The 60,948-nt window shown below is 48.7% G+C and overlaps 2 long non-coding RNA genes across 4 annotated transcripts; one reads left to right on the top strand and one right to left on the bottom strand.

Moving 5' to 3' along the window:
- The first annotated feature begins 7,802 nt into the window (after positions 1 to 7,802).
- On the top strand, positions 7,803 to 9,397 carry LOC125085256 (uncharacterized). Of its 2 annotated transcripts, XR_007122835.1 has the most exons (4): positions 7,803 to 7,922; positions 8,027 to 8,179; positions 8,264 to 8,380; positions 8,933 to 9,397. It is a non-coding gene; the product is annotated as an uncharacterized LOC125085256 (long non-coding RNA). The 2 variants fall into 2 exon arrangements; XR_007122834.1 differs by having other exon boundaries at positions 7,835 to 8,179.
- A 7,245-nt stretch (positions 9,398 to 16,642) lies between these two features.
- Positions 16,643 to 29,664, bottom strand: LOC125085255 (uncharacterized). 2 transcript variants are annotated; one of them, XR_007122833.1, is made up of 3 exons: positions 29,653 to 29,664; positions 28,743 to 28,745; positions 16,643 to 17,891 (listed from the first exon to the last, which is right to left on the bottom strand). It is a non-coding gene; the product is annotated as an uncharacterized LOC125085255 (long non-coding RNA). The 2 variants fall into 2 exon arrangements; XR_007122832.1 differs by lacking the exons at positions 28,743 to 28,745; positions 29,653 to 29,664 and adding an exon at positions 18,466 to 18,740.
- Between the last annotated feature and the right edge of the window lie 31,284 nt (positions 29,665 to 60,948).

The following is a 60,948-nucleotide window of genomic DNA, read 5'->3' as shown; positions in this document are numbered from 1 at the left end:
CTCATAATATTTCCGAAGGCTAGGCTTGACTTGATGGGGCCACTTGCCCCGTACAGCAGCAGCACGCAGCTCCCTCACGTAAGCAGATAGGGGAAAAGTCTACATACGCGATCCATGCGTATAGGTAATGGAGATTTGGAATAAAAATCCATGGATCTGGTTTCAGCTTTTCCCTTGTCTTTGGGATGAGGGTTAAAGCAAATCAAACACTAAGCCGTTATTTTTCTGACTGGATAGCAGGTGAGTTTAGTCAAGTGCAGGAGAGGGAAGATCAGGGGGAAAGGAAGCGTGGGTGTGCAGAGCTGCTTTGAGCAAGCCGAGCCTCTGGCAGATCCCCAGAGTGAAAGCCTAGACCCTTTTCCAACACCCGGACAAGCATGAGGGAGAAGGCAAGGGTGTAAGTGGTGCTCCTTGAAAGGTACACGTTGTTGGCCTGGCCTGATTTACATGGCACCTGTAGAACCAAGGAGAAGCCGAGAAGGTGCCCCCGGGCAGCAGCCGGGCAGGGACGTGTGGTGGCATGTGTGTGCACGGGCACCCTGGTCGACTTGGCTTTTACAATTTGCAGAACAACAACATTCAGAGTTGCCCCTGGTTATTTAAGATCTCCAACACGACTCAAGAGCATCTTTGAAGAAGAGTTCAGATCAGCCCCTCACCTACAAGAGAGCGTGCCTGACAGAAGGGGCTGGCCTGGGTGGTTCCGGAATTTCTTCGACATTGGATGAGTGAGGGTCTGTGGTTGGCATGGAAGGGGGCTTGGGGACTTGGAGCTCCTTGTGCAGAGCAAGTACCTTGCTTTTATGCAAATCCAGTGGTTTGGGTATTTTTGCTGCATTTGAGGGGTTGGAAGTTGGTGGGGAGCATCCCAAACTACCAAGCCACCCCACCCTGGCCCACCACCACCAAGAATTCTATTAGCTCGAGCAGTTTCCTTCCTAAGCCCTTCTCCCTGGCAGTCCACGGGACCCCCCACTTTCTAACCTCTCCTGACCACCCTGCCTCCCCCACCCTCACAGGGAGGAAGGAACATGGAGTATCTTTCCCCCTCTCTTAAGAAGTCATGTCTTGCTACCTGGAGCCGTAGCTGCTGGATCTAGCTCTCGAGATGAACACAGAGCACCGTCTGTCTTTAAAGCCAAAGGTCTATCAGAAGTGTTTAACTTAGTTCCCGTGAGGTAGGTGTTTTGACATTTGGCAGAGCCGAGGGTCACGGTGCATTCTGGAAGTGTGTAGTCACACCCTGCTTCTGGGGGAGGAAAAGCCATTTGGGTAGAATTGGCATTAGGTAAGGAGAAAGTGGGACAGTACCTTCAGAAATGACTCTGTCAGCCAGTGTGGGAAGTCACTTTGTCTTTACAATTTGCAAATTTGGACAATGTCTAGGCTCATTCTTCCATTTGCAAAGGAACCAGCCAGTCTCAAGTTGTGTACTATGGGCCCAGTCCTGCCCCAGGGATTGGAGGGTATGTTAAGTTATCAGGCGTTGTTGAAACAGTCCTCTTCGGTGTTCTATTTTCCTGTGGCTGCTGGAAGAAATTGCCACAAGCCTGGGGGCTTAAAGCAACAGAAGTCTGTTCTGCTGCATTCTGGAGACCAGAGTCCCACATCAAGTTCTCAGCAAGGCAAGAATCTGTCTTTGCTTCTTCTATAGCTTCTGGTACCTCCAGGAATTCCTTGGCTGGCGGCGGGCGGCTCTCTCTGTCTTCACGTGGCCTCTCCTCTTCTCCACAGTGGCGCTCCTCCTCTGCGTGTCTCTGATAAGGACCCTCGTCATCAGATGTAGGGACCACTAGTTGATTTAAGAGGATCTCGCTTGAGACCCTTCGTTGAATGATATCTGCAAAGGCCCTGTTTCCCCTCAGATTCACATTCACGGGTTGCAGGGGTTAGGACGTGGACTTATTTCTGTGGGGGGCATGACTCAACCGGTTAACTTAGTGGAGGGTGGGATATTTGAGACTCACTGGTCCTCTCAAATAATGCTACATCAAGTTGGCAGAGAACAAGGCTGAAACTCATGAAATAATTTGCTGGGAGCTTCCATTTTATTTAAGAGCTTTCTGGTGTGCCAGTTACTGGCCAGATGAGAGCTCTAAGACCCGTTCCCTCCCTGACCCTGATGAGAAGGGAACTCAGCTGTGGGGCGAGGGCGGGGAGACGCATCTCCAAAGCATCTTCTCACACTTTGCTTTCATGACATTCCCCTGAGGCAGATGCATGGGGGTCACTCAACACGTCCACAATCACACAGTTGCCACAGGGGGTGCTGGGATCCGCACCCAGCCAGCCGGATTCTAGATCTGGAAGTCTTCTTCATACCTGCATCTCTGGTAACTGCCCCACAGTCAGTCCCTCCCTAATGGGTGAGAGTTGTGTGAGGGGGGTGACCCACACCCGACTTTCTCAAAGGTTAGAACCCACTGAGGAAAGTGACCTCAGCTCAGAGGAACACTGAAGGGTCGTTCTCCAGAGGGCAACAGCCATCGGACGTCCTCCCCACACACTCACAGGAGGGAAACAGTGAGCACATCTGCCCGTGGGAAGGTCAGTTTTTAAGGAAAAGTGGTCACCTGAGCTGACTGAGATGGACGTCAGCCCAGGTCTCCGTGGGGGATGAGAACAGGATCCCCTGGGGTTCCCTGCAGGTGGGAGAGATTCCGGGGGGAGGGGATGAGGCATGAAAGCTGAGGGTTGAGGCCAACGTCATGCATCCTGAGTGGTGACCAGCCACAGTGAGTTGTTTTTTCTCCCTTGTCTCCTGAGTTTGAGCCTGTGTTAGCTCGCGCGGCTGCAACGAAACACCACGGGCCGGGCGGCTTAAACAACAGGAACCCCCCATAGTTCTGGGGGCTGGAACTCCGAAATCAGAACTTCAGCTGATTTGGTTTCTGGTGAGAGCTCCCTTGCCGGCTTGTTGATGGTGCCTTCTCACTACCACCTTCTATGACCTTTCCTCAGTGCCTGTGCAGAGTGTGGGGAGAGGGAGAGCAGGAGGGAGCTGGGGAGAGAGGGAGGAGGGAGAGGGGAAGAGAGCTGGGGAGAGGGAAGGGGGAGAGCTGGGGGGAGAGGGGGGAGAGCGGGAGGGAGCTGGGGGAGACTGGGAAGAAGGAGATAGAAGGAGGGAGAGCAGGAGGGAGAGACAGAGAGAGAGGGAGCACGCTTTCTTTTCTCTTTCCCTTCATATGAGCCCACCAATCCTATAGGAAGAGGCCCTTACCCTTATGACTTCATTTACCTGTAATCATTTCCCTAAAGGTCCCATTTCCACGCACAGTCACGTGAGGGAACAAGGCATCAACACACGAGTTAGGGACGGACCCGGTCCAGCCCGTAGCAGCTCTTGTCTCCCCCTGCCTTGTCTTCCTGGCCTCACGTCCAGCCCCCAAACATTGTCCAGCGGAGAGGCAAGGGCTGGATTTCTCCTCAGACCACGCCAATGTCGTCTTTCCAAGCTGGTGCGGTGGCCACCAAGCGGCCACGGCTGCTCAAAGCCAGGGCTGGCATCTCCTGTCCATCCTCGCTGTCCAGAGCACAGGGAGACCCCCTGGCCTTCAGGGGGGCGGTGAGAAGAGGTTCCAGTGTGGCCAGGCAGCCTGCCCAGTGGAGATTGGAAGCCAGACTTCAAAGCCAGCCCAGCCGTCTAGCCAGGTGGCCCCGGGCAAGTGACTCGGTCCCTTTGAATGTCAGGTTGTCCTGTCCCGCAGTGTTCTAAGCCCGGGCCCCACCTCCCTGGCACAATGGTGGTCAGGTAGCTTTGGGAATGCCCTGGAAAGGGACAAAACACAGTACGGGTGTGTAAATCAATAAGGAACCCCTGGATCGGGGCCGCAGAGGAGATGCCTCCCCCAGACCCCGCCGTGGGCCGCGGCAGACACGGCTCGGGCAGCCCCTCCAGCTCCTTCCGGTTGCTCGAGGCTTGTGGTTCTGGAGAAGAAGCGCCCTTGTCTCAGCACGGGGGACTCCCGTTTCCCCTGGGGACACAGGCAGGCTTGCTCTGCCTTCTCTGATCCCGGGGCGCCGCAGGGACGAGGGGGGCCCCTGCCACAGACCGTATTCTGCCTTCTCCCACATCTGGGCTTCTGAAAGAAAATGCCATCAAAGAGAAAGGAGGAAAACTCACTTGCTTCCCAGGTAATGAGTCTAACTTGTATTTAAGCGGAATCACGCAGAGGGACGGGCTACTTGGCTGAAGGAAGTCCTTCGACGTTGTAGAATGTGGTCCAGGATTGGGACAAGGGCGCCCGCTGTCCTCCTGCGCCGGGATGCGTGTAGAAGGCACGGGCAGTGATGATGGCCTGGTTTTTAACACAGATGCTCGTGCCCTCCTGAACTGCTTGGGTTCCTAGTGCCTAGAAAAGGGTGGCTTCTCCTTACAGAGTCCAGCCTCAGTTGACTCTGACCTCCTCCTTGCTGTGTGACCTTGGGTAAGTTGCTTAATACCTCTGAACCTCCCTCTCCTCGTCTTCAAAATGTAGACCAAGAACTGGACCAGGATTTACTGTGAGGAGGGGGAGTGGCGACAGACCAGAGGGCCTCGATGCCTGCAGAAACCCCTGTGGGCTCCGTGGGGTGGGAAAACAGGTCACCGGATCCCTGACACCTCAGTGTGACTTCAGCAGGTCGGCTTTTTCCTTTCTCACAAGAAACCACCGGAAACCTGAGGGTAAGGAGGAGGGCCCCATCTACCTGAATCAACCGTTAGCTCAAGGTTGACTCTGCATTCCAGAAAAATACCTCTTGCTCGTGGGATGGTTTCTGTCAGCCGAGGGCTCAGAGTGCTAGGATGTTAGCAGGGTGAGCTCGGGGAGTGCATGTTGTCCGCCCCCTCACTTCGGAGAAGGGGGAGTCAAGGCCCAGAGAAGGCAGGCAGCTGGCCCCATGACACACAGCAGAGCTGGTCAACGACCTAAGACAGAGACCCGAGTTTCCTGACTTCGGGCATTAGGATAGTGAGTAACGCATGTGTCCTCTCGTCTCTTTCCTTCTCTTGATGTTGAAATTCTGCCTTGATAGTGATCAGGCATAGCAGAACGCGGGGCTCCAACGGCCTCGGGGGGTGGGGGGTGTGCACAGTGTGAGGCCTATGCTGTGTTGAAAGCGTTTTTGAATTATTCCTCCATTTATAGTTCGGAGGATGTCACACAAATGTGCATATTTCCAGCTTCTCTTGGAAGGTCAGGTACTGGCGACATTGGCATTGCATGGCCACAGGCACTAGAGCGGATTTGCCCTCCCTCCCTTCAGGCCAGGCCCATCGGCTCTGCCTGGTGTGCCTCGGCCTGGCCGGCCTTGCTACCGGCTGCCCCTGCCGGGACTCAGTGGGGACCCGAGGCCCTGTCATCTGGGCAGAAGTTGCTGATCTGGCATCGTTAATTCTCCCCACTCGTCAGACATCATGTCTGGATAACAGGTGGATCCGGCTTTTCTGCGTCTGTTCTCTCGACCGGTTAACCCGGCTGCAGGTAGACGCGAAGGCACTGAGGCGTCCCGTGCCACAATGGAGTTATTTGTCCAGTGTCCATCTGCAAACGGCAGACTTTCCAGAAGTGATTCTTACTCTCTTTCCCAGCTGTCCTCGTTGTACAGGGAAGTCTTATTTTCTTCAGGAACAGAGATCTTGCTGGGGTGGCCGTGCGTGGACAGGCTGGTCAGCGTTTCCATTAGGAACACTTTCCTGGGTTTTAAAACCCAGCCATAAAGGTGTGTTTTGGGCAAAACGGGTCCTGCCCCAGGGGAACCTGGGAGTCTTTATTTCAAGGACACTTTCAAAAGAGCGTTCGCTCTTGGTACAAATATGTGTGGTTTGCGGCTCGGTTTGGATTTTGCTTTATGACATTTTCCCAACCTTTAAGTTTCAAACCATCCTGTCCTATATTTATTTCCATGGTTAGAGTTGGTATTCTCTCTCTCTTTCTTCTAGTGGAGGAGGGTTACATAGAAGGGGACTTTGTCTCTCCTTCCCAGTCGGGGTGCACACCGCCGGGAGGCCTTGGCAGAGTCCGAGGGTGGATGTCTCCTAAGTGTGCTGATTTACGTTAACCGGCAGAAGTGGAGGACATGCTTCAGTTGCGAGTGGAGAGGGGTGCTGCCTTCCCAGCAGGGCTTTGCTTGTTGCTCTCGTTTTGATGCCTGCCCGGCCTCTGACAGAATGTTAGGGTCCTCTTGATTGTTTTCAGTATCGGGAAATGGGGCTCCAGACTCCATACGACTGTTCTCAGGCGAGTTTTGCAACTCACTCTGTACCACCGGGTTGTTTTCTTTTTTTAAGGATTACCTGATGTTTTAAGTATGGAGAGGAGGCCTACATAGGTAACTCACCCCAGATGTATCCGTTTGCCCCATTCGCACTCATCTACTCAAGGCTGTTCTTCTTCTCGGTTCCTTGCCTTGGTCCAGAACCTCTAGCCAATTTCCCTAGCTAGAGACAAGAAGCTGCCTTGATTTCTCCCCCCTTTCCCTCCCAACACCCTGTTAGCCACCACTTCCCGGCCCTTGTCCCCATAAAAATACCCCAAGTTTGTCTCCCTCCTTCCCACTTCCACACCACCCCCTTATTCCCGTCCTCACCATGTCTTGCCTGGGCTCTGCCTCCTGATAGCCTGGCCGTACCAGTCTCTGGCCAGCCAGGCCAACCTCCACCCTGCTACCAGCTTTAGTCCTAAAAAAGTCACATCTCATCCCATTCCATTCTCTTGCTTAAAAAGTTATGTTGGCTCCTGCTGTCTCAGGATAAAGTCCAAGCGGCAGCATGACGTACTAACCGACTTTCCGGGTTCCCTTCTTAGGAACCTTATGTTCCTAGCACTGTGAACCCATCATTCCATGGACAACCAGGCCCTTTGCTAGAACCAGCGCTCTGTTCTCTGTATCTAGCACGGCGTCCCCCAGATGCCTTTCCTTCGGCAGATTCATTCAAGGCCCGGGTCAAATGTCACATCCCTTGGAAATCTCTCTGGCTTCTTCCAGGTGGAGTTAGTATTTTATTCAAGGATCAGTAATAGCATTTGTCATAATGTGTTGTGGTTTAACTTTCTTTGGGTCTTATCTTCTCCTAGTCTGTGAACACTTGGAAGATAATATTCTGGATCTTTACTAATCTCTGTATCTCTGCCACTTAATAGTGTCTGGCCTAGAGGAGGTGCTCCTTTGGTGTCTTGTGAATTGAATGATTGGAGCTAATATTGATGGAGAGCTCGGCATGCACCAGGTACCATTTCAAGTGCTTTCCACATTTTAATTTTTACAACCACCTTTGAGGTATAAGCACTTCTGCAATTCTGTTTGCTGATGAGAAGCTTGGGGCACAGAGAGGTTATGTGAGTTAACCAAGTCACACAGCCTAGATTGAATTTAGGCCAACCTGCGCACGGCATCTGCCTGCTGGCCGAATCCTGGCATTATTCTGTTTCCTGGTAAATGCGCGCCAAGTCAAAGGACCTGACCAACCACTGGACAGATTTGAGGAGAAGGCCACAGGGTGCGCTCACACCCAAGATCCGTTTCTGGTTCTGAGATTCGCATCTCGGACTGCGGCTGGAAGGCGTCGTCTCTATGCTCTTCATCTCGTCAGTCTCCAGACTAGGGTGAGCCCGAGGGCCTCAGGAGGTTGGGTAGGAACGCTGAAAAATCGCTGGCCCGCCTGAAATCCTGATCTGAACAAATATCTCCTTGGGAGTGTCAGAACCTCAAGGACAAAGGCAGAGACACACTGACCCCTTTGTCATGGTCTTCATCATCGCCGTCATTGTTTGGGAGTCTTTCTGAGGTCAGAAAATAAACTCGGTGCCAGTCTGCCTGCCCAAGTGTGAATGACAGCTTTCTGTATGTTTCTCTGGGACACAGGCTCATACATGAATGACCCAGCGTGACTGTACGATGTGGTTGAAGTTTCCCCAGGAACACCGGTCGGGAGGACCAAGGTAATTGCCTCCTTCCCAGAAGGGTTTGGATGGGATTCATCAGTCTGGAATGTTTAGGTACAATTTTCCCTGGAGGTGGAGACCTGAACTTGGACTCTTCCCAGATCAATCTCACCCGGACAGAGAAGCCTGGATGCAGCATCAATGCCAAGTGTTAGCCTCTTAAATAGAGGGCCTAGCGGTAAAGAGCCCGGTGTGCTGGGAACAGACTTGGGAGCAGGCCTCACCTGGGCTCCAGGGCTGGCTCCAGGACCAAGGTAGGTGTCTCTTTGGTCTAATTCCCACTTCTCATCCCTCTCAAAGAGCCCTACCTTCTGTCCTGACGATCTGTGTGATTCCAGGGAAATGGATTCACCTCTTGGCCCCATAGATTGAGCCCAAGGTCTAGGCAGGCCAATCGGCACATTCTGGCTCTCCCAGGGGCAGTGTCTGGTCAACTCATTGGACGTGAGACTTCGGTAAGTCCGACTGGAACGCCTTTGCTGGAACGCAGGACAGTGGGACTCCCTTTCCCCTCCGAATATACTTGAGGAATCCTGTAACCCCAGGGGCTTGCTAGAAATGCAAATTCTTAGGCCCTACCCCTGAACTACTGAATCAGAGTGTCTGAACCAGAGCCCGGGAAACAAACCTTCCAGGTAATTCTGATGAACATTCCCATTAGAGAACCACTTCTCTACTTCATTCAATCTACAAATGATTAAAAAATTAAAACAAACAAACGAAAAACAGGTTCAAAGAAGTGAGGTGACTTGCCCAAATTCTTCGCTGGTGAGGATATAAGCCCAGGACAGGAATTCAGACTTTGTTTCCACCCCCAACCATGTAAGAGGCATTTGTGTTTTCGTTAAGTTGTGAAGCTACTGGAGCATCAGAAAGCACTCCTCACCTTTTGAAGGTCCTCCCCTATCCGGTCCCTCTCTGCAGAGATGAGAATAAATTTCATGCAGTCCGAGGTTACGTGGGGTGAAGCCTCCCTATTACTCACACGTTTATGTGCCATATCGCAGACTCAACGTTGGCTGCACTTAGGAGACATTAGAGCCGGCAAGGACCACGTCCAGCCCAAAGAGATGGGCCCACCTTTGGCCCAAGACCGAGGGCATGCTGGGAGAAAGGCACGGTTGCTGTCCTCTCTGGGGTCAAGCTGCTGGATCCTTGGCTGGCTCCTTCCAGCTTGCTCTGGCCTCCCCCTGCTGCTTTGCCACCCAAGGCTCCGCTCCATGTGTGTGAGAGGGTGAGTGGGGGTGGGGGCATGGCTGGTCCCAGGCCAGCGTCGTGGCTCCGGTCTGAAAGTCCAGGCATACCTAAGGCGTCTCTCATGGCTCCCCAATGCCATATTAGGCTGCCCCCTCTGAAGGGCGGAATCTCTGACTCATCCTCCCCCTCCCCCACACCCCCTCACTCTTGCCAGTTTGGGCCAAGATTAGAATTCACTCAAATCTGTGGGTTCTAAGGTTTATGTGCTATTTCAGTTTGGCAAATGACTCTTTTTTTTTTTTTTTAATGTTTCGAGTCAGAAGAAGAAGCACTTTCACGAAAGGGGATCGGGAAGATTTTTCTTTGTGTCTCCACTGCTCGGTGTGTCCGAAAATGGGATGATTTCAGTGCATCCGTGCACGTGAATCAGAAAGAAGTTGACTGTATTTACATCCTGGGGTGGGAAGAGCGGCAAGGAGACTTTGTCGTCAGAATGACAGCGATGATAACAATCCCTCCTCCCTGAGTGTCCTGCTGGTCTCCAGTCCCGAGCTAGACCCTCTGTGCGTTTTGCTAACCCATGCCCAGGTCCCTCCAGGTAGGCAAAGTTCCCCAACTTAGAGATGAGGAAACCGAGCTTCAGAGAAGTGCAGCCTGGAGCTCGAGGTCACACAGCTGAGCGGTGGCAGCAGGATGGTAGCTCTGGGCTGACCGATGGTCTTGCCACACTGGGGGTCTGGTTCCTGGAAGAGGCGGGGGTCTTGCTCTGCTGCCCTGCGATAAGTGGGAGGTGTGTGGCCTCCGTCTTTTTGCCTTGGGGTCTGGAGGGTGAACCAGGCAGGGCTGTTTAGATGGGGGCATCAGAAAAGGCCACTGAGAATGAAGGGATAGAACAAGACAGAAGATCCAGGAGTTAGGGCAAAGGACAGGGTCCTGGTCTGCCCGAGAGTCTTGGTGGAAGCCGGTAGATCTGTCTCGGTGCTTCCTCCGTGCCAAGGGCACCGCTATGTCCCGCTTCATGTCTCTCGGCCCGTGATTCGGAGTCCAGCAAACACTTGGGCGGTGGGCTCTGCTGGGCTCGGGTGCCCTTCTCTTGGCTTGGGCGGGGCAGGCCATCTCCACTGAGATCTCATCAGACTGCCTCCAAGTTTCCAAAAGGAAGTTAGGAGGCCCCTGCCGCTGGAGGAAAGGGGAGGGAGTGGGTGTTGGGTTGGATGCCAGAAAGGCAGAAAAGCACATAGCCTTGGGTGTTGGGGAGCCCTGAAGGCCTCTGATCCCTTCGCTGTGGGGTGAATCCTTCTCTTCTTCCTCCGGGGCGGGGGGGGGGGGGGGTCCGCATGCATTTTTTTTTTTTTTTTTTTAAGTAGGCAGACCTGAACACCTGGGTCTGTCAGAGGCTGTGCGGTTGCTCTGGAAGGTGGCACGGAGAGACGGGCCAGCGGTGGTGACGGCGCCGAGAGATGAGAGCCTCACAGAGCTCAGGCCTCCCCCTTCAGTGCAGAGCCCCCATCCTGCTGAGGCACAGCCCTTGGGGGCTCTGGGAGTGTCACTCGTGCCGATTCCAAGGGCCCCAGTGCACCATCCAAACTGCAGAGCTCTGGGGCAGAAAAGTCCAAGAGATGATGAGTGGGAGCCGAGAACGGCTCCTCTCCCCCAGCCCACCAAGAAACATTCCTGCGATGAAGGAGGAAGAAGACACCTGACGGGTCTTGGGGGCCTGAGCTGATCTGGGTGTTAGAGGTGACCCAAGCCACGTTTTTACTTTAAGAGGGAAATTGAGGTCAGAGAGGGGAAGGCAAAGCCCAGGGCGGTCCTGTCAACTGACTCACGGGGTCCTTCCAGCCACTGCTCTGGCCGGCCACCCTTCCACTCAGCCCCCCAGCCTCCTTTGTTAAGCCCCTACCGTATGGCGGCGGGACACACCAGCCCTCACGAAGCTACTCTCTGTACTGGGGAGTTCACAGCAGATGGGAGGGAAACAAGGACCCAAACTAGCACAATAGAGGCTGTAGGTGAAGGGACTGAGGTGGGCGCCTCTCTGACCTCCAATAGACCCAAGGCCTTGCATCTTTGAAAAAAAACCAGTCAAGCTAGAATATTCGAAAGAGGTGGAAACTACAGAAGAGGACTGAGGGAAGCGGGTGTGTGTGCACGCGTGCGTGTGTGAGCGCGTGTGTGCAAGCATGGCTGAGGTCCCGAGTTCTTTCTCTTCCTCCCTGTCAGGTGTGGCTGGCAGCCGGGCTCATCATGGGAGTGATGACCTGTTTCCAGGGTAGGGGGTAGATATTCGCAGAGCTTTCTGGGGTCACGTGTTCTCCTGTTCTTGTCTTGGCCAAAGTTTTGAAGAATGAAGAATTTTAACGTTCCCTGGCAATGCCATTCCCACCTGGGCCTTGGCGGCTCTCTGCCCAGCAGCTCAGTCGGCTTCCTCTAGGTCTGTTTGAACCTTCATCCCGCCCCTCCAAAGTCCCAGCTCAAAGGCCTGACCTGCTCCTTTCCTGCGTCCCTGTCCCAGGAGCCCTCTCTCTGCACGTGCAGAGGGAAGTGCCCAGGGCCCACTTGGGGGCTTAGCTCTTCAGGAAGGCCACTGTGCACGCAGCAAGGATAACCAATGGAGCCCCCCATGTTTACCCAACTTTTAACCCTTCTAGGCTCACCCCCAAATAGCACTGGCCCAGAAATGCTTTGTATATCTCGTAAAAAAACACCTTGCTTCCATCTAGGGCCACAGAATCATTGAAAGTGGGAATAACGCTTCCTTGGAGGAGACTTTGGCAAGCACATAGTGACCATGGCAACACGGTTGGTTGGAACTAGAGGTTCAAGCCCCAACTCTCCCGTGTAAAGGCTGTGTGACATCGGGTCAGCTACTGAACATCTCTGAGCCTTAGTTTACTGATCTGTGCAATGGATAAAATTCTGATGCCTATTCTCACCAAGAGGATGTGAGAATAAAATAAAAGCGTATAAATATGAAAGCATGAGGAAACCTCAGAGCATTGAGCCATGGCCCAGCTACACAGTCCATTTGAGAAAAGATGCAATAATTCAGGTCTCAGTGCCTGGGCCTAATCTTTACGATAAAAAGGAAGGAAAAAAAAAAAAAAGAAAGAAAAGAGAGGAATCTAGTAACCTGTGGTTGGTGGCTATTTTCTCTTAAAGACAAAGTTACAGTCCCAGAAGAAAGATTTGGCAGACTCGAGCTGATTAGATAATTCTCCGTGTGTGTGTGTGTGTGTGTGTGTGTGTGTGTGTGTGTGTGTTGGTGGGCGGTCTGCAATCCTTTTCCAGGAGGGCAGGCACATGTTATCACAGGGCTCCAACAGAGGTGTTGACCTCCTTAAGTGAGTGTTCCCACCCCCCCGCAAAAAAAACCTGGCCTGGAAGGGTGGCCGGACTGATGTCATCTAGAGGTGGGGTGTGCCTGTCGCAAAGGGCAGAAGCAGGGACCAGGCCAAGAGGCATCTGGGCAGTGGAGGCAACCGCAGGGAGGCCCTGTCAGGAAAATGCCAGAACTTTGTGTTCTTTACAGAAACTCATTCTTTCCAGGAGCAGCATGGGGCCTTCAAAACATGGTCCCCTGATCTGATTCTATCCAAAGAACATGGTAACGCTCTCCAGGACGGGGAGACCAAAGGCTCGATGCTGTGGACCGATGAGCTGTCCCCAGAGAGAAAAGTCTGGCTGCAGAGACTGCAAGGCCCTGGGGGAAGGAGGAGGAGGGGCTGCTGCAGAGAGCTCCCCCCCCATTAAATCGATTAAAGGTGAGACGGGGAGCATTTAGATTTGGGTTATTAGATTTGGGTTATTCTTTTTTTTTCAGCCTTGAGATTTGGGGTTCAAATCCTAATAGTGCCTTAAAGAGATAAAGCTCATTAGAACCCATGAACCTCCACACTGTTTTCCCGCCCACATGGAGCCGTTGGCTCTCTGGACCTCCACTGGGTCCTTGGTTCCTTCCCTGCAGGCCCCGCACGAATCCTTAGTAGTTGGGTGATCTCTACACCATCAGAGTCCAGTAGTGAAGTGTGTCGGACTGCTTGGATTCCAATTCATTCAAATTCAAATTCAGATTTCCTGCTCCCTGTGTGACCTTGGCAAATTACTCAACCTCTCTGTGCCTTGTGAAGTGGGGCTATAAATACACTACCTCCTTGGTCATGGTGTTCAAATGCCATGTACATGGATCTTGCTCGACCCAATGCCGGCATGTGGTAAGACTCCACAGTGACCATGGATGCCATCAGGACACTGTAGCCAGGAGGAGGGACACCTATGACACCCAGTGGGGCCATGTGACCGGCAGATAAAATATGTGTAGAAGTGACGTGCAGAACTCCGCAGGTAAGAGGTCTCCTGCCCCTTTCTGTAGGAACTGTGGAAGTATTCTGTTGGGATGGAGCCCTGGGCTCCCCCTGCCTCCCTGCACTAGACACCGGATGGGAGGGAGAATTCAAGTTTTGGGAGTGAAGCCTCTAGAACACTTGGTTTGTTTTTTTTACCGCATCTTAGCCTAACTACCCCTGCTGACTACAGTCACTAACAATTGCACAGCAACTGATCCTTGCATGACATGGTTGGAACCACGCAGGCCCATCCACTTACGTGCGGACTTTTTACAGTACAAGCACTCTAAGTGTATTTTCTCTTTCTTACGATTTTCTTTTTTCCTTTTTTTTTTTTTTTTTAAAAGATTTATTCACTTATTTTAGAGAGACTGAACTGAGGGGAGGGGCAGAAGGAGAGAGAAACCCAACCAGACTCTGTGCCGAGTGTGGAGCCGGATGTGGGTCAATCCCGCGACCGTGAGATCACGACCTGAGCTGAAACCAAGGGTTGGACACTTGACCGGCTGTGCCTCCCAGGTGCCTTTCTTCCTTATGATTTTCTAATAACAGTATCCTCTCTCCAGCTTACTTTATTGTAAGAGTACAGTTTACAACGCATAGAACATACAAAATATGTGTTAGCAGTAAGCTAGTAGCGTTTAAGTTTCGGGGGAGTCAACGGTTCTGCGCGTATCTTTAACTGCTCTGGGGTCACTGCACCTAATCGCTGCGTCGCTCCTAGAGCAAACATATTTCTGCTTTAGGTTGTGGTGCCTGGGGAACGTTCTCCTTATTCACACGCACGCACCTTCCCTGCCAGGGGGAGACAGGTGACAGGACGGACAGAGCCCGAGCTCTGGTTGTGTAGACCTGGGTTTGAATCCCTCCTGGTGGCTGTCCGGCTCAGCGTTTTCAGGCAGACTGTTGAATTCCTCAGAGCCTCGGTGTCTGCACAGGACGATTTCTGCTTGGTTGGGGCTGGGGAAGGGCTCCAGGTGGCTGGCACGGTCTTGCATGTTCTGCACGCAGGGGCTGTGACCAGGTTGGCTAATAGCCCTTTCAGCGTGGGCAGGAGCACACGGCCTCCTCCGGAGCTGGGCAAATGTGTTGCAGTTGCTCAGAATCCTTCTGACCGTTGGAGGGGGGCTGACAGCTCCCATTTCTCCCCAGGAACTGCTCCCCACCCTGTCCGCCGGTTTCTGCCTCAGGGGCTGACGCGCATGGGTACCCAAGCAAGCCGTTGGTTTCCACTGAGTTTGGGACTGGAGGAAGGGAAGAAAGAATTTGGAATCGTTAGTTCTTCCGCTTATATCCCTAGCTCACTCCTCGTGAGGTCACCTCAGGCTCGAATTGCCCCTTGAGCCCCAGGTTCCTGTTCCTCTCAAGGTGGCCTCAGCTGACCACATGAGGCTCCCCTGAGGTTGGTAACTGCCCCCGGGGTGGTAAGGGGTGCTGTTGCCATGTTCCTGGGCCACCCCTGGGGCTCCCCTCATGCTGCCCACAGCCCTTCTGGAACGATCCTATCTTAAGAGTACCATCTCGTTCCTGCTGAGATCCCAAAGATGCCTCAATGCACAGCCTCTCTTCTTCTCTCTCTCGCGTCCTAGGATTTTTCTGGCCCGTCTTGTTCCCTGTGGCTGTAGCTGTCTGTACGCACAGCAGAGTGGTGTGGCCCCCTCTCGCAATGCCTCATCTTTCCAGGGGTGTTACCGATGTGCTCCCGAAGCAGAAACTCTCAGGTCCTGACTGGGTGCCTGCCTGGGATGTGGAGGGCGCTCCTCCAGCCGCACGCCTGGAGCATGTATAAAAATACAGAAGCCTGGATTCTGCCCCAGACCTGTCGTATCCAGGTCTCTGGGTGGGACCAGGCATTCGGATGAGCAGACGAGGGTAGAAAAGCAATAGAGAGGACGGTTGGCAACCGTGCATTTAGGAGGCCGTGTTGCACCCAGTTCTTGTTAATTACTTTATGATTGTGCGAGAAGCTTGATTTTGGATGTGATCGTGTTCATGGCCATCACCTCGGTCAGTGCGGACCTGTGTGCAAGGACGTGCCTGGGTGTGTGCATGAGCAGGCTGGCTAGTCTGCTCAACGCATCCTGGAGTGGCTCTACTCACCCCTCCTTCCGAGGCTTTGTCAGACTATTCCCCCTGGGGGGGGGGTGGAAGAGGAAGACCCTTCCCTTTGGCTCTTTAAGCCCCCCTGTCCTTCAAGGCCCCCAGCTTCAGCCTGCCGGTGCTCGTAGCACCCAGAGGGGGAGAGGCCCCCCCTTGGTTCCATCTGACGCACAGTGTGAGCCGTACTTGAAGGGCCCCACTGCGTGTGCATATTCTGAGAATGAGAACTGAATTTCAAATTTTCTTCCTTCTGCTTCTCTTACTGCCTATCGCTGGCCGCATCCGTGCCAGGGACCAGGCAGGGTGCCCCTTCGCGAGTCCGGTCATCCATCTTTACAACCTCCCTGTGAAGTAGAACATTCCCATCACCATTTACAGAGAAAGCAGCCAAGGCTCTAGGTGGGGGTAGAGGGGGGGTGGGGGGCTGAGGGGTAAATAACTCATCCAAATGGCAGAACCGGGTTTTCAGCCTGGGTCTGTCTGACTCCAAATCCTTTGCTGTAAATCAGTGGTTCTCAATCTCTGATCTCGGGACTCCTATACTCTCTCTCTCTTTTTTTCTTCCAAGTTTTTGTTTAAATTCAAGTTAGTTAACATACAGTGGAGTGGGGGGTTTCAGAAGTAGAATTTAGGGATTCATCGCTGACATCTAACACCCCGTGCGCATCACAACAGGCACTCTCCCCAACGCCTATCACCCATCTCACCCGTCCCCTCACCCCCCTCCCCTCCAGCAGCCCTCATTTGTTCTCTGTCATTACGAGTCTCTTATGGTTTGCCTCCCTCTCAGTTTTTACCTCATTTTATTTTTCCTTCCCTTCCCCACGGTCATGCTTCAGTCTCACATATGAGGGAAATCATACGGCATTTGTCTTTCTCTGACTGACTTACCTCACTTGGGATTCCTATCCTTTCTTAAAAATTATTGAGGATTTCCCAAAAAGGTCTTGTTAGCATGCGTTACAGCTATCAATATCTATCACATTAGAAATTAAAGTGGAGAAAATACCCTGGTGTTTTTGTGTCACATAAAAGGTATTTATGTCACATAAAAGAGCAATCATGAATGTGTCGCATAGAATGCAAGTAACTTTTAAAGTGAATCTGAACGATGTTTTCCAAAACAAAAAGAGAGTGAAAAGTGGCATTAGTGAACATCGTACGGACTTTATCACAGCTGGGTTCTTGGACCTGCTTATGCCTTCAATCTGTCCCAACACCACAACTCACAGAGCCTCTGGAAAACACCGTACACTTTTGAGACAATGAGAATGAAGAAGGCAAATAGCTCTGAGTGTTGTTAGGGAAATCATTTTGAAGCCACGAACCCCGGGAAAGGTCTCTGGGACCCCCAGGAGTGCCTGGGCAGTATTTTGAGAACCACTGCTCTCAGCTGGGAAGCTCTGTCTTGCTGGCATGCTCACTTGTCTGGGTACTATTTGTCTGCTACACAGTCTGGATGTCTTGCGTTCCTGTCTGGTGTTGGGTAATGTGAGGGGTAGAGCATGGGCAGTCACTGAGCTGGGCTCTGCCCCTGAGCTCCTGGAGAGAGGCAGTGCTGGTCCGGCGAGCAGCCTAAATTCTCCACACTGTAGAGGGGACCCGGGAGGCCTTGGGCATCCTTGACCTGTATCATAAGAATTTGCCTGCTGGGCTTTATGACAGTCCTATGACCTGAATCACCAACATTTATTTTCAAGGAAAAAGAAAGAAAATGATATACATTTCTCTAGTACATTTGGGATCCATAAATATCCCTGTTGGCTTGTGGAGGAGGAGGGATGGATAGGTGGAACATGGGATTTTTAGGGCACTAAAAGTATTCCGCATGATTCTCTCATGGCGGACCTAGGTCATGACACATTTGCCATTTCCAACACTAAGAGGGAGCCCTAAAGTGAATGAACTATGACTTAGTTAATCATGTTTCAATATCAGTGCATCAGTTATAACAAATGAACCACATTAATGCAAGATATTGATAACAGGGGGAAATAAAGAGGGAGGGTCAGTGGGTATGTGGAGCTCTGGACTTTGTGATCATTTTTCCGTCAAGTTTAAACTTCTCTTAAAAAACAGAACAGAAAACAGAACCTCGCTGCCGCTCTGGATTGCCACCAGAGGCTCTGTGGTTTGGGGGCTGGGGTGGGGTCCCCCAGACGCCCCTGGGCTGCCAGCCTGACTATGGCTCCGTGCTGGGAAGCCGCACCCGATCACGCATCCTGACCCCAGACGAGCTGTTCTCTTGGGATCTTTCTCCCATGGTCTGCAGCTCCCACAAGTCTACGGCAGTGTCATCAGCTTGGCTTTGGACGGTGTAATTCTGGTGGCAAGACTGGTAATTAGAGGATTGTGAAATAGACTCCTGGCGTTGTTTAATTACTTGAGAACATCAGCTCATCATCATGGGGCGTAATGGGCCTCTGAAGCACACTGAAGCGGGCACCCTGTGTCTGGGGCTGGGGGGCCTCCTGGAGGCGGGTCTGGACGGGGAGCCCTAGCTCTTCTCTCCAGGCCACTTGGGGCGGGAATCAGCAGGAAGGTGTTGGGTGATGGCGGGATGGGTTGGAGGATGTGGCTGGTGGAAGTGTGAGAACTGCTAGTTTATCACCAACTCAGGCAGACAGTCCTGGGCTTGCTGTGCCCCCCTCCCCCTCCCCCTATTTCCCCCCTCCCCCACACCTCCCCAGTCTTCTCTTAGACAAGCCGTGTTCTGGAGATTGGCATCTTGCTCTCCTCGGTCCCTGGACATCTGAGGATCCAGGACAGGGACTAAGGTGTGGCCAGAGAGGCGCCCAGGCCGGGGTTTTGAGGAAGTGTGGCAAGGGCAGGCTTGCCATCTGCAGTGAAGGGGTTTTGGAGCCCAGGTCCGGCCCAGCCCCCACACCACGCCTTACCTTCTCCAGAGGCCGCACCTGACTTCCCCACACCTGAGTTGCTGAATCCTTCTGAGTGTGATCTCAGTTATTTCCCCCGGCACCCATCTCCTTCCCCAGTTCCTTCCAGGCTGGCAGTCTCAGGAAATGCGCTGGACTCTGGAAGGTTCTTTCCACGGTCCAATGAGCACACAGGCTCTGAGGGGGGAAAATGTGCTTAGGAGACAATAAGAGGTTGTTCTGAGTTTGAAAGCAGAGACCCTAGTGACAAGCCATGGGGGAGGCTTTCTCAAAGGCTTTCAGGAAATTTTCTGCTTTCCCTGGGAGGGGGGTGAGAGGGTAGGGGGCAGGGGGTGCTCTTTGTGAGGACAGGTATTGCAGAGACCCTCTCAAAGAATTTGCTTATTTGTTTGTGGGTTTTGTTTTGTTTTGTTTGGTTTGGTTCTCTCTTTGCTCCAGCTTAATTAGTAATATTATAACTTTCAACTTAATCATTGACCTAAACGAGTTGCATTTTTATCTCAGCAGGAGTCTGGCTGGGCTGAAGGAAGTAGCCAGGGGAGCTGAGCAAGAGGGGAAAATCTTACTCCGAGTATTTGGGCCGGCAAGTGACACCACTTCTGCTCTGAGATAAGATGGAGACATTTTCAAGCTATGTTTTAAAATCATAAAAACCAGAGTCTCCTGCTGGAGATAAGCTATGTATGTTGGTGCAGAGCATCTGGGGGCAGTAAAAGAGGAAGGTTACACCAGCATTGCTGAGGTTATTGCTGAAACCAAGATTATAAGTAATTAAGGTTTTGAAAGTTTTGTCCAGGTGCACAATAGACGACTCAGTATCTTGGATGCCTGAGCTGGGGTCAGGTTAACTATTAAAAGAGGACAAAAGTATTTTCTAACAAAACCTGCAGTTTACTAAAGCCTACCGTACCTACTGCTTTGAGCGTCCCTCCCCTTTCTCCGGCTCTTGGAAGATCCAATGTTGATTCATTCCATGCATAGATTAATGGTGTTTTGCTTCGGTGTGAGGTTAAATTGGCTGCTCGTTCTTCCCACCAGCCGGGATGGATGTCCCTCACTGCAGTGCTCGCTATGGCCAACGGACTCCCAGCCATAGGATAAATGGGGACCAATGACCATTGCATTTCTTCCCCACCTTCAACTGCCTCTGCTAGAACTAAGTGCTGGGTCGGCACAGGAGATTCTTGTTTGCTTTCTCAGAAAGAACGGATTGTGGAAGCATGCGAACCGTAACTGTCATGTGCCTAAAATCTTCTTTATAGACATCCTTTTTCAGTAGCTTTGATCTGGAGGATGCAATCACATTTTCCCTGAAAGTAGACATCATCGAGAAAAACACGGAAGAGAAGAGCATGCCCTTCATGCTCTTCAATAACTCCTCAAATTGAATTTAAAATGTCATTTAATTATTTTGAATTACCCCCTAATTGCCCCTTCTCTATCTCCTGTTCTCGTCTTGAGCTGTAAAGGGTATTAGCATCCTCTGTGCTGTGGCCCTTCTGTATCTCAGAGGAGACATTTTTTTTTTAAGATTTTATTTATTTATTTGACAGAGATCACAAGTAGGCAGAGAGGCAGGCAGAGAAGCAGGCTCCCTGCTGAGCAGAGAGCCCAACGCGGGGCTCGATCCCAGGACCCTGGGATCATGACCTGAGCCTAAGGCAGAGGCTTTAACCCACTGAGCCACCCAAGCGCCCCGTCTCAGAGGAGACATTTCATTCACAAAGCAAAACTTTTCACTTGGTTTAAATTGGTGTGGAATGACTTTTCTCAGGATCAGAGGGTTTCAATATATATATTTTTTATTTTCCAAATGTCAGTTGACAAGAGGATGAAGAAAATGTGATACACAGTAAAATATTATTTAGCCTTATAAAAGAAGGAAATCTTGCCATTTGTGACAACACGGATGAAACTGGAAGACGTTACGCTAAGTGACATCAACTAGACACAGAACAATGAGTGTTTCATGACTTCACTCATATGTAGAATCTAAAGTAGCCAAACTTACAGAAGCCCAGAGGAGAAAGGTGGTTGCCCAGGGTTGTGTAATGGGGAAAATCGGGAGATGTTGGTCAAAGGGTATAAACTTTTTGTTATGTGAGATGAGGAAGTCCCAGGGATAGAGTGGAGGACATGGTGACTATAGTTAATACTTTTTTTTGTATATTTTGTATTTGCTGAGAGGGTGGGTGCTATGTATTCTCACCACACACACACACACACACACACACACACACACACAAACACATACACACACACACAAACACACACGTAACTATGTGCAGTGATGAATATTTTCATTAGCTTGATTGCGGTGATCATTTCACAATGTATATGTCTATCAAGCATCAAGTTGTACATCTTATATATAATTTTCATTTGTCAATTATATCTCAATAAAGCTAACAGTTGTTTTACAAAAAGACGTTTTAACACTCATTTGAGCAAATGGGTACCACGGTGGTCACGATGCCTGTGTTGCAGGTGCCATACACCTGCTCCAAAAGGAGACACTGTCGAAGGAGTCAGGGGTAACCCCCAGAACTCTGGGGCCGGGCAGCTGCTGGGGCTCAGGAACAGGCTCACTCCGTCCCCTATGGGCTGAAATGCTCCCTGCCTTTCTCTGTCTTAGCAAAATGAGCTAAGAGTAACATACAGGGATGCCATGACCAACTGGAACCCTCAATCAGCCAGAAAAATATTTTTCCTCTCACTTTAGGGGCAGCTGGAAGACAGTCTAGCGGCTTATTTCAGAGTCCTGCTCTTGGTCTAAGTTCCCAGGGGGCATAAATACATGGTTGCACCTCCCATTGCTCCGGAATATCTTTTAGATGCTTTTTTATTGTGATAAGATACATATCGCCTCAAATGTACCACTTTTAAGTATAAAATTCAGTGGCACCAAGTACATTCGCAGTGTCGTGCAACCATCACCACCACTCATGATCCTAAACAGAAACTTTGTGCCCATTAAGTAGTAACTCTCCATCCGCCTGTTCCCTGCCCGCCCCTCCCCCCCCCGGTGACCTCTCTGTCTATGCAGTTGCCCATTATAGATAGCTCTTAGGAGTGGAATCATATTTATAGTTGAACTTTTGTGTCTGACTTACTTCCTTTAGCATAATGTCTTCAAGGTTCATCCATGTTGTAGCATGTCTGAGAGTTTCATTCCTTTGTATGGACATTATATATAATTATACATATAATTATATATGTATAGTATATACATATTATATATAATATGTATACACAATATATACAATATGTATATATAGAGGAATTACATATATGTAATATGCATAATATATACAAATGTATATATAATATATGCATAATGTATATGTATATATAATCTGTACATATACATATAAGATACAAATAAGAAATACAAATTTCTTTATATGAAGGAATTATATATAATATATATAATATTTACTATATAGGTATATATGTATACAATATTATATTATATTATATATTATATATTACATATATACATACACATACGCATTATATATATAACATATATATGTATTCCATTCATCTTGGGGCACTTGGTTTGTTTTGGGTTTTGGCTGTCGTGAATAACACTGATAAGAACATTAGTGTACATCAGATATCTTTGGGCAGTGCTGAATAAACATTCACTTTCATAAAAATTAGACTGTTGTAACTCTAATTACAACAACTCAAAATTAAGTTTCCCATCCAAATGGAGGCTGTGTGGAATCATGGAGAGAGAGTGGGCTCCAGAATCCTACAGACTCATCTTTAATGTTGGGCTTTAATGTTCCTCATCTCTGACGTTGAACAAATTATTTAAACTCTCTGGGTTTTAGTTTTCTCATCCAACAAATGACTGATGAAAAAGGCTCAAATGGACATTTCTGGGGTGCTTTGAGAATTTGGTGCTTCCTAAATTCACTTCACAATCAAGAAAGCGCCTATAACACTTTTGAAAAGCAGATTTCTGAGCCTCCGCCCGGAGCCACTGACTTGGGAAATGTGGGCGTGAGGTCTGCAGGGTTGCAGCTTTACCACAGTCTTCAGCCGATGCTGATGAAGCCACGTTTCAAACATCCCTCAAGTCAAGTGTATGAAGCCAACCCTTCATCCAGGACTTGACACAGAGGAGGGGCTGAGGAAATGCTCATCTCCCTTCCACCTCTTCACACTGGACAGAGGAAGAAAGGACAGAGGATGACTGCATATTATGCAACAGTGACCCTTTCATGTGACAACAGCAAAATTCAAATGGTAAGTTGTTTCTAAAGAACTCACCCGTGACCTCTGGCTATAAGGTCGGTGGTTGCCGGCCGCTCAGGTTATAAAATCGTCCCCTTGATCTACGTATCTCTTTGGTTACACATTTGGGTACAATTGTGTTGTGTGCAATTCAGATCCTCCGATGAGGTGCTGGGTGACAAGGGCTGGAGGAAGATGCCACACCATGCTCTGCGGCCGAGGGAACTCCTTAGAAACGGTCACCCAAACCTGAGACGTCAATGAAAAGAAACAACCAGCGAATTCGTATCAAACAAACCAGATGGATGTTTTTTTGTTTTGTTTTATTTTTGTATTCTTCAAATTATAAAAGGAGTGGACAGAGGGAATGTAGTAGATGTAAATTTGTTCCAGGTTCGAAAAAGCATATTTGTGTCTTATGAAATCTTATGAGAAAAATGTAATTCAAATTGGCTTGGAGATGAGGGCTGTCAAATAGATTGAAAGCTGGATTATAAACCAAGACTAATGAGAGCTTGCAATGTGCGCAAAGTTAGGGATGGAGTCCAAGAGAATCGCTACAAGTTCTTACAGGGGAGGTAAGCAGCCTATTAATTAAGGTAGCAGATGGTAGTAAATTGGGAGATGTTTCAGATTCCAAGGACAGAGAAAGAAATGAAAGCATGGGATCTGTATTGGGTAGTTAGAAACTCCGGCACGAAATCAATGACAGGAAAATAATAAGAGCCACAGGTGGTCTTGGGAGTGAACAGTATTTGGAATACCATGGGAGTTAGAAAGAGACTAGAAATGTTAGTGGGATGGCTTAGAAGCTTCTGGAGAAAAGGATCCATGCCGCAGTAGCATCGTTTCAGAGATCCTGCAGGTTGGCTTGGGTACGTGTGGTAACGAGCTTCTGGGTAAGTGGGGTGTTAAGAACTCCTCAGTGAGCATTTGCAAACAGGGAGGTTGCTGAATAGAAAGAGCTAAATTGCATGTAAATTGAAGAAGTAAATTAGCACTGGGGGAGAAAGAGGGCAAGTGAGAGAATCAGTGTGATCTGACCAGCCTAAGAAGGCAAGGGGGGAAGTAGCTAGAAGGAGGGTTTTGGAACTCTCGGAGCAGAGACCATCATTGACTCCTCCATTTATTTTCAGTTAATGGCTTAGCCTCTTTGAGACTCTTTCCCCGTTAATAAAATGAGGATGATATTTCTTCCCTCCAATAGGTATTGTCATCTGGATGAGATTTGTCTATAGATCGGCCGGCACATCGTAAGTTTTGAACACACGCATGTTACCTGCATGACAAGTGTGATGAGTATGTACTTGTAGGAGGGGGTGGTGACAGGTGTTTGGGGAAACTTTGGGAAGCAAATGTCCCCATTTCTCATCTTCCATATGCAGAGAAGTTGGTTGTACTTGGTTCTTACGACAGGGGAATCACATCTAACTCAGGGGTCCAATTTGAGAGCCATTGCGTGAAGCTAGGATCACATAGCATCAAAATTATCCTTGAAAATACCCCCAAAGTGCCCGTAAGGTATAATACTATGCTGTCTGTCTCTCATAAATTTCCCTTTGGCCAGTTTTCCCACAGTGTTGGAATTGGTTGAATTTTTTATCTTGCAGTTGAGCCTCAGGTGAAGTTGTTGTCTTGCATTTTGGTCCATGCTATATGAAAGATGCTTCTCTCTTGATGTGAAAATGGCACTTGGCATGGTAGGACACTCACACCAGAGGGACACGCAGGAATGGAGGGTAGAGCTGGGGCTCCCAGTTCATGCTGACTCCACACCTGTGATGGGCAGGTGCAACTTTGCACCTGGGCCTCTCTTAGAGATTGTCTTGGTCCATGCCGGCTGATAGGCAATAGACCATAGACTGGGCGGCTTAAAAAACAGACATTTATTTCTCACTGATCCGGAACCTAGACATCCAAGAATGGGGTGATGGCAGGTTCTGTATTTACTGTGGGCCTCTTTCCTGTGGCGTCTTCTGGCCGTGTCCTCATGGGGTAGAGAGAGTAACTCTAGCTCCTTTCTCTTTATAAGGCCAGTAATCTCATCATGGGGACCCATCCTTGTGACCACATCTGAACCCAATCACCTCCCAAAGGCCCCACATTCTAAAACCTCCCCCTTGTAGGTAAGGGCTTCCACATAGGAGTTTGCAGGGGGGTGCGTGTCTATTAACAGAGCTGTATGCAGACCTTTCCTGAGCTGATGTGACGTCCTCACTCAGACTGGCCATCTGGTTGTCAGCTTTTCTTGTGGAGGAAGAAAATGTACACAGCAAAGCTCCACGTTGGTCAGCTTGCTAGGTCTCTGCTTAGCTGGTTATGCTGGATTCTCTGGGGCAGTATCAGAGGGCGGGAGCCCCAGCCGGCGCTGCCTGCTTCGACCCAGCACGAGTGTGGGTGACCAGCGTCAGCCTGACTATGCACCTGGGGAAACGAGGTCGACCAGCCTTGGCAAGGCCTGTGCCTGCAGCTCCATGGCCCTTGGAGGGGAGTGTGTTTCTCTCTGAAGCCTGGAGAGGCCCCACGTGTGGGTCTGTTTCTCTGCTGCTACCGCCAGGAAGGTCAGTTAAAGTAAAGCTTGATCATTGGGGGCACTTGGCTGGCTCAGCCAGTAGAGTATGTGACTCCCGATCTAGGGGTTGTGAATTTAAGTCCCACACTGGGTGTACAGCCTACTTAAAATAAACAGACAAACATAACTTGGCCAATTAATGCATTTATTTATTTATTTGTTTGTTTGTTTGTTTGGCTCTGCACTCAGCATAGAGCCCAGTGCAGGGCTCAGACTCACAATGCTGAGATCAAGACCTGAGCTGAGATCATGAGTTGGACACTTAACCCAGGCTCTCCTCAACTAATGTATTTAAAAGAAAGCAAATGACACCATGTATACCCACTGTTCTGCAGTGGTGTTTTTGTCTTTTTTTTTTTTTTTCTTAAAAGTGCATCTTGGGGATTATTTCCATTGGTATATAACAGACTTCCTCATCCTTTTTTCAGTCGAGGTGAAATTTACATAACCTAAAATGTCCCGCTTTAACCAATTAGCAACGCACAATTCAGTGGCTTCTAGTACATTCACAGAGCTCTGCAACCAACACCACCATCTAATTCTAGAACATTTTTATCCCCTCTGAATGAAACTCCATAATCGTTAAGCAGTCACTAGCCAGCTCCGCCCTGCCCAGCCCCCAACAACCCTTGATTTTCCTTCCTTCTCCACGAATTTACCTATTCTGGAAATTTCATATAAGTGAAAGCATACACTATGTGGCCCTTTGTGTCTGGCTTCTTCACTTGTGTAATGTTTTCAAGCTTCACCCATGTTGTAGCAGGTATCTGGACTTCATTCCCTTTTAATGACGAATTACATGCCATTGTACAGATAGACCACGTTTCGTTTCCCCATTCATCCATTGATTGATATTTGGATTATTGTCACTTTTTTGGCTATTATGAATAATGCTGCTATGAGCATGCATGCATAAAAGTTTATTTGAACACCTGTTTCCAACTCTCTTGGGTATGCACCTAGGAGCGAAATTGCTGGATAGTAAGGTGATTCTTTTTTACTTTTTGAGGAACCATCAAACTGTTTTCCAAAGCAATTGTATCAATTTTTAAAAAGGTTTTATTTATTTATTTGAGAGAGAGAGAGTAACAGTGGGGCGGGAGGACCAGCAGAAGGGGAAGCAGACTCCCTGCTGAGCAGGGAGCCCGATGCAGGGTTCCATCCCAGGACCCTGAGGTCATGACACTAGTTGAAGGCAGACACTTTGCTGACTGAGTCACCCAGGTGCCCCCCCGGCAGTTGTATTGTTTCAGTAGCAATGTAGGAGGGCTCCAGATTTTCCACATCCTTGCTCAACAGTTATTTTCTATTTTTATTATAGCCATCCTGGTGGGGTGTGAAGTAGATTCTTGTGGCTTTTATTTGCATGTCCCTAATGACTAATGATGCTGAATATCTTTCTGCATGCTTATTGGCCATCTGTGTTTCTTTTCGGAGAAATGGCTACTCAGATTCTTGTGCAAGTTTTTAATTGGGTTGTTGTTTTTGCTGTTGTTGAGTTGTAAGAGTTTTTTATATATATTCTGCCTATGGGACCCTTCTCAGATAGACGATTTGCAAATGTTTTTTTTCCATTCTGTGGGCTGTCTTTTCGCTTTCTGGATACTATACTTTGAGTGCACAAACATTTTTAATTTTGGTAAAGTCCAATTTATCTAGTTTTCTTGTTGTTGGTTGGGTTTTAGCGTCACTTCTGAGAATTCATTGCCAAATCCAAGACTATGAAAATTTACTCCTGTGTTGTCTTTTAAGGGATTGTTTTAGCTCTTACATTTAGGTCTTTGATCCATTTTGAGATAACTTTTACATATAGTGTGAGGTAAGGATCCAACTTCATTCTTTTGCTTCCTTTAAAATATCTGCATAGCAATCTCCCCCATAGTTTTTTGATCAAGTTTCTACTCAGATGTTTGGGTTACTTCCAATCTTTTACCACTAAAAACAATAATACAATAAGCATCCTTGTATTTAATCACTTCCTATATATCTGGGCATATTTGTAGGCTAAATTCCTAAAAGTAGAATTGTAGGATCAAAGGTTGATTGCCTTATTGCTCTCCCTAGAGGCTGAGTGGATGCCTTCTAGCACTGGGTGAGGATATGTTTCCCCACATCCTTGCTAATCTTTGTAGGTCATTACCAACCAGACTGGTAGTTTTAATTTGGAAAGTTCTTATTATGAACAATGTTGTACACCTTTTAATATATCTTAAAAGCCTCTTGTAATTTCCTTGCTATGAATTTTTCATGCCCTTTGCCTTTTTTTTTTTTTCCTGTTGGATGATTGTTCTTTGTTTTGTAGGAGATATTTATAAAGCAAATGAGACCTGTGCCTGTAATATGCTTGTCATTTACCTTTTAGCTTTAGTAATGATGTTGATTTTCTTCTTTTCACTCCTTTTAAGAATTTTGAGCTAAGTGACTACTTAAAACAGCCTTACCTATTCCAATATTGTAATATTATTTTGTGAGTTCTTCTCTGGTATTTTTTTTTTTTTAAAGATTTTATTTATTCATTTGACAGAGAGATCACAAGCAGGCAGAGAGGCAGGCAGAGAGAGAGGAGGAAGCAGGCTCCCCGCTGAGCAGAGAGCCCGATGCGGGGCTCGATCCCAGGACTCCGAGATCATGACCTGAGCCGAAGGCAGCGGCTTAACCCACTGAGCCACCCAGGCGCCCCTGGTATTTTTTTTTAAGATTTATTTATTTATTTGACAGACAGAGATCGCAAGTAGGCAGAGACACAGGCAGAGAAAGAGGGGGAAGCAGGCTCCCTGCTGAGCAGAGAGCCCGATGCGGGGCTCAATCCCAGGACCCCAGGATCATGACCTGAGCTGAAGGAAGAGGCTTTAACACATGGAGCCACCCAGGCGCCTCTTTCTCTGGTGTTTTTATGATTTCAATATATTGTTTACTCACTCTTTGATATGGAATTTATTTAGTTATATGGTGTGAGGTAGGGATTCCTTTTCACCTCTAGATAAGTGAGGTAGTTGCTTTTGAGGTCAGAAGTCCTCAGTTTCCCACAACAAACAAAGCAATAAAAGTTAAGTTGTGGCCTAAGGAAGGCCCAAATCTAGTTCATTGTTTGGTCTAGGCTGGAAGGAGCATCTCTGTGCCCTGGCTTTATCTGCTTGAGGGAGCAAGCCTCTAGAGGCAGGCAGGCAGTGTAAACATGCTGTTCTCTCAATACCTAGCTAGTTGTAGGACTCTGCTTAATACCTCATTGTGTGGCTTTGCTAAAACTTTTCATCTCTCTATCGTGTTTTTTCCTTATCTGTAAAACAAGTATCGTAACAGTACCACCCCTGCAGTAGGGTGCTGAGAAGGAAACAAAGCCCTACACGGAAACCGCTCCGCACAGTGCCGCTCCGCACAGTGCCGGGCAGGAAGCAAACACAGCAGAGCGCGTGTTATCACCATCACCACTGTGGGCATCATCCCCTTATCTGAACACCTTCTGGTGGCTCCCACCACAGGGCTGCCCTTTCTGACATAGAGGGGCTGGCTGTGGGCTCCTTCACCTGGAGTGGCGCCATCATTTCTCTGGTCTTCTCCCAGGGGAGCAGTGGTAACCTAGGCCACCCTGGGCAGGGGGTTGGGGGGGGTGGGGGGTCGTTCTGGGCTCTTTTGTACCTTAACAATTTCTCAGTCTTTAAAATTAGACAAAATCAAATGAAAAACAGAAATCAAGGGTAGCCCTGAACGGAGATGAGATTTCACAAAGGGTTAGCACCAAGCTTGGTGATTTGTAGGTAGTAAACTGAGGTTGGGAGTGAGAAAGTGAATACATAACCCCAAATGGATGATTTTCTGCTGGGCCAGGACCCGGGGTCCTGATTAGCTTGAACCCCACAAACATGGCCCCTGGCCCCACTGTCATCAGATTATGGTGGCAGGGAGACAGGGCCACAGGGATTCAGTCACTGCCTCCCCTCACAAATTTTTTTTTTTTATTAAAGATTTTATTTATTTACTTGACAGAGACAGAGAGATCACAAGTAGGCAGAGAGTCAGGCAGAGAGAGAGGGGGAAGCAGGCTCCCTGCTGAGCAGAGAGCCCGATGTGGGGCTTGATCCCAGGACCCTGAGATCATGACCTGAGCCCAAGGTAGAGGCTTAGCCCACTGAGCCACCCAGGCACCACCCCCCTCACAATTTTAAAGATAGATAATAAGCCACCTCCGTGTCTGGGAGAGATGGCATCACTCTCAAGGAAGGTGCCTTGGTATCACCTGCCGCTGGGTCATTTGGTGGCCCCCTGGGCGCTCCTCTGTTTCAGTGTCTGAGCAGCGAGTGAGGTCTAAGCTCTGTTGTTTCCCATCAGGCCAGTAGTTGGATGAATGAACCCTGGTGGGTTTTGGTAACCACGACTGTTATTTTGTGACCTTTGGTGAGGCAGGTGCGGCTTTCTCTTCCCAGCCTCGGGGAAGGGAGATACAATTCAGAGAACAAAAGAAGCAAATTCTTGCCTTTTGAGTTTAAAAGGAGAAATAGATGAACAGATAGGGCCCTATGGTTCTCAGGCCTGGGAAGAGCCCCCAGGGAAGAACAAAGAGTTTAGGCTCCGGTGGGTCCTTCCCAAGGGACTGCAGCCTCCCAGCACCCTCTGGGAAAGGGGTGGCCAAGTTGAAAACCCCAGGGCAGGGGTGGTAGGGGGGTGGGGTGGTATCCGAGTTCCGGGGATCTCTGCTCCGCCTCGTCAGTAGATCTGGCTTTGGAGTAGAGATTGTGAGTTTGCTTTGCAGGAGGTCTCTGATCTGGGGGTGGTTTAATTTTTATGGGGCCTGAGGCTTAAGCAATGTGGGACCCTCTTTAGAACACAGAATTCAAAAAGATGAGTTCGCAATTAGGTATAGGCGGAATTTCTTTGGGGGGTGATGAAATGTTCTGGAATTCGATAGCAGGGATGGTTGCACAACTTTGCAAATACAACTAAAAACCACCAAATCATATCCTTTTAAAGGGCAGATTTTTATGGTATGCGAATTAGATCTCAATTTAAAAAATATGCTAAAAAATATTAGTCGCAGGGTTCTAGAAGAAGCCAAACAAGAGAGGGCCCCAAGCAAAGCTGCATTTGCCTGACTCTCTCTGCATCTCAGTATGGCCAAGAGTGGCGTGGATGGAGGGCCAGCCGAAGGGCCAGCCGAAGGCTGTCCGGCTAGAAACCATGGTCTGGAGACATGGCCCTCTTGCCAGTCAGATCCTCCCTCCTCCCTGGCCTGCCTCCCATATCCAGGCCCCCGTGAGCTTCCAGGAACTTCGATGCAATCCTGGAGGAAGACTAGGAATTAATGGTGACAAGGCTTCACCTTTGTGGGATGGCACCAGCAGAATAAAGCACCCGTATTTTTCTGCTCCTGACTTGAAAAGCTGAGATTAGAACTTGCCTTTATGTATGAACTTTGGTTTGGAGGAACTCAAGGGGGAGGCTCCCCTCAGACACCGCCGACGATGGTGGAGCTGGGAGGGCTTACGACCATGTCTCCTGTGCAGGGAGTCTGGGGGCTGGTGTGTGTGGGGGGGTAGGGCCTAGCCAGAGGGGACCCCACTTCTACCCGCTGTAGTATTGGGCAAAGAAGCAACTGCAGTCTGGGCAAGCAGACGAGGGCTTTTGGGAGCCAGGGATATGCCACTGTCATATTTATAATCGGATCCTTGTTTATCTTGAATCAGACCCGGCTCTCTGCATAACTTCTGTTCCTCACATTCTGAAGATTTGGGCCCAAGACACATTTCAGGGAATAAGGAGAAAGCTCATGTTTGAAAATGAACCAGCAAAATAAATCATTGTGTTTCTGACATGATGCCCATTGAATATTTTTCAATTCTTAGCTTTGGCAGCAGCATTTGAAAAAAGCGCGCGCACACACACACACACACACACACACACCCGAAACCTATCACATAATTCTTTCTGAAAGGCTCATTCAGCAGGCCGGCCCCTCTCAGTTCCCAGCCCCCCTCTTCCTTTCCTTCTCTCCCCCCACCTCTTTTTTTTTTTTTCTTTTAAATCAGCCTTTCTGGTGAGAGGGCAAGTGTACATACAGTCTTCCTTTGTGTTTGTAAAACAGAGCCGTATCAGTTGAGCAGTAATGATAACATTTGTAGTTATGCAAGCAGAGATAACAGTAATCATATCTCCTGCTCTTGGCAAAAACCAATGGCCACAACCTCACCGTGGGGTGCGGTGCTATGCTGAAAGGGGAGGGGGTGTGTCTGCCTGTTTCTGTTTTCGCAAAGCCCCCTGCACACCTTTTCCTGCCAGAGGCTCTCAAGTTAAAGCCTTCCGGAGGTTGTCCAGCTAAGGAGACCCTACCCTAAATGGAGATCTGAAGTTGCCCTCCTTTGCTCAGTCTCCTGAATATTTTTTTCCTGCATCAAATGATTTAGGGCTTCCTTTGCTTTCCAGCAGGTAATTTGACCTCTCTATATTGGAAGGAGTAAAGGCTAATGCATTCACTCAAGCAGAGGACGGCAGAACGATAGCATCAGTTTGCAATGCCATTTAGATTTTTTAAAAAAGAAAGATGTTGTTCTGGAGTTGCCCTTCTTCCTTCCCAATCGGATTTCCCTGAGGGGGTTTCTATTGCATTGTTACCCAAACAACATGCAAATATATTGATTTCTGGGAATTGAGACAGTGGCGAGGACTAGACATTGCAATTGCCAAGGTACGGCAGGCCAAAACCAGAACCCAGGCCCGTGTGGGTTTGATGTCGTGGAGACCAAGATCCTCCAAATGTGAGCTATGCTGGGGGATCCTGAAGTGAACTCCTTATTAGGTGTGGAGTGGCTGAGTTTCTCTGCCCGTTGGCTTCTCTGATTTTATTTTGGGGTAGTCATCCAGTTATTCTGGGGAGAAGAAAATAAGTGTGGGGTTCTCCATGGGCAGTAACTAATGTCTTGGTGTAGCCCACACACCCCATCAAGCGGCAGTCATCAAGAGACATCTCCTAACTCTTAACTAACTGACTTGGGCGGAAACGTGGATCCACAACCGTAATTTTCAACACAACGGAGACCGAACTATTTTTCTCTTCTTCTCCGAGGCGTTCCTAATTACGTTTAAAATGAAATGAATGTTTCCCCTCTTTTCTCCTGGATACCTGAAGAACGGCCCCACTTTCTTCCCTCTTTCTACTCATCTCTACCCCTGCAACCAAGAAACCCCAACTAGGAATGTAGACAGGGAATTGCAACATAAACCATGAATTGCTTGGGGGGGGGGGGGATAGTATAAGGAAATAAATTTTGTTTTATTTCTTAAAGTTACAGCTTCTTCCCTGTAACCCTTCCAGACATTAAGTGTTTGAATTAAAAATTACATTCGGAATGCTGGGCAGATGTTGGCATTTGAGAACCCAAAGCGATTGGCCTGCGGGTTGCTAGGCAACCCGTGCGACCCAATCAGCGTGCGCTTTAAAATGAAATCTGCTCCAAGAGACCAAACCAGGGACGGGTCCCCGCTGCCGGGTGCAGTGGGCTGGGGCGGGAGAGTCTCCATGTGCTGCCTTTAGTTGGGAGTTCGGCGCTCTTGGCTTCCTTTGCCTGAACACACATTGTAATTTCACTGTGTCATTTCTCATTATCTGTCTACATAGAATCCCCTTTTTGGTTTTCAGAAATAATTAAGTAAAGAGCCCTTTCACTCACTGCATTTTTTGGCATCGATGAAGACATCTGAGGCATTTCAGACCAGGCGGGGGCCAGTGTCAGAGCGGCCTTTGAAGATGTTCGTTAAAGGCCGTTCTGACAAACAGAGGCAAGCAGACCAATTAACCCTAGAATCGAAGTCCTGGTGGCTTTAAACTCCCTTCAAAAGAAATTAGCCCTAATGTTAATAAAGTGGGTGTTAGACCATTTCAAAATATCGACGTCGGCAGACTGAGTCAATTGGAATGGAATTATTGCATTGTCTTGCCAAAAGAGGAGTCTTGCTCTGGTGTGAATTTTCGTTACAGTTGCTGTCTGAACGTTGGGGAAAAATGTCCAAACCACAGTTGGAGCAGAAATTCCGAGCGGAGTAGTAGAGGGTGGTTAAAGAAAGAGATAAATACATTGCTAGCTTTGAGAAAGAAAAAGACTCCGAAAAGGAAGTGCCCAGAAGTGTGTCCTCTAACACTGAGATTTGTGGTTAGAACCAGGATTACGATCAGGGCTCCAGCTCCCCAGTGATAAGCCTCACTAATACTTCTCTGCTCGCCAAGGAAGACTGGTAGCTCAGCTGTTGATTCCTTATTGATTTTCAGCTCACACAGGAGACAGACCCGGAGCGGCAGGCTCCGCAGGTAGGGGAAATGAATTGCCAAGACCCTCGGTATGTATCTGTCCCATCCTGATGCTTTCTCATAAGAGAAAAAGGAAATTATCCTCCTGGGCAACTGTTTTCATCTGCTCGACCGTGCAAGTCGATTTTGTACCGTTTTGGTGAAATTTCCATCTTTGGCACTTGTGTCCTTAGCCTTGGTCTTTTTTCTCAGAAGAGAGAAATAAACCTTTTAATCCACATATTCTCTGAGGAAAGATAATATTTTCAGTCTTGCCCTGCTGACATAACTGTTTGACAATGCTGGGAAGGAAGCAAAGACAACAGCAGCCCCAGCGTGGGCTAAGCAGGGGGAGAGGGAGCAGAGCCCCTGGGGGCCTACAGCTCTGAGCCCTGGTGGGAGGAGGCTGGGACCTACAACAAAGCCTTTCCTGCTCAGGTGTGGGTGGACAGGGCTGGGCCTGGCTTGTCGGGTCTGAAAGGGAATCAGACCTTCAGCTCTCAAGAATGGCACTGATCGTGTGTTTGCCTTTGTCCCACTCTCCTTACAGTGCCCTGCAGTTTCCAGAGGGGAACCCCAGGCTGGGAGAAGTGCCTTGCCCAGAGTCCCATGACTATGGAGTGCCCCGCTTCTCTACCTTTAACTGGTCCTGCTTACCCCAGCTGCCCCAGGACCCCAAGTTTCAAGCTGCTGGGATTTCATTTGAGGTTGGCCGTGGGAGATCAGGTTTTGTGCCCAGCCCTGCATGCTGTCTGTTCTCATGCTGATTGTGGGTTAGGACTGGGATTCTGCCTGGCTGGGGGCGCTGGGGTGGGGTAAGTCTGTGGCCCAGGCCAGGGCAGACGGTGGAGGCATCTCCCTCCACACTGTCTCCAGCTCTGTTCTATCTCCACTTTCTCAGGCTCTGCCTTATCTCCCCCAGATAATGTGCTCCTCTCCCAGCCACCATTTTCTCTGGCGCCCAATGAGGACCAAGCACAGACTTGGTGGGGAAGAGAAAAACCCTTAGTGCTGAGCACTGGGTCTCTTTGTTGCTTTAAGAGGCTCCTGTATTGTTTCTCTATGTTCATCTAGGAAAAACAAAGTCCCCTGGTTAATTAATTCACTTGGGAGATCTCAGACAGTTGTCGCATTTGGGTCTCTTTGTCTTTGCTTACCCTGTGGGTGATGCCCCAGTTCTCTCTGCACAGAGGCCCCTCAAAGCAAGTGACCAAAAGCAAATTCCTCTATTTAACTAAATTCTCAATTGAACGTCTAGTTTGAACCTCAGAACAGCAGAAATCCAATTATCAATACGGGGAAACTTTCCTCTTTTCCTGGGGTTGGGTCTGAAAATCCCGTGGGGAGGGTGACGAGACCCCAAGATGATGAGGCTGCAGAGGCCAGTCTCTTACTAGCCCCCTGTCCATGCTTGCACCTGCTGAACTGAACTGTCCATCGTCCTCACTCCCTTCCCTGAGCCTCCTCCAGGGGTGATGCTTCTCTGTGGCTCTTTAGGGCACCTCGAAACTTCTGCTGCTCTCACACCACACTAGGGAAAGGGAACTTTCTGAAACTTACTGCCTGGACACAGTGCAGTCATTTTCTTGCTGGAGGGGAGCCATATTCTTGGGGGCTCCACCTAGGATGGGGACATAGGTCCCTCCACTCCAGGATTCCAGAAATCATTCTTGAAGTTTCTCATTTTCCTGCCACCCTCAAATCTTGGGGTGGGGGGAATTTGGGACTTCTGCTTAGGAACCCACTACTATCCGAGTTATTTTCCTTCTGACTCTCCCTTTCTCCCAATTTGGGAATGCCAAGTATTATTGACAGACAATATTATATTAGTTTCAGGTGTACACCATAGCGAGTCAGCCTTTGTATGTGTTGTCAAATGACTGACTGCCTTCATGGGTCTTGTTACCATCTGTCACCGTACAAAGTCAATACAATATTATTGACCGTGTTTCCTGTGCGGGTACATGACACCCCCATGACTTATTTATTTTTTAACTGGAAGTTTGTACTTCACCCATTTTAATCCCCTTCACCCATTTTGCACCCCTCAACCTCCCCGCTCCTCTGTCCGCTTGGGAATCTTTATCTATTATGAAGGGTGGGACTCATCTTATCTCCATGCAATCCCCCTGTTTATGCCTTAGCCTGGTCCTCTCAGACATGAGCTTTTGAGGTTCCTTTTCCCTCCCCTTTCTGACTAAAACACACACACACACACACACACACACACACACACATCTTAGGTATAATTTATATATCATAGAATTCAATCATTTTCAGTATATTGTTTGCCAAACTATATTTAATTTATAAATTTATAAATTTCTAAAGTTGTGCAGTTCTCACCACAATCTAGGTTTGGAACATTCCCATCACCCCAAAAAGTTTCCTGGTGCCCATTCATTCACAGTTAATCCCTGCTCACCCATGGTCCCAGGGAACCACTGATCTGCTTCTTGTTTCTATAGTTTTGCCTTTTCCAGAAATCTCATATAATTCAGTATCTGGCTTCTTTCTCTTCATATACATAATTTTTAAAAACTTCCTGGATGCCTATGTTTCACATGGTTTGCAGATGAGAGTTGGGAACATGAGTCCCCATTTAAGAAATCTGGCCATAAATGGAGGCCACAGGCATGGTGGTGGCTGGCAGGGACAAGGGGCCGGGAAAGGCCTTGCTTGATCTAAGGTATAAGAGGATTGAGAAGCTTAAATGTTGATAGAAGGGTCACTAGTGAAGGAGAGATTGAAGATGCAGGGCAGGAGCTGGGTGATGAGGGAGCTGACAGAAGGGGGTCTTTAAGATGGGGAAGAGATTTGAGCCTAGAACTTGGGAGAAGAGGCTCCCCTTGGGCGGGAGGAAGGAAGAGGAAGAGGGGAAGGATAGGCAGGTTTGGAGGTTTGGTGGGCATTGAGGACATTCTCCTTATACTAAGTCTTTTCTTTCTCTGTTACCTGCCAAGAGTGCGGAGGGTGGACTGGATGGAAAATTTGCCCAGAATGCAAGTTTGAAAAAATTCCTGTGGAGAAGGGAATGTGGAATGGATCGGGGAGACAGAGTTGGATGCCAGGCAGAATGGAAGGCCCAGGCAGTGGCGGTGGTGAGTGTGACTTCATGATGGCACTGCTCTGGACATGCCATTTGCTCCAGCTGTGCTTAGTCGTCTGGGTGCACGTGGGAATAAGACAGAACTGGGTGGATCTGGTGTTTAAGTTTCACCTGGGGCAGAGATGGAAGAATGGGGGAGGAATGTAGCATGTGGGTAGGAGCTTGAATAAAGCTTTGAACTCAGGTGGAATATGGAGGGCAGTAGAGAGATGGAGAAAGGTAGGGGTGGGTCAGTAGACAGTGGGACCTGCTAAGGGTAAGTCAGTGGGGTGCTGGGAGTCATTGAAAGAGGAAGCTGAAAGGGAGGGAAGCCCCCTCTCATCTGAGAGAGGAAGGACTGAATTTGTGATCAGAAGGGGCACCTTCTGTGATGAAGGCCACCAGGTGGCTGAATGGGGGTGAGGAAAAACGGAGATGAGAGGTCAAGGGTTTGGGAAGACACGCGTAGAAGAGCTGTTCATGGGCATGGCAAACTTCTTCTAGGTAACGGGGCTACGGTAGAGAGGGAGCATGGTAGAATGACCAGAGGGGCTGTTTGATGGGAAGAGGCAGCAGGAATGGAAGGTGCAAGAAACCTATTTACTTGAGAGCCCTCAGGTAAGATGGTGTGAACACCTTGAGAGGGTCAAGTTGGTCTCAAGAAAGCTGCCTTGGGCATGGAAGGTGCCCAGCCTCCATTCAAGAGGAGCCTTTTGGGAGTGGTGGTTTCAGTGGAGACCAGGCTTCAGACAGAGCCAGCGGATCCAAGCTGGGGATGAGTCGGAACTCACTGGCACCTCCTTCCCACCTGTTCAGGTAAACTGGGGTGAAGAGCAGACACCAATCCCAGGTGTAAACTGCCCTCACCATTTCTCTAAAAGTAGCAGCTCATCTGTGTTTCAAACAGCTCAGGGGAATTGCCTGGTTCCCCAGCAACAGTAAAGTAAGGAATTAAAATCACCCGTGATGCTTTTCTGGTCCAATCTGCATTTTGCTGTTCAAGCTTCCTCTCTGTTGTCCTGAGCGCCTGCTGTGTGCGCTGCTGCCTGAGGGACTGGAGACAGGAAGGGATGATGTGCCTTCACCCTGCAGAATGGGCTTTCACTGCCCCTACTGTTTGTACAGGCTATCGGCAGTGCTCACTTGTTCTGATGAATAATATAAAATCATCGGTGGAAATTCTTCTTTATGCAAAAGGCAAACAAACAAACAAAAAAACAAAAACCCACACACAAAAAATCTTTCTTTTGGTGGAGGATAAATGCTCCATTTCATCCACCTGATGACTTTTTAAATCTGAAGGTTGCCTGCTATTTAGCACTTCTGTTTGTCCCTCTCAGGTCCTCGAGTCTTCATCTTTTCAGTACATCTCCTAACCTCCCAGCATCTGAAATCACCAGGTTGCCTATAACTTCTGGACAGGGGAGAAATAACTATTTCAGTGGTGTGGGTGAGACCACCACCTTTTGTCCAGTGAACCCATGTCCCAGAGTGATGGGGATGGATCATGAGAACCTGTTCTTCCTTAGGTGGCCCAGGGGCCAGCTCGCTTCTCTTAAGGGACCCTGGCGCTGTGATGAGTGAGATGACAAGACTTAGAGGTAAGTAGGTATTTTGACTCTATGTGATGTTTACCTTGTGCTCTGACTTTGAAGCACAAGTTTCAAATGCAAATCCATTGCATTTTTTTTTTCCTGGGGTCAAAAGATTCCATTGAGTTCCTTGGTGTTGTCTTCTCGACATCCCGAAATGGGGCTGTTTTAATGCGAGTTGAATGAAACAATACAGGACCCTTCACTGAGTCCCTACCCTCGGTCCATGGTGGCTATTTATGGGATTCTCTGCATGGTGTCCTCCTTTCTTATCATCCTAGGGACATCTTGCCCCCAGATTCTTATGGGTATTACAGGGGCTAACATGTTCTGCTGTGACCAGCACTGTTGGCCACTGTCAAGTGGTATTGGGTAGCCACTGACCCCAATTGGGCCTTTAATTTTGGATTTGAGAATGGATGAGGTTGGCCAACTTGTCCCAGTTTGCCCAGGATCTTCCCAGTTGTGCATGAAGAGTTCCATGTCCTGGAAAATCCCCACTGTCCCCAGCAAAAGAAGCAGTTGGTTGCCCCAAGTTGGACAGAACATTAAAGCCAATTTCTCTCGGTCACTGAAGCCCTAAGTTAGTCTGCAGTAAGGGAGAATGTGCTGATGTGTGTGGAAGCCCCGGCAGAGAAGGGAAATGGAGAGACACCAGCCTCATCTTTGTTATTCCTGTGCTCTGCGTATGAGCACTCCTCACAGTCCACTAACCAGGACATCACCCTTCGTGGTCATTTATGTTGAATGGAGGTTTGTCACCTCAACTGAAAGAAGCCTGATGGCTGAAATGCTCTGTTCTTGAGCTGTGCTAGGTCTTTCCTTCTCATTTAATCTGAAACAACCTATGAGCTAGACAGTAATGTGAAGTTTTACAAACGAAGAGACAAAGCCTCAGCGATTTTAAGGGACTGAGGGTCAAGATCACCAATGTAGAAAGAATACAGAACTGGGAGCACCATCCAGGCCCAGAGACTTCAAGTTTGGGGTCTTACTGTCACACTGTAGCTGCCTCTGCTGTTGATGTCTGAATCTGTTAATATTGGCAAGGTACTGGTCAGTCTGACATCTTATTCTGAACACCAGCCTGTCTGGAAAGGGTCAAGACCTTGCTTACATACCCTTCTTCAAATCCAGTTTGCCCTTTTTGATGGGGAAATCTTTGGTGGCAGCTAATGCTTCTCTCACATTTGCCATTTAGCAGCATTTTACATATATCAGCTAATTTAAACTTTATGGCAATCCTACAGGTTATGGACTATCTTATCCTCACTTTATAGGTAAGGAGACCAAGGTAGAAAGAAGTCAAGTGATGCTCTAATAAGTTGTAGGGTTGGGAGTAGGAGTCCAGGCACCATTGCTTTAGGGCACTGAAGGAGCGTCCCAACCCTGAAACCAAGTTGGTGTGTCCGTTCCTCTGGTATCAGGTGCTGTGGAATATGGGAGGTTGTTCACCTCTTTGACCTTCCTTTTTATTTTCCGTGTGTAAGGACTAAATGAGAGTTACACAGGTTGCCAGTTTATTTATTTTTTTTAAAGATTTTTTTTTAATTTATTTATTTATTTGACAGAGAGAGATCACAAGTAGGCAGAGAGGCAGGCAGAGAGAGAGAGGAAGGGAAGCAGGCTCCCTGCTGAGCAGAGAGCCCAACGCGGGACTCGATCCCAGGACCCCGAGATCATGACCTGAGCCGAAGGCAGCGGCTTAACCCACTGAGCCACCCAGGCGCCCCCACAGGTTGCCAGTTTAATCTCCGGCTCTTGGTGTGTTCAGCAGTGAGGGGTACATCCATCCAGGCCCCCTCTCTAGATGTATCTTTCACATTTCAGTTACAGAGAAAAGATTCAATTCCTGTTGTTTAAGAAAGAAGTGTCTTTTATTTTGCTGGGTTTCTCCCCAAGTATTAAATGGCTTACAGAATTGTTGAGAAGAAGCGGACTAGGTCAACCATTGAAGAACAAATCCCAAATCCGGAGTGCAGAACAGATGGCAGAAGGAATATGGGTTCTTCTATGAAAAGGAAACCACCGGCTCCTGTAGTCCAGAAGCCTTTCTCTGCAGGAGGCCACCACAGCTTCCACCAGCATTAGACCCAGCCCGTATCTTCTGTAATCTACACCAGCAAAATGGATGCCCTGAAGCGAGAGACCCCAGCACCACTAAGGGAAAGCTAAATGGCTCTAAGGCGAAGCTTATCAGTAGACAGGGTCAACAGAAGTACTACCTCCATCTACTTCTATCTACCTCCCCTTTTCCAGGCATATATGCTTGTATCTGATTGGCTGAGACTGAGGGACCCCTAGAACTCTAGTTGCACAGGAGTCTGGGAAATGTAGTTTTTAGCTTTTTAGCCTCTCCCACTCAAGTAGGCATCAAAGAAGAAGGGTAGAATGGTGTTGGCTACCCATGGTCACGGGGTGCCAATCTACTATCTGAGGGTTGTCCTGTTGGCAGGGCTATCTGCAGGATGCTGAATGGAGCTTCTGGGTAGAACTGTTAATGTTCTGGGTGCTTAGGCTAGGAGTAGCATTTGGCCATGGCTAAAAGCCAAACTTTCAGATACTTCTCCATCTTTAAAGAACTGTGAGCATGCCTGCTGGGCAGCCTACCTCCCCTGGGAGGAAACCGTTTTTGCACGTCCAGTGCTAGGTGGAGTGGGCAGCGTGGGCTGGCTTGAGGCATTGTGGACAGAAATTCTGGTCACCCTTCGTCATTGACAAAGTGTGACACTGAGCATGCTTCTTCTTTAGTAAACGAGAGCACTGGCCGGGGCCTCTCGTCACACTTACCAACCTCTAAATTTATAAGAAACAGACTCACTTGTGGTCACTTCATTCCAGAGCTACGCTGGAGAAATAACATATTTCTTTTCAATATCAACGTTGTCAAAACCGCAGTATCTGGGTTTGCATGGTTTCTGGTAAAACAGTGGCCGTTAAAACTATGTCAGTGCAAACGTGGACGTAAATAGATAATAAATCCTGATAGGTATATAGGACTGCTATATTTAGATTCAAACCTGTTAACCCTCACAAGATAAAGCTCTGTTTGATGGCTCAGCTTCCAAACTGGGCAAAGGTTCAGAAGTGGAATGTTTGTGGATTTCACTGCTAAGAAAATAGAAAGTAGAAGCAGTCGTCTAGAGTGTCAACACTGATGCTGAATTTTACTCCCGGAGCCCAGGCCAACATGGGACCCCCAGGCTTTGGCCCTGTGGAAGTCAGCTGTAAATTCCTGGATTCTATTAACCTGACATTTTAGGCATCTAGAGACATTTAAAAAAGCTAAATATGCATACAAAGACCAACGTGTAATGACCAACATTTAGCTTCTGTTTAAGAACTCCTAGCAGCCGGGGTGACTTTCCTAAGAATAGGCAAGTTCTAGTTGAAGAAAGCCCAAATATACCAATATTTGATCAGGGGCTTTACATGAGAGTATTTACATGAAAACATCTCTAGTATCACAGCTCTTCGCTTCCTTCTCCATTTTACGTGAATAAGCCTCTCTTGGCTCTCCAGAAGTCCATCCTTTATAGGGCATGAAGCCCCCCAGAGCAGGCAAGCTCTTCTCTGGAAATACATATTTTCCTGCTTGCTTGTGGTATCGTTTGAAAGTCTTAGTTGAGTTAAGAAGCTCCTGCGAATGAGAAGGAAACTTCATAGTTGGAAAGAGGCAGTTGGGAAATGAGGTCAAAGTAGGAAAGCCTTGTGGGAGACCCTGACTATCAGCTGATTGGTCCCTACTCTTGCCCTTGGCCAACTGTGCCTCCAACTCATCTCTTGGACACTGAGTTTCTGAAAGTCAGTCAGTTCCTTCCCTTCCCATTTCATCCTCCAGTTTTTCTTTCTTTCTTAAGCAATCAGTGTTGTGTTTCCTGGGAACATTTCTTCAGTGGCTCAGCATCTTGGACATTTTACTCAGTTAACTTGGACATAGCCCAGCTTCGCTTGGCTGTAATTATTGATTATTGTTTGACTGAATTCCCTTCTCTCTTCTCTCTACCTTCATCCACACCATTCCTGGAAATGGGTGGGTCGTGGCTAGGCCAGGGGTGAGGACACCTGCATCAGTGTGAGCGGTTTCTCTTCTAGGGCAGGAGGGATGCCTAGAGGAGCTAGAGGAGGAGGGGACAAAGCAGGAAGCTGTAGCTCCTCCACCCAAAGGGGTGCTGAAGGCAGGAGACCAGACATGGAGACAGAAGAGAGTCATCTCAAGGGTAGGACCAGGGAGCACGCTGGAGCAAGATTGTTTCTTTATGCTACCAGAGCCAGTGAGGACCTCTCAGTCTGGCATACAGGCCAGGATGAGCTGATGGCATCTATTGTGGTTTTAGCACTGTGCGTGTGTGTGTGTGTGTGTGTGTGTGTGTGCGTGCGTGTGTGTGTGTGTGTGCACGCGCGTGTTCTTGTATGTGCACGTGTGAGTGTGTGTGTGCAGGGACCCATGAATGGCACGAAACTTAAGACACATTCCTTAGTGGTGGTTTCCAAACCATTTGGAAACATTCAAGACCCATATTGCACAACAGACTGTGTATTAAGTACTAAATCATGGTGGATAGAGAGCTACTGGTAATGAGGGTGCCCCGATCTAACCCTCTCCCTGCTCCTTAGCTTGGCTATGTGAGCTCTCCTTTATGTGAAGGGATGGGACCAAATAATTTAAAATAAGACAAATTAGAAAAGAAAGGTAACACAGATGTAGGATGTGTACAGAACATGCGAATTTCTACAAGGCAGACATGAGAATTTGTGGTGTCACTACCATCCAGGTCAAGAAATAGAGTAATGGCAGTGCCCAGAGGCTAGCTTGCATTGCCCTCTAGATCACTATCTGCTTTTCTCTCCAGAGACAGCCACTGTAGTCTCCATAGTTTGGAAGTCCCTTTCAGCCGCAACATGGAGTAACTCTAGACATAATCGCCATGAATTGAATGGAAGACGGCAACCATTCTGGTCAAAACTGTAGAACATGGGAAGTCAGTTGTTGAAGTTCTTCTATTTTTTTTTTTTAAATTTGAGAGGGGAGAGGGAGAGAGAGAGAGAGAGAGAGAGAGAGTGAGCAGGAGGAAGAGGGAGAGAGAATCTGGAGCAGACCCTGTGCTGAGCAGAGATCTCTATGTGGGGCTTGATCCCATGACCATGAGATCATGACCTGAGCCCAAATCAAGAGTCAGACACTTAACCAATTGAACAACCAGGCACCCCCACCTTTTACATAGTTTTACAACAATGAGTATGTAGAACCTAGATAGTTCCTTTGGAACTCTACTTCTTTCTTTTTTCTTCTTCTTTTTTTAATAAGTGAGGATGATCAACCACATTTCTATATCTGTGCTCTCCCACTGTGTCCTTGGCACTGGGTTTCTGAGGTTGTACTCTGGGTCAGAAAATTCCTGCTTTCATCCCAAAGCTCAGTACCAAGTATAGAGTTATTTTTTTCTGGTGGTGCAACTTGAGTTGGGTGGGTACACCATGGTACTAAGCTGTTCCTCGGGGCTGCCAAATTGGGACTTGGCTTGTATACTTATGCCCGTAAAAGGTTGCCTTAAGCACAGAGAAAGGGCAAGCATAGTGATTAAATACATGGGGACGCACGTGCATACACACATACACACACACCCAGAAAGCATGGCCACCAGCACAATACCCACATGATGCTCCCATTCAAACGATGTTTGCAAAAGGAAATGAATTTGAAAATTGTTTGAATGGAAAAAATGGGGCTGGATGCTGTTCAGAGACAAATTTGTATGTGAGGTTTTACTGAAAAGCTGGTTTCCAGCGCGGCTTAGGATAGTTTCACTGTGGCTTTCCGTGTATTAGAGGTTCCTAACCTCTTCCAGTAAGTGACGCAGTTGGAGCTTCTGATCATTCACAAGGGAGCGAGGGACCTTTGCCTTTTTCAGTCCGCCCATCAGCTCAGCCCTGTTGGGTCATGTCTGCCCATGTGCTTCCTGCCTTGCCACTGGGGCATATGTGCTTGCATGCCCACATACGCGTGTGCACACACACACATGTGCACACACCTACCCCAGGTGCCTTCACTATCTCTCCATTCCAGTCATGGCTCTTTCTGCCCGGCAATGAGGCCGGCCTGCCCCACAGCCTGCTGGTCGGAAACATGTCGAAGAAGACGGTCCTAGGGGTTTCCTTCTGACCTTGCAGCGTGGAGACACGGTCCCTGTAATGAGCGGAAGCTCACATTCCATTGCGTCCCTGCAAGGACAGAAGTAATTCTCAGCACGTGCTGGCTTTCATGGGGGTAGAACACACGCAGAGGCAGAGAAGGTGATAGTTCTGTTGCATGATTTGAGGAGGACGGGAGTGCCTGGCTTCTAAACCTATCCCCTTTCCTCCATCCCACCTGCTTGTCAGAGCCACCAAAGTGCACCTGCTTCGGTCTGCGCCCGTGGGCTGTGAAAGAGCTTGGGTCATCAGGAGTTTCCTATTAAGAGGCGGCCAATAGCTCGTAGTGATCAGACTAGCGAGGAGCCGTGGTGAGGGCTGGCACGGGGCTAAGGACGGCTTTGCTTGGTGAGACCCGTATGGAGTGCGGGACTTCCTTATTGCAACAGGCAAGAGGGGACATCTTTGTTCCAGGTAAGCACGGGTTACAGATCGGTATGTCTCCCACTGGCTCTGAATTCACTGGTGGTGGGACTGAGGCTTTCTGGAGGCACGATCAGCTACTATGACAATGAGTCGAGGACCTGTCACAGGCGATGTCCTGCCTGTTTGTTACTTGGTGCTTCTCTTTCTCCAGGGTGAGAAAGAAGGCGTAATTCTGAGTGGGCATGGTCCCAGGTGGAGACAATGACCTTCAGGAACACAGTAAAGCTTGTTCAGCGTCCTCGATCTGCTGGACGATCGCAGAGCACCCAGCTCTGCAGCCCCCTAAGGCCATAAGGGAGCTGCAGAAACTGGGAATTCATTAAGCCACGGGACCTCCTGGTGGGCTCGACACAGGCCCTTACAAAACCACGAAGATTTTTAGCAGAAGTGAGGCAGCGGTCGTTCTCGAATGTGAGTCCACGCAAGACTGCAAAGGAAAATAGAGAGTGAAACCCGATCGAACCCGCCCCCTCGCTCCCAGGCTTCCTTGGGGTGGAGGAGAGCTCTGTAGACTGGAAAATGTAATTTCAAGGGGGCCTGGAGAGAGACAGCAATAAAGACCCATGTGTTTTATCGCACATTCTGAGGGGGAAAGGCTTAGGAAGTGCCTTCCTTAGTGGATGAAATGAGAGATGGTTCTAGAGGACAGAGCTTGATAAAAGGGAGGCAGCCCAAGTTTGCATGGGGAGAGGTCTTGCTTCTTTAATTAGGTGGAATTCATGGAGGGTTTACTCCTGCGGCAGCAAAGCCAAACTCGAGGGCTGCTCAGTCTCTATAGATCGGCGCCAGTGAGGCAGAGATGAGCAAAGGGGTGGGATGGCCATAAGCCCGAAAAGGGTTTGTGGATTTCTGGGGTGTAAATACTCCTGCCGTGGCCAACGTCGGGCTCCCAATAGGATGCCCCTGAACACAGACTTGGGAAGAGAGACACGGAGGGGAGGGGGCTCTCCTGGGCTGCTGTGAGCCAGCTCCAGACCAGCCCAGCCCGACCCAGCCCAGCCCTGCCCTGCCCTGCTTTCAAAACCGGTCATTTGTTCCTCTGGCCTTGATGGGGGGCATGTGGGGTGAGGGAGCAGCTGGTCCGCGGGTCAGTCCTCAGCTGGGAACCCACCGCCTGCTTCAGGACGGCAAGCCAAGCTGTCCTAGGTGGCAGGAGACTTGGGCTGGGGAGCAGAGCCAGAGGCAGACCCCTCTCTCCTGAAGCTAGGATTGAAATTTGTAATGTTTTAAAATTATTCCTGAAGCATCTGGAATGCCTCAGAAAAATTCCAGTCAGCCCAGAGGATTCTGAACAACCCAGGATGCGCCCGACAGAGGAACCTGGGGTCTTCGGTGGGGGGCGGGGGGGAAGCGCCTATTACTTGAAATGGACTTTTTTCAGTGCTGTGCGAGCTGACCCCCGGGGAACGGGATCAACAGGGGTCACGGGGTCGTCCCTCTTGGAGGCGGTGAAGATTGTTTAGAAAGGACAGGCTCTGGCTTCCCTCGGAGCGCCTCTCTGCTCTCCATATGTCTTGTGTTTTAAAAAAGAGCAGACCTGAATTAAAATGTTCTGTCCTATTACCCCAGAAGGACAATCATACTTGTCAGAGCAAGCGTGCTATGTTTAGACCATTTATGAGGCACCTTTCCTTTGAGTGTAGGGTTTCAATTCTCAAGGCTTAGGAGAACTGGGGACCTGCCCTCTCCCCTCTCCAGAAGCCATGGGAGAGGGGATGTCACATGCGGACCCCTTGACCTTTGTGTGGAGTGGCCCCCTGCATTTTGGGTGTCAGAGGGAGATTCTGACTGGAGTTTCTGTGGCTAATGATAAATAAATGACCAAAAACCTAAGATACAAACAGCTACCACCCCGCCAACACTAAAACAAAACAAAACAAAACCCCATAAAGTTTTAAAAAAAGGAAAATCTGCTGTTTAATGGCTTTGATCTCTAATTTATCCCATCTTTCCAGGAGACTTCTGTCTTTTGGATCTAAAGACTGGAGAGCTAGGAGGTCCATTTTGCATTTTATACTAAGGGATTTATGCTTTATTCATTTATTGCTAAGGAATGAAAAAATAAGACCCAGTCTCTCTCCTGAAGAGATTTGCTGTTGACTAAGGAATACAACGTCTTGGAGTAGTTGGCATTTGGGTCAGGAGGCAGAGGAGAGCTGAGGGGTTTGGTCGGGGGCAGGACGCCATCAGAGCTGCGTTCCCAGAAAGCCGTGTGGGAAGTTATGTTGGGAAGAGAGACCATGAGCAGTGCCCACTCGAGTTTCAGGATAGAGGGCACAGCAGTTCACGCCGGTGGAGATAGTGGGAAGGGAGAGAGGAAGTGAATGGGGCGTGAGTTGTGTCCTGAAGAGAAACACCAGTGTTCAGAGGAGGTGCTCTGCAGGGCAGGACGATGGGTCCACCTGAATGGTCCTGCTCGAGAGGAGGCAGGAAGAAATGGATGTATTCTCCATGTGTCTCTGGTGTTTCTGCACATCCCTGAGCACAGGCACCGACCGTTTTTGTTCCAGACTCGCTTTCCAAGGATGTTTGTCTAGCCAACAGCCTTGGAGGCTAGAGATAGTGTTGTCCTCTGGAGCAGAAGGTAAGTTTGTTTGCTGTCCCGTAAAATAAAGATAAAGTCTACCTCGAAGGTCTGGTGTCTTTGCTGGCCCATCTGAAGGAAGCTTGCCTTGCTTTCTGCATCAAGAACAATAACGTCCTTGGTCTCTGGCCCAGGAGTCTTGTGTCTCCTTGGAACATTCCTGAGCCTGCGGCAGGCTAATGAGTCAGCCTGCAGCTAGAATGACATCTCAGACCCTTCACGGCACTTGACACGTGGCAATAGACATTCAGGTCTCAGTAGGCTTCACATATCATTTATTTCTATTTTCTTATGTTAGAGAGGAGGAAAACTGAAGGCTCACGTGACTTGCTCTAACACCCAGAGCAAGTCGATGGCAGAGATGAGACTTTTTCGGAGATGCTCCCAACTCCTTTTCTAGAACTTTCTCCACTATCGCATGTTGTACTTTGGCTTCAAGTAGGAGATCCAGTGAGTGATAACAGCTTCCAGATCTATTGAGTGCTATGCCGGGCTAGCCAGGCCAGCTAGACATGCTTCCAGAAGCTCTATGAGCACTTGCATCTCATATGAATTCTCCCCTTTAAAAAAAAAAAGATTTTATTTATGAGAGAGAGAGAGAGAGTGAGAGAGAGAGAGAGAGTGAGAGAGAATGAGCAGAGGGGGACAGAGAGAATGAGAGAAGCAGACTCCTCGCTGAGGAGGGATTCCCAACGTGGGACTTGATCCCAGGACCTTGGGATCATGACCTGAGTCGAAGTCAGATGCTTAACTAACTGAGCCACCCAGGCGCCCTCATTTAAACCCCTTCTATCATAATTTCAAGTTTGCAGATGAGTAGCTGGAGACACACAGAGATTAAGTGCTGAGTCTGAACCCAGGCAGCCTGGTTCCTGCATCTGGGGTCTTAACCACAATCTCGTGCTGTCACAGACTCATCAAAGTGGGAGAGCCACATTTTTGGACACGAGGATGGAAAACTTTTAAAGTTTGTGTTTGCATTGGATGGGTCATAACAGAGAGGAAGGTCTACAATGTGTTTTGATTGTAGAGTCAGGGTGAGCTATCTGATGGGATTATTTTGTTTTATAAACATATATTTCATTTCTGATTTCCTTCTGAGTTGAAAAAAGTGCCCAGCAGTAAGTTGACAGAAATATCATCTGTTGAGAGAGAGAAGGGGAGAGGAGAGGGTCAGGAACACAGACCAGCAGGGACAATTCCCTTAAGCAAGAAGGAATAGGCATTCATTTTTGGCTTTTTGTCAAGTCATATTCAATGTGCCCTGGGCTCTCCCTGTTTGCTGGGAACTTATTTCACTTATACTGTCTTGTCAAAACTCCCATGACTCTGTGTTCATCTTGCCCATTTTACTGATAACGAACCTGAAGGCAGAGAGGTAATGGCAGATAGCAGCTGTACATCAGAAGCCAGGATTTAACCCCATGCAGTCTTCCTTCAGACTCTGAAGGAAGACTCTCTCAACACTGCCTTGGCTGTGTGATCAGGGAAGGCTCCATGGAGGAGGTGGCATCTGAAGGTGAAGCAGACTTCTGGTAGGGGAGTGGGGAGGGCATCCAGTGTAGAGGCAATGATGCCAACCAAGGCACAGGCAGGTGTCTGACAGACGTGGGGTAGTGGAGAACAGAGTCAGAAAGACAGGGCTGGATCCTACCCCGGGGGAGAGTCTTGAATGGGAAGCTAAAGTGGGGGAGGGTGAGTTGGTTTTCAAAGAAGGAGAGCATATCATTAATGCTGCTGTTTGAGACATCACAACATGGTAAGAAGACCTCAGTGAGGCTCCAGGATGCTCATGGAACCCTGCCTCCTGCTTCGCCCTGCCCTCCTGCTGGCAGTCGCATGTCCATTAGCTAGGAACCTTTGTGGTCTTCAACAAGACTCACAGTGCTTCAGTCCAGACTATGAGATCTGAATGCGTGGACTAGAGAGATGGAATCTTTGCTCAAGGGGCAATCAGTTTCTCCATTTGGAAAGGTACACCCACAGGGGATCAGCTAGTACTTGAAACATTCCTCCAAAGGGTGCTCTGCCCCGGGACCTACTACTGTAGGACTTTAGCCATATACCTTCAATCAAAACCAGGGGCTTTTGTTACTAGCACAACAGATGAGGAAAATGACTTCCCCAGTGTGTGGGATTGGCCTCCAGTATTAAGCCCACTGTGTGAGTGGGTAGAAAAATGTACAGGGAATCCAACAGTCTATGCCCTTTGGAATGATGCCTCAGGCTTGATATCCAGCCCAGTCCTTTGGAGGATCCTCGCTGCCCAGGTCCAAGGCTTGAACATTTGTAATGTTGACCTTGAGTGATGTCAGCCCTTCATGCAAGTGGAATTGAAGCACCCAAAAGGAGGACAGCTGAATCCTCCTCGTGTCTACAGAACATGAGACCATTAATCAAAGTCTGTATCTGGAGCAGAATTTGGTCTGGAACTAGTTTCCACTGTAAGCTGGAAGGGAAGCCGTGGGAAAGAGAACACAGTCCCATCTCTCTCTCATCATTGAAGGCTACTGATATGTACCCAAAAGATCCTGATCCTTGGGAAGGACCACATAGACTTGTGCCCATTTGCCACCCTCACATATGAGGCAGACATGACTAATACCTTCATCTGACAGATAAGGAAACTGAGGCATGGAGGAGAGGGTCAGCCTGCCCAAGGCCATGCAGCCAGGAAAGGTGAGCTCCAAGATTCAAAATGTCACCTTCACTTGTTCTGCTAAAGCAAAATGTATCTGTCATTCCTTCCTCGTCATGAAAAATTAATTTGTAGCAGGGAAAGAGCAGAGATTATATATGTGGAATTGCTATTTAAAATACATGACTGTCAAAGGTCTATATTTTTAGAATTCATTGCCAGGGGCAGATGAAGTTGTGCATAGGCCAGGCCTAGCCCCATGGCTTTCACTCATGCCTTCCCGCTCTAGGGGATCCAAATATAGTTTTTAACATCGGTGCCTTTCCCTCTGGCTTATTCTGATCTGATTTTAAGGGCAAAGAAAAACACTGAGCTCGGCTTGGGTAAAACTGGAATTCACCTGCCTGGTAATTTTTTCTTCCTATGATCGAATGTTAGTCTTGGTTTGGAGAAGGTGGATTAATGAGGCCTGTGTGGTAGGGATTTCCAAAGAACTGATGTCCCTTTTTCCTCGATAAGGGTTAGACCAATTAAACTTGGTCTGAGCCACCTATGGAAACTCTATCCTTCTTTGCTGATGGGTCATGTATGGGAGACCCTATAATCCCATCCTAAGCAATAAGGGGGCAGTTTAGTGAGCAATTTGGGGGAAGATTTCCTTTCTGATAAAAGTTAGAGTATTATGAGGAGAGAGTGCCTTTGCTCCCACCCTCTTCAGTCTTGCTTGGATGGGACACTGTCATGAGAAGACACATTGTCTGGTTCTCTAGCAATCATCTTGTGTCCATGAGGTGAGACCCACCAACATGTGAGGACGGCAGGACAGAAAGAACTGGGGTTTTTGGTGGCAATGTTGAGCTCCTAACCTCCAGCCCCATTGTTATGGGAAACTAATAGTTTAAGCCACTTTCAGTTGGGCATTCTGTTAGTATAGCTAAATGCTCTTCTAACTGCATGATTGTTAATTAGTAAAGCACAAAACAAGGGAGGAGTGACAATTCTCTGATGGAAGAGTCAAACCCGATGTTCATGAACAATGTATCCTAAGACCTTGATTAATCCCATATTCATAAATCTGTGATAGGCCCATAAAATGTGACAAAGAATCACTAAAAAAAAATTGAGACTCCTTGTCCTATCTAATAAGGGATGTTCTGGTTGTAAGTTACTGAGAAATCAGTGAAAGCAATCTTCTGGTCCGTTAAGTGAAAGGTACTGAAAGTAAGCCTCAGATATGGCTTGATCCAGGTGATACTGTGAATTCCTAGTCCCTCTTCATCACTCAGTTCTGTCTTTTTAGAGTTGACTTCCTGTTCAGGCTCCACACAGCAACAAAAAGGCTGCCATGGCTCCGGTGCACATTCTCCATTGCTGAAGTCCAGCAGTGAGAAGATGAGTTCCCTCCAGGGCACTGGCAGGACTCACGATTTCGGTGGGCTCTGCCTAGGCCAGGGGAATGCCATGCTTTCATTTAGGTCCTAGTCACCTGTCTCGCATTGGTACTTGAGTAGGGGAAACTTCACCAGGAAGTCCAGAGACTGAAGATGGGGAAATGCTGCTTTTCCAGAAGAAACTAGGTGAATGAATGTTGAATGGCTCCAACTGGAGATGTCATGTGTGCCTCTGCAGGTCCTTTAAAAAGTCTGTTTCCTGTTCAAACACCACTGGTTTCTTCACCATTCTCATTTTTAAACACACACACACACACACACAACACACTGTGGAATTCCATCACACACACATTACCAATCAGCTTCCTTTGCTGTGTCATTTTTTCTTCAAGTTTTTATATGCAATAAACAGAGAACACTCAATCCATGGGCAGAATGAATGCAGAGAGGTCTGCTAAGACCCCCGCCAGCCTCACAGGGTCCATAATTAAAATGCACGCCTTGGAAAATTACAAATGAGCACAGGGCATGTAGTTTCTGGTTTTGCTCTCAAGTGATCGGGAGCCTAAGTTCATGAAGTGACAAAGAGCTACAGTGATGAACACTTTACGGTGAGTGACAAAAGAGCTTGGGAGGACAGACAGACGGTGCAGTGACCCTATTTGTGACTCCATTTATCACAACTTAGTTGAAAACAATGGATGCTCTTTCCTGCACAGCTGTCACAAGGCTGAGGCTGTGTCTGGGGGAAGGCCACAGAGACCCTCGAAAGAGTTGCCGAAGGCAGTGGTGTCCCGCATCCATACTGCGGTGTCTTCTGGAATGTGGGGCTCACAGCAGGAGGGAGATAAGCAGTGCCATTAGGGGTAACATAAATAAGGCCTTTCCCCACTTTAATAGCCATCATAGTATTTGTTTGTATTAGGTTAAAAGAAAAACCGTACCAAGCTAGCATGCTAAGCTTTGATCTTATGGTGTTGCTGCTGAAGAGAGTGCTGAGACGAGCAGCTCCCTGTATCCACCTCGTGCAGACCTGGGGAGCCACCAGCGCAGCACCCACGTGTCATGGGTTTGTGGCAGAATTTCCTCCTCCTGAGCTCTGGGTTGCTTTCTCAGCTCATGTGGTTGCTGGCAGAGCTCAGCTCCTTGTGGTAGAAGGGCTGAGGTCTCTGCTTTGTTGCTGGCTGTCAAGGGGGTCCTAAAGGCCACCTGCAGAGCCTGGCCACGTGGTCCCCTCGAGGGCCCTCCTGCAGCCTGCCAGCTCCCTCCTTCAAGGACGACTCTCTCTCCAGTGTGCTAAAATGGAGTCCTACAGAATCATGGGATAATAGCCGTGAACATCCCACCCCGTCTGCTGTATAATGGGGTCTATTCAAGGGCATGGGCCCTCACACTCCGTGGTCTCACCTGCCCTGGAGGAGAGGGGTCACGCTGGCCGAGTGTTCCAGGGGGCAGGGATCTGGGCGCCATTTTGGAATGCTGCCTCCCGCTGCACTGAATTTCTCCCCGTGATGGTCGATTTGGGGTTGTCAGCTTGATAGGGCCATGGGATGCCCAGATGTTTGGTTAAATATTATTTCTGAGAATGTCTGTGAGGGTGTTCCTGGATGAAAGCAGGACGTACGTGTCTCTCTGTATGAGCGCCCCTGTTGGCATTCATATAATTACGGAAGCTGAGGAATCTAGACTCAGGAGGCCTGGTGGTACGAAGTCAGTCCAAGTCTGAGTCAGAAGGCAAGACAGATGTCCCAGCTCAAAGACAGCCATGTTGAAGGAGAAAATTCTTTCTTACTCAGCCTTTCATTCTGTTCAGGCCAGCCACATCGGGGAGGGCAATCTGCTTTACTCAGGCTACTGATTCAAGTGTTCTCACCCAGAAGCCCCCCCTCACAGACACACCCAGAATAATGTCTAGCCAAATATTTTGGCACCCATAGCCTAGTTAAGTTGAGGGAAAAATCTCTCTCTCCTGGTGTACACACACACACACACACACACACACACACACACACACACACTCTCTCTCTCTCTCTCTCTATTGGTTCTGTTTTTCTGGAGAATTTGGACTCTCCTTCCTTTTGTTCATTCACCAGATATTCCTTTCACATCCCATGCCACAAGTCAGGCCGGGTCCTAGACATGCAGTAGTGATAAACACACACACCTGCTTCCTACCTTTATGACATCTAGACTAAATCAAAGATCATCACCGGTGGTGTTCCTAGCCAGATCGCCCCTGGAGGGATCTGTGGAAACTCAAAGATCAATCCAGTATCAGTCCTGCCCTCATGCAGCTTACTGTCACAGGGCCAGCTTGCTGGGCAGAATTCTGCACATGCCACGGACACAGGGTGTGTCTGCTGGGCGCATGGAGGGGCTGAGGACTGGATGTGGTCTTCCATGGAGGGGATGGTGGGAAGGAGGGATCTGAACTGGGCAGTGGGGCCTCCGATGTTCTCATGTAGGGATCCTCAAGGGCCCATCATATTCAAAGAGGTCTCCAGGGAGCTTGTCAAGATGCATGGGCAAAGTAAACACAGGGGTCTTGCTTAAGTGTCAGGTTGTTAGGTAGGTAGTAGCAGCTATAAAACAAGAATTACACTGTCTCTCAGAGGTCCTTTTGCATTTTGTGTAAGCGGAGAAGGGAGTCAGCTGTCTACCACACAGTGTGAGGGCCACATGAAAGAGAGGCTTCTGGGGGTTGCTGATGTAGCGGTTGGGCAAAATCTTGTCAGAGCCTCTCTGGGCACTGCCCAGGGCTGGCCCTGGAGGACGAGGAGGCAGTCTGATGGGCAGAGAGGGCAGGAGGAGTTCTCCTGGCTTGCTACCTTCCAAAAATCAGAATGCATTTGTGAATGATGAAGTGAGACAAAGTCCATTTGGAGAATTTAAAATAACCTAACTCACGAACCTCAGCCAGTTCAAATGTGAAAATGAACAATCTTCGGCAGGGTACATGGTTTTGACCAGAATGGTGGCCTTGTCTCTGGGCGGAGGTGGGGGAGGAGAGGAGAAGATCCAGGAGGGGGAGCCCTGGTTGCCCTAGCCGAGAAGCACAGGGGTCAGTGGGAAGGAGGGGGGTCTTGCCTTTCACCCCCTGACCCCAGAATCCCCTCCCCTTTCCTGCAGCTCCTGTCAGGGCTGGCAGGGGCCTGCTGAGCCCCAAATCAGGCCCCCGCTTTGTCTCCTCACCGAAGCCCTCTCCCACCTACTTCCATCCCCGGGGCATGGAGGGTCTGTGTTGGGGGTGCTCCAAGCTCATTTCTTTTTCTTTTCTTTTTTTATTACTGAGGTATAACTGACATGCAACAGGATGTCGTTTCAGGTGTGCAGGGTGATTGGACACTTGCATATATTGGGAAAGCACCCCCACAATTAGTTCCCCTCCGTCACCATGCTTGGTCACTCTCTCAGCGACCTTCAAACACGCACTCCTCTATCACTAAGCATGGTCGTCACGTGCCGTGCTACACGTCACAGCCTGTGACTGACTTATTCTGTCACTGAAATTTGTACACTTAGTTGCCTTTCACCCATTTTGCCTGCTCCCTACCCCTTTCTTGGGCACCCACCCGGCTGTGGTCCGTATCTATGAGCTTGGCTTTTGATGTTGTAGCTGATGGTGATTTTAGGCTCCATTCTTGGTGATACTTAAAACCGAATCAAGGGAGGCACACACAGACCCTTCCTGCTGCACGAGCCATGGAGGGAGTCTGCCTGGTACCAAGTGCTCACCTAGGGCTGGGTGTCTTCTGTGGGGGGCTGGGGGCGGGCGTCGGGGAGAACCCACTGGCCTCTCTCTTTGGTCCTTATCAGCTCCACTCTAGGCCCTGCAAGGAGAAAAGGCATTAAAGCCAAATGATCAAAGTTTAGACTTGAGCTCTGTGATTTGCTAATGTCTGAGTGACCTTGGCTAGCTGGTCACCTGCGTGAGTCCTTCTTCCTCACCTGCCCTAAAGGGGATGGTCTGTAGACTGAGTGAGACAGTGAGCCCAAAGGGACGATTACCCTGTCAGCTGCCCTGGAGGCCAGTCCCTCTCCTTCTTACGCAAGGCTGCGAATGGCATATTTTGGATCTTTGTAATGGGAGCATTATTGCCATGTGTTTGGCCAACAACACCCTTTGGGCAGCTGGTAGATAGCATTTCATCCTAGGATCAGAAAGTTCTCCAGCCCCTTAGAGCCCATTACTCGGGCAGGGGTGCCGTTGGTGGGAAACGGAGTCATCTCCTTCCAACTGTGAGTTCTGGTTAGCAGAATGTAGATAGAGAGTAAGATGGTTGGTGTGTCTGGGGGTGATACTCACCCGCACTTGTGTGCTGGACAAGTGTAAGGTTCAGAGTGTGGGCTGTGGGCTCCCTCTCAGGCCAAGTTCAGGACGATCAGAGCAGAGCTGGGGCTGTGGGCAGAGGTTAACTCTGACACTCTGAGGGCAATACGTATTCTATTTTACCCTTTATCTTAAACCATGAAGTTTTTCAAGATTGCTTTCTTCTCCTGGTCCCTAAATATGGAGTTTGGTTTTGCTTGTTGGCTGGGGTTGGGGGAGGTGTTCTTTGAGTAGGAGCGGCTGGCGAGGGTCTTTTATACCACTGCATTTGTACCCGACTGTGTTCTCATTGGTCCAAGAGACCTGAAACTGTCGACCATAGCGTTTGGTTTCTCTAGTCACCATCAGACACTATGCCAGAGCTCAAGTCACGTGAGTCCCTGCAGAGTCTCAATAATGACCCATGGGATGTTGGCCCTGGAGACGGCTATGCCTTGGGGTAGAGGCAGAAGGCTGAATGTCCTGGATGTTAGGAGCATGGCGTTTCACACAGCCCATCGGGAAAGAGCAGACTCAGGCTTGTTTTGTGGGTCTGTGCTCTGTGCTGCTGCCCAGGGCCCCATGCTTAGAAAAGGCTAGCACTTGGTTTCATTCTCTGCTTTCATCATCTTGAAATTCTTGATCATTTTTGAACAAGCGGTCCCGGCATTTTTGTTTTGCAGTGGGATGTGCACATTTTATAAGGTGTCCTATAGAGTTTTGTATTTGGTGGCTTGTAGTGTTCAGGCAAGTAGCTCGGGGAAGAAGGGGCAAATGTGTAAAGTAGAATGAGCTTCTCTCTTTTTTTTAAAGATCTATTTATTTGAGAGAGAGAAAAAGAGAGAGAGTGTGCAAGCTGTGGGAGGGTCAGAGGGAGAAGGAGAACCCTCAAGAGGACTCCCCACTGAGCGGGAAGCCCAACACGGGGCTCGATTCCAGGACCCTGAGGTCATGACCTGAGCTGAGACCAAGAGTCAGATGATTAACCAACCGAGGCACCCAGGTGCCCCTAGAAGGCATTTCTTTATAAGCTAAAAGCTAAGTTCATGCTGATGGTAGAGGCCCGTGGAGTGTTCCTGTGGAATTGGGGGAGTAGCCACTGAGGTCTCTGACCCAGGGTAGCTGATTCTGGGTGGAGCAAAGGGAACTCCCATTTATTGGATTGCTACCAGCACTGAACACTGTCCCAGTGGCAGAAAGACAAGTAGGTCCAATGGGAGCGTAGACCCCCTTAAAAGAAGAGTGTCGTGAAGAGCAATGTGACGAATGCGAGGGTTTGCAGAGAGTGGAGGCGCCATCTTGAACCCCCGCTGGGCCGGTGTGGGGTGGGAAGAGTCAAGTTCGGGAAGACTTCTTAGAGGAACTGATACCAAAACCAACTCTTTTTTATTTTATTTTATTTTATTTTATTTTATTTTATTTTATTTTATTTTATTTATTTGACAGAGAGAGATCACAAGTAGACAGAAAGGCAGGCAGAGAGAGAGAGAGAGAGAGAGAAGCAGGCTCCCTGCTGAGCAGAGAGCCCGATGCGGGACTCGATCCCAGGACCCTGAGATCATGACCTGAGCCGAAGGCAGCGGCTTAACCCACTGAGCCACCCAGGCGCCCCCCAAAACCAACTCTTAAAGGGTTAAGAGAAGTCAGCCTGCAAAGGGTGGGGACGTGTGTGTATGTGTGTGCACATGTGTGTGCATGGGATGGGGAACATACTCTAGCAAATGTAATCACATGAGCAAAAGCCAGAGGTGAGAGAACATCGTGCGCAAGGAGGTCTACAAGCATCTTGTAGCTGCCGTGCTAGAAGGTCTAGAGTAGCGAGAGATGCAGCCGGAAGGACTGATTACAGGGACCCTCGTAGCTTTGTTTTGATGACTGGGTCATTACCCTGTTCGTGGTGGGAATTCTCTACATTATACAGCAGAGGAAACAGACTCTCAGAGAGGTGAGCTACCTGCTCGAGTTTGCGTGGTTAATTAGTAGCAAAACAGGCATGCAAATCCAGGTCTGGCTGACTTCCAGCTAGGTTTGCTGGATTTAGCAAAGAAAAAATATAGGATGTCCAGTTAAATTTGAATTTCAAACAAACAGCAAATAATTTTTAAAGCATAAGTATGTCCCATGTACCATGTGGAATATACTTATCCTTAAAATTAGTTATTATATGAAATTCAGATATAAGTGGGCATCCTCTATTTTTATTTGCTCCATCTGGCGACCCTTTCCCCAAACCTCTGTTCTTCCTCCTAGTCCATCATGGTCCACCACTGTTAACACTCCTCCATCCAAGGAAGGTTCCATGAAAAAGGTGGGAGAGAGAATATAAAACATGGCATGAGGAGAAAGGAATGTCCAAGATTTTAAGAGCTGCCATTTAAATAGATATTTAAAAATAAAAGTCTCCCTTAGTTTCCTATGTCATTGAAGTGGGATTTAAAGCACCAGGGCTACGGTCCACCACCCCATTTTTCTGAGCACCAAAAGAGGGATTCTCCAATTTCATGCACAGATGGGGAGACAGAGAAGCAGTTTCTTTGACAACCAGGATTATATTGTCTTTTTGAATCTATTATATTTCAGGAGCTTTAAAATCTTTAAAGACAACCTCAGGGGCAAGTAGAGACGTCACTTACAGTTTTATGCATTTTCTATTGTGTAGAAGAAAAAGAGGAATTCTAAATATGGGAAGACCATCTTTCCAGCACTCCAGCCACTTTAAATACTCTTCAAAGGAAGTGCCAACAAGAACGAGAATGAAGAAAAGGGTTTTTTTTTTAATGTCTCCCTTCTTATGTTTTTGCCTTCTTAAGATCTTAACATGCCTGTGTCAGAGGCAAGTAGCTTTTTACTATCATCTTGAAACAGAATCATGAGACATTTACTCTAGAAAAATGTAGACGATTTTTCTTCTTCTCTAAGTAGAAATAGCACATTATGGTTAGCATATGTGTCTCCCCCTTTCATGTGCTCTTTTTGATTACGTGTCCTGTCTCTCTGGGTCTTTGTAGTTGAAAAGGTGAGGCTTTCCTTATAAACACTGGAGTCCTGTAGACATGTCTTGGGCGGCGGCGCCCTGAGAAGCACATCTGCCTGCGCAGGCTGGCTTATAATTGTCAGGGCTACGTAGTTGAGGAGGGTGTCTAGAGCGTCCCCATCTCCAGGCTGTGTCCCATCCATCGATGCCTTGCTGTTGTGCCCTGATGCTTTTTCCCTTGTTTGGAGCAGTCTTTTACTGGGGCAGACAAGCAATGACTCTTGGATTCCTGTCCCTGATGATGTCAACTTGAGAGACACTCTTGGTTACTCTTAGGATTCCTTTCCTTTCCTGTAAACCAGGGGTAGCAATATCTCCTCTCATATCTTGTTGGGAGCATAGAACCCTACGGGCTTGATAGCATGGATCCGTTTTCTAGAGCCGCTCTTGCAAATGGCAGCCCACTGGGTGACTTCCGGCAATCCAAGGTCATTCTCTCACAGATCGTGAAGCTAGAAGTCTGAAATCAAGGTGTCAGCAGAGCGAGGCTTCCTGAAGGCTCAAGGAGAGACTCTTGCCAGAGGCTTCCAGCTTCTGGTGGCTTCGCAGGTCCCTTGGCTTGAGGCCACTTTGCTCCACTCTCTGCCCCCTCATCACATGGCCTTCCCTTTGTGTCTCTGGGTGTCCCACACCCTCACTGGGTCAGGGCTTACCCTCATCCGATGGGATCTCATCTTGATCCTGACCCATTCACATTGGCAAAGACCCTATTTCCAAATAAGGTCCCATGCCGAGGTGACTGTGAACTTTTGGAGGAAACTCTTCAACCCACGCCACAGCTAATAGCACAGCGCTGGGCCTTCAGAGACTGGAACTTCCCTGTTCCATCTTTGCCATCCGGGCACATGCTAACTTCGCCAGGGTTTTACGTAACTTTCTCAATCCCTTCTAAAGAATAGGCTATTGACATAAAGCCTCCGTGAATGTCTTGTAGTCACTGGCCAGGTGGTTCCTGCCAGGGGTTCTGTGCCAGACTCCGGGAGCCAGGGGCTAGGGGACAGCAGTCCCAGCCCTTCAGGAGCCCACGGTCTGGAGGAGGGGAGTGACATGTAAATAAGCAATTACAATACTCCTATTTATTAGGCTGGGGTGAGCGCAGGTCTCCATCCAGAACAATGGTTCCAGAGCTGTTGGCGGCACACGCGGTTCGAGGAGCCAAACCTGCCTTGGCTCTTGCTGTCTGCTCCCCGGGCCTCCCCCTGCTGCCTCCACTCTGGGGCTGGCAGGCTCCTCACAGGTTAATTTCAGTCACTGTGCTCATCAAAATCCTTGTCTGCTCTCTGGTTTTGGCCTTTATCGTTGTTGGAAGCATCTCAGCTGGCTGACTGTGATTGCATTTTTTTTTTTCCCGGTTGATGAATTTCTACACCTCTTTTCAGAAGACAAAACAAATTGTTTGTTTAACCTCCCCAGGAATAAGTGGGCCAGGGGTGGCGTGGGAAGGGACGCATACTTACTTTTCTCGTGGGCAGAGCTTCTTGGGTATTTCCAAAGAGATTCCTGCCTGACTCATCTTATTTAATTTCTTCCATTGGGTATATATATGTACTACTTCCCCCCCACCCCGTGCTCTCTGATTATGCAATGTGGCCAACGTGTAGTTTCCTATTGCTTATTTTTGTATCTTTAAGAGATCAGCACACTGGCCGCAGTGAGTACTCAAGGTGTCATTAGTTGACCGACAAATGACAATCAACATTGGTTGAATGGGGCCTGGGGTTATGTTAGTAGTTTAGGTGTGTTTGGCAAGGCTTGGAAGAACCAATCTTCAGGGCAAATTCCACAGGTAATGGTTTCCTAAACCAGTGAGTACATTGGAAACACGTGGGTAGAAGGCCCTTGCTAGACACAGAAATGCTCTGTCCCCTCTCGAGATTCTAATTCTTACAGCCAGGAGGAGGGCCTGGCCATGGTATGTTGTAGAAGCTCCCCTAGGCTCCTGACATGTCACCAGCCTTGAAATTCTGGTGCCCAGGCAGTACCCCAGACCCAGAGGATCAGAAGCTCCAGTGTGAGAGCCGGGCATCAGCTGTTGGGTTTTCAAGCTCCCCAGGTGAGGCCAATGTGTAGCGAAGGCTGGGAACCACGGCCCATGCTCAGAGCGGAGCTAGCCGGTGGGGCAAACCCAGACGCTGGG

This window comes from Lutra lutra, chromosome 14 (genome assembly GCF_902655055.1).
Source record: "Lutra lutra chromosome 14, mLutLut1.2, whole genome shotgun sequence".
Lineage (NCBI taxonomy): Eukaryota > Metazoa > Chordata > Mammalia > Carnivora > Mustelidae > Lutra > Lutra lutra.
This window is presented reverse-complemented; position numbering and strand designations above follow the sequence as displayed.